Consider the following 72,089-nt stretch of genomic DNA (forward strand, 5'->3'; position numbering starts at 1 on the left):
AATTTTTTCGAAAGGGGTTTTTACCCCAAACTTGGTAGACGTGATCCTTGTATTTTTGTTGGCATGCACAAAACATTTCAGCTAAAAACTCGAAGTGTACAAGATTTTGTGACCATTTGAAAAAAGTGTCCCCATTTCAGATTCTTTAATAGCTACTGGCAGCAAACCTGTAAAATCTAAAATGCTCATTAAGGGGGTGTGAGTTCTTGAGGTTTGATGAGGGATAGGGGGCCAATATAAGGGCCAAGTACCAGCACCCATCGCACATCATGTGCGCACACCCCCCGGCCCCCCTAATCGCCAGAACCCCAATGTCGCCGATCAGGTTCTCTGACGATGCTCCGACGATGGTGCCCCGACGAAGAAAAATGCGACACCAACACATGCTCGAGCCCAGCATGTACTGTCGCAACCCTCAGTCTGGTCCAATCTTAGACTGGGAATGAACTCTGTATGCTTAGACTGGGAATGACTTTGTATGCCTAAGTCAACCCACGAAACGAGTGTGCAGGTGCTCAGTCGGCCAGAAGGGTGGGATGCATAAGCCGAGGATCGATCGGGTCCCCTTTTGTGTGCTGTTGATCCTGCTACTGCAACCATCGGTCCAATCTGATGTTAGACTGTGAATGAACTCTGTATGCCTAAGCCAACCGACGAAACGAGTAGGCAGGCAGGCGAGCAAGCGGGCACTACGCCTACCAGAGAGACGGGATGTGGAAGCTGTGGATCGATAGGGTGGTAGGTGGGTTTAGGCACATCTTCATATTTCTATGTGCCAATGCCATTTTTATGGCTTGTAAATTCATACAATGGTCCCTTAAGCCTTCCCGTGAAGTTTCATGGCAAGACGACTCGTTTTCTATTATTCACAATTTTTGAAACTTTTTACGGTTTGGGATTTATTAAAATTTTTTCGAAAGAAGTTTTGGCCCCAAACTTGGTGCACGTGATCCTTGTATTTTTGTTAGCATGCAAAAAAAAAATTCAGCTAAAAACTCGATGTGTACAACATTTTGTGACCATTTGAAAAAAGTGTCCCCATTTCTGACACTTTAATGGCTACTGGCAGGAAACATGTAAAATCTCAAATGCTCTTTAAGGGGGTGTGAGTTCTCGAGATTTGATGAGGGATAAAGGGCCAATATAAGGGCCAAGTACCGACACCCATCGCACATCATGTGCGCACACCCCCCCGGCCTCCCCGATCGTCGGAACCCCAATGCCATTGGTCAGGTTCTCTAGCGATGCTCCGACGATGGTGCCTCGACGAAGAAAAATGCGGTACACATGCCTAAGCCCAGCATGTGCTGCCGCAACCCTCGGTCCAGTCCAATCTTAGACTGGGAATGAACTCCGTACGCTTAGACTGGGAATGAACTCCGTACGCCTAAGTCAACCCGCGAAACGAGCGTGGGGGTGCTTAGCCAGCCAGAGGGGCAAGATGCACAAGCTAGGGATCGATCGGGTCCCCCTATGCATGCTACCGATCTTGCTACCACAACCCTAAGTCTGGTCCAATCTTAGACTGGGAATGAACTCCGTATGCCTAAGCCAACCATCAAAACGAGCGGGCGGGCACTACGCTGGCTAGAGAGACAGGATGCGCAAGCCTTGCATCGATAGGTTGGTAGGTGGGTTTAGGCACATCTCCATCTTTCTCTGTGCCAATGCCATTTTTATGGCTTGTAAATTCATACAATGGTCCCTTAAGCCTTCACGTGAAGTTTCATGGCAAGACGACTCGTTCTCTATTTTTCACGATTTTTTAAACTTTTTGTGGTTCGGGATTTTTTAAAATATTTTTGGAAGGAGTTTCAGCCCCAAACCTGGTAGATGTGATCGTTGCATTTTTGTTGGCATGCACAAAAAAAATTCAGCTAAAAACTCGAAGTGCACAAGATTTTGTGACCATTAGGAAAAAGTGTCCCCATTTCAGACACTTTAATGGCTACTGGTAGCAAACTTGTAAAATCTCAAATGCTCTTTAAGGGGGTGTGAGTTCTCGAGGTTTGATGAGGGATAGAGGGCCAATTTAAGGGCCAAGTACCGACACCCATCGCACATCATGTGCGCACACCCCCCCGACCCCCCCGATCGTCGAAACCCCAATGCCACTGGTCAGGTTCTCTAGCGATGCACCGAAGATGGTACCCCGACGAAGAAAAATATGATACCAACACATGCCCGAGCCCAGCATGTGTTGCCAAAACCCTCGGTTTGGTCCGATCTTAGACTGGGAATGAACTCCGTATGCCTAGGTCAACCCACGAAACAAGCGTGAGGGCGCTCAACCGATCAAAGGGGCGGGATGCGTAAGCCGGGGATCGACCGGGTCCCCCTCTGCGTGCTGTCGATCCTGCTGCTGCAACCTTCGGTCCAGTTTGATCTTTGACTGGGAATGAACTCCGTATGTTTAGACTGGCAATGAACATCGTATGCCTAAGTCAACCCACAAAACGAGCGTACGTGTGCTCAGCCGGCCAGGGTAGCGGGATACGTAAGCCGGGGATCGCTCGGGTCCCGCTCGACGTGCTGCTGACCTGCTATCACAACCCTCGGTCCGGTCCGATCTTAGACTGGGAATGAACTCCGTATGCCTAAGCCAACCGACGAAATGAGCGGGCGGGCGGGCACTACGCCGGCCAAAGAGACGGGATGCGCAAGCCGTGGATCGATAGGGTGGTAGGTGGGTTTAGGCACATCTTCATATTTCTGCATCCCAATGCCATTTTTATGGCTTGTAAATTCATACATTGGTCCCTTAAGCCTTCACGTTAAGTTTCATGGCAGGACGACTCGTTTTCTATTTTTCATGATTTTTGAAACTTTTTGCGGTTCGGGATTTTTTTAAATTTTTTCAGAAGGAGTTTAGGCCCCAAACTTGGTAGACGTGATCCTTGTACTTTTTTTGGAATGCACAAAAAAATTCAGCTAAAAACTCGAACTGTACAAGATTTTGTTACCATTTGAAAAACGTGTCCCCCATTTCAGACACTTTAATGGCTACTGGCTGCAAACCTGTAAAATCTCAAATGCTCTTTAAGGGGTGTGAGTTCTTGAGGTTTGCTGAGGGATAGAGGGCCAATATAAGGGCCAAGTACCAGCACCCATCGCACATCATGTGCGCACACCCCCCATCGACCGCCCCGATCGTTGGAACCCCAATGCCGTCGGTCAGGTTCTCCGGTGATGCTCCGACGATGGTGCCTCGGTGAAGAAAAATGCCGCACCAACACATGCCCGAGCCCAGCTTGTGCTGTCACAACCCTCGGTCTGGTCCGATCTTAGACTGGTAATGAACTCCGTATGCCTAAGTCAACCCACGAAACGAGCGTGCGGGTGCTCAACAGCCCAGAGGGACGGGATGCACAAGTCGGGGATCGGTCGGGTCTGCCTTTACGTGCTGTCGATCCTGCTACCACAACCCTCAGTCCGGTCCGATCTTAGACTAGGAATGAACTCCGTATGACTAAGCCAACCGATGAAACGAGTGGGCGGACAGGCACTACGTCGGCCAGAGAGATGGGATGCGCAAGCCGTGGATCGATAGGGTGGTAGGTGGGTTTAGGTACATCTTCATATTTCTGTGTGCCAATGCCATTTTTGTGGCTTGTGAATTCATACAATGGTCCCTTAAGCTTTCACGTGAAGTTTCATGGCAAGACGACTCGTTTTCTATTTTTCATGATTTTTAAAAGTTTTTGCGGTTCGGGATTTTTTAAAATCTTTTCGGAAAGGTTTTTGGCCCCAAAATTGCTAGACGTGCTCCTTGTACTTTATTTGGGATGCATAAAAAAATTCAGCTAAAAACTCGAAGCGTACAAGATTTTGTGACCATTTGAAAAAAGTGTCCCCATTTCAGACACTTTAATGGCTAATGGCAGCAAACCTGTAAAATCTCAAATGCCTTTTAAGGGGGTGTGAGTTCTCAAGGTTTGATGAGGGATAGGGGGCCAATATAAGGGCCAAGTACCAGCACCCATCGCACATCATGTGCGCACACCTCCCCCCGGCCCCCACGATCATCGGAACCCCAATACCGTCGGTCAGGTTCTCTGGCGATGCTTCGACGATGGTGCCCCGGTGAAGAAAAATGTGACACCAACACATGCCCGAGCCCAGCATGTGCTGCCGCAACCCTCGGTTTGATCTGATCTTAGACTGGGAATGAACTCCGTAAGCTTAGACTGGGAATGAACTCCGTATGCCTAAGTCAACCCACGAAAAGAGCGTATGGGTGCTCAACCGGCCAGAGGGGCGAGATGCGCAAGCCGGGGATCAATCGGGTCCCCTTCTATGTGCTGTCAATCCTGCTGCCACAACCCTCAGTCTGGTTTGATCTTAGACTGGGAATGAAGTCCGTATGCCTAAGCCAACCAACGAAACGAGCGGGCGGGCGGGCACTAAGCCGACCAGAGAGACGGGATGCGCAAGCCATGGATCGATAGGGTGGTAGGTGGGTTTAGGTACATCTTCATATTTCTGCGTGCCAATGCCATAATTATGGCGGGTAAATTCATACAATCTTCCCATAAGCCTTCACGTGAAGTTTCATGGCAAGATGACTCGTTTTCTATTTTTACGGTTTTCAAAACTTTTTGCAGTTCGGGATTTTTTAAAATTTTTTCAGAAGGATTTTTGGCCCCAAACTTGGTAGACGTGATCCTTGTATTTTTGTTGGCATGCACAAAAAAATTCAGCTAAAAACTCGAAGTGTACAAGATTTTGTGACCATTTGAAAAAAGTGTCCCCATTTCAGACACTTTAATGGCTACTGGCAGCAAACCTATAAAATCTCAAATGCTCTTTAAGGGGGTGTGAGTTTTTGAGGTTTGATGAGGGATAGGGGGCCAATATAAGGGCCAAGTACCAGCACCCATCGCACATCATGTGTGCACACCCCCCGCCCCCCGGCTCCGTTTGCCCACGCCCAGCATGTGCTGTCGCAACCCTCAGTCCGGTCTGATCTTAGATTAGGAACGAACTCCATATGCTTAGACTGGGAATGAACTCCGTATGCCTAAGTCAACCCAGCGTGGTGGGATACGCAAGCCAGGGATCGATCGAGTCCCCCTCTGCGTGCTGTCGATCCTGCTGCCGTAACCCTCGGTCCGATCCGATCTTAGACTGGGAATGAACTCTATATGCCTAAGCCAACCGATGAAATGAGCGGGCGGGCGGGTGGGAGGGCATTACGTCGGCCAGAGAGATGGGATTTGCTAGCCGTGGATCGATAGGGTGGTAGGTGGGTTTAGGCACATCTTTATATTTCTACGTGCCAATGCCATTTTTATGGCTTGTACATTTATACAATGGTCCCTTAAGGCTTCACGTGAAGTTTCATGGCAAGACGACTCATTTTCTATTTTTCATGATTTTCAAAACTTTTTGCGGTTCAGGATTTTTTAAAATTTTTTTGGAAGGAGTTTTGGCCCCAAACATGGTAGACGTGATCTTTGTATTTTTGTTGGCATGCACAAAAAAATTCAGCTAAACACTCGAAGTGTACAAGATTTTGTGACCATTTGAAAAAGTGTCCCCATTTGAGACACTTTAATGGCTACTGGCAGCAAACCTGTAAAATCTCAAATGCTCTTTAAGGGGGTGTGAGTTCTTAAGGTTTGATGAGGGATAGGGGGCTAATATAAGGGCAAAGTACCAGCACCCAACACATCACGTGCGCACACCCCCCGGCCCCCCCGATCACCGGAACCCTAATGCCGTCGGTCAGGTTCCCCGACGATGCTCCGACGATGGTACCTAGACGAAGAAAAATGCGGCACCAGCACATGCCCGAGCCCAGTATGTGCTGTCGTAACCCTCGGTCTGTTTCGATCTTAGACTGGGAATGAACTCCATATGCTTAGACTAGGAATGAACTCTGTATGCTTAAGCCAACCGAAGAAACGAACGGGCGGGCGGGCAGGCGGGCACTACGTTGGCCAGAGAGACGGGATGCGTAAGCCATGGATCGATAGGGTGGTAGGTGAGTTTAGGCACATCTTCTTATTTCTGTGTGCCAATGCCATTTTTATGGCTTGTAAATTCATAAAATGGTCCCTTAAGCCTTCATGTGAAGTTTCATTGCAAGACGACTTGTTTTTTCTTTTTCACAATTTTTGAAACTTTTTTCGAGATTTTTTAAAATTTTTTCGGAAGGAGTTTTGTGGCCAAACTTGGTAGACATGATCCTTGTATTTTTTTTGGCATGCACGAAAAATTCAGTTAAAAACTCGAAGTGTACAAGATTTTGTGACCATTTGAAAAAAGTGTCCCCATTTCAGACACTTTAATGGCTACTGGCAGCAAACCTGTAAAATCTCAAATGCTCTTTAAGGGGTGTGAGTTCTCGAGGTTTGATGAGGGATAGAGGGCCAATATAAGGGCAAGTACCAGCACCCATCTCACATCATGTGCGCACACCCCCCGACCCCCCTGATCGTCGGAACCCCAATGCCGCCGGTCAAGTTCTCCGGTGATGGTGCCTCAGGGAAGAAAAATGCGACACCAGCACATGCCCGAGCCCAGCATGTGCTGTCGCAACCCTCGGTCTGGTTTGATCTTAGGCTGGAAATGAACTCCGTATGCTTAGACTGGGAATGAACTCCGTATGCCTAAAGTCAACCCATGAAACGAGCATGCGGGCGCTCAACCGGTTAGAGGGGGGATGCCCAAGCCGGGGATCAGTCAGGTCCTCCTTTGCTTGCTGCCGATCCTGCTGCCATAATCCTCGAACCAGTCCGATCTTAGGCTGGGAATGAACTCCGTATGCCTAAGCCAACCGACGAAACGAGCGGGCGGGCGGGCGGGCAGGCACTACGTCAGCCAGAGAGACGGGATGCGCAAGCCGTGGATCGATAGGGCGGTAGGTGGGTTTAGGCACATCTTCATATTTCTACGTGCCAATGCCATTTTTATGGCTTGTAAATTCATACAATGGTCCCTTAAGCCTTCACGTGAAGTTTAATGGCAAGACGACTCGTTTTCTATTTTTCAAGATTTTTGAAACCTTTTATAATTCGAGATTTTTTAAAATTTTTCGGAAGGAGTTTTGGCCCCAAAATTGGTAGACATGATCCTTGTATTTTTGTTGGCATGCACAAAAAAATTCAGTTAAAAACTCGAAGTGTACAAGATTTTGTGACCATTTGAAAAAAGTGTCCCCATTTCGAACACTTTAATGCCTACTGGCAGCAAACCTGTAAAATCTCAAATGCTCTTTAAGGGGGTGTGAGTTCTCGAGGTTTGATGAGGGATAGGGGGCCAATATAAGGGCAAGTACCAGCACCCATCGCACATCATGTGCGCACACCCCACCCGGCCCCCCCGATCGTTGGAACCCCAATGCCGCCGGTCAGGTTCTCCGGTGATGGTGCCCCGGGGAAGAAAAATACGACACCAGCACATGCTCGAGCCTAGTATGTGCTTTCGCAACCCTCGGTCTGGTCTGATCTTAGACTGGGAATGAACTCCGTATGCCTAACTCAACCCATGAAACGAGCATGCGGGCGCTCAGTCGGCTAGAGGGGGGATGCCCAAGCCGGGGATCGGTCAGGTCCTCCTTTGCTTGCTGCCGATCCTGCTACCGTAACCCTCGATCCAGTCTGATCTTAGGCTGGGAATGAACTCCGTATGCCTAAGCCAACCGACGAAATGAGCGGGCAGGTGGGCGGGCGGGCACTACGTCAGTCAGAGAGACGGGATGCGCAAGCCGTGGATCGATAGGGTGGTAGGTGGGTTTAGGCACATCTTTATATTTCTGCATGCCAATGCCATTTTTATGGCTTGTAAATTCATACAATGGTCCCTTAAGCCTTCACGTGAAGTTTCATGGCAAGACGACTCGTTTTCTATTTTTCATGATTTTTGAAACTTTTTATAGTTCGGGATTTTTTAAAATTTTTCGGAAGGATTTTTCACCCCAAACTTGGTAGACGTGATCCTTGTATTTTTGTTGGCATGCACAAAAAAATTCAGCTAAAAACTCCAAGTGTACAAGATTTTGTGTCCATTTAAAAAAAGTGTCTCAATTTCAGACACTTTAATGGCTACTGGCAACAAACCTGTAAAATCTCAAATGCTCTTTAAGGGGTGTCAGTTCTCGAGGTTTGATGAGGGGTAGGGGACCAATATAAAGGCCAAGTACCAGAACCCATCGCACATCATGTGCGCAGACCCCTTCCCGGCCCCCCCGTTCGCGGAAACCCCAATGCCGCCGGTCAGGTTTCTTTGGCGCTGCTCCGACGATGGTGCCCCGACGAAGAAAAATATGGCACCAGCACAAGCCCGAGCCCAGCATGTGCTGCCGCAACCCTCGGTCCGGTCCGATCTTAGACTGGGAATGAACTCCGTATGCTTAGACTGGGAATGAACTCCGTATGCTTAGACTGGGAATGAACTCCGTATGCCTAAGTCAACCCGTGAAACGAGTGTGCGGGCGCTCAACCGGCCAGAGGGGCTTGATGCGCAAGTCGGGGATCGACCGGGTCCCCCTCTGCGTGCTGTCGATCCTACTTCCACAACCCTCGGTCTGGTCCAATCTTAGACTGGGAATGAACTCTGTATGCCTAAGCCAACCGACGAAACGAGCGGGTGGGCGGGCAGGCGGACGGGTGGGTAGGCGGGCGGACGGGCAGGCGGGCATTACGTCGGTCAGAGAGACGGGACGCACAAGCCACGGATCGATAGGGTGGTAGGTGGGTTTAGGCACATCTTCATATTTCTGTGCGCTAATGCCATTTTTACGGCTTGTAAATTCATACAATGGTCTTTTAAGCCTTCACGTGAAGTTTCATGGCAAGACGGCTCATTTTCTATTTTTCATGATTTTTGAAACTTTTTATGGTTCGAGATTTTTTAAAATTTTTTCGGAATGATTTTTGGCCCCAAGCTTGGTAGACGCGATCCCTGTATTTTTGTGGGCATGCATAAAAAATTCAGCTAAAAACTCGAAGTGTACAAGATTTTGAGTCCATTTGAAAAAAGTGTCCCCATTTCAGACAATTTAATGGCTACTGGCAGTAAACCTGTAAAATTTGAAATGCTCTTTAAGGGGGTGTGAGTTCTCGAGGTTCGATGAGGGATATGGGGCCAATATAAGGCCAAAGTACCAGCACCAATCGCACATCATGAGCGCACACCCCCCGGCCCCATCAATCATCGGAACCCCAATGCCGTTGGTCAGGTTCTCCGACGATGCTCCGACGATGGTGCCCCAGCGAAGAAAAATGCGGCGCCAGCACATGCCCGAGCCCAGCCTATGCTGCCATAACCCTCAGTCAGTCCGATCTTAGACTGGGACTGAACTCCGTATGCTTAGACTAGGAATGAACTCTGTATGCCTAAGTGAACCCACGAAACGAGCGTGCGGGCACTCAGTTTGCCAGAGGGGTGGGATGCGTAAGCCGAGGATCGGCCGGGTCCCCTTCAGTGTGCTGTTGATCCTACAGCCATAACCCTCCGTCCGGTCTGATCTTAGACTGGGAATGAAGTCCGTATGCCTAAAGCAACAGACGAAACGAGTGGGTGCACAGGCACTATGCCGACTAGAGAGATGGGATGTGCAAGCCGTGGATCGATTGGGTGGTAGGTGTGTTTAGGCACATCTTCATATTTCTGCATGCCAATGCCATTTTTATGGCTTGTAAATCCATACAATGGTCCTTTAAGCCTTCACGTGAAGTTTCGTGGCAAGACGACTCGTTTTCTATTTTTCATGATTTTTGAAACTTTTTATGGTTTGGGATTTTTTAAAATTTTTTTGGAAGGATTTTTGGCCCCAAACTTGGTATACGTGATCCTTGTATTTTTGTTGGCATGCACAAAACAATTCAGCAAAAAATTCCTAGTCTACAAGATTTTGTGACCATTTGAAAAAAGTGTCCCCATTTCAGACACTTTAATGGCTACTGGCAGCAAACCTGTAAAATCTCAAATGCTCTTTAAGGGGGTGTGAGTTCTCGAGGTTTGATGAGGGATAGGTGGCCAATATAAGGGCCAAGTACCAGCACCCATCGTACATCATGTGTGCACACCCCCTTCGGCACCTCCGATCGTCGGAACACCAATGCCGTCGGTCAGGTTCTCCGACGATGCTTCGACGATGGTGCCCCGATGAAGAAAAATGCAGGACCAGCACATGCCCGAGCCTAGCATGTGCTGCCGCAACCCTCGGTCCGGTCCGATCTTAGACTAGGAATGAACTCTGTATGCCTAAGTCAACCAACGGAACGAGTGTGCGGGTGCTCAACCGACCGGAGGGGTGGGATGCGCAAGCCTGGGATCGGCCGAGTCCCCCTCTGTGTGCTGTCGATCTGACTGTCATAACCCTCGGTCCGATCTGATCTTAGACTGGGAATGAACTCTATATGCCTAAGCCAACTGACGAAACGAGCGGGCGGGCGGGCGAGCGGCGGGCACTACGCCGGCTAGAGAGACGAGATTTGCAAGTCGTGGATCGATAGGGTGGTAGGTGGGTTTAGATACATCTTCATATTTCTCTGTTCCAATGCCATTTTTATGGATTGTAAATTCATACAATGGTCCCTTAAGCCTTCACGTGAAGTTTCATGGCAAGACGACCCATTTTCTATTTTTCATGATTTTCAAAACTTTTTGCGGTTCGAGATTTTTTAAAATTTTTCAGGAAGGAGTTTTGGCCCCAAACTTGGTAAACGTGATCCTTGTATTTTTTTTGGCATGCACAAAAAAATTCAGCTAAAAAATCGAGGTGTACAAGATTTTGTGACCAGTTGAAAAAATTGTCCCCATTTCAGACACTCTAATTGCTACTGGCAGCAAACCTGTAAAATCTCAAATGCTTTTTAAGGGGGTATGAGTTCTCGAGGTTTGATGAGGGATAGAGGGCCAATATAAGGGCCAAGTACCAGCACCCTTCGCACATCATGTGCGCACACCCCCCTGACCCCCCCGATCGCCAGAACCCCAATGCCGCCAGTCAGGTTTTCCGGCGATGCTCCGGCGATGGTGCCCCGATGAAGAAAAATACGGAACCAGCACATGCCTAAGCCCAGCATGTGCTGCCGCAACCCTCGGTGCAGTCTGATCTTAGACTGGGAATGAACTCCATATGCTTAAACTTGGAATGAACTCCATATGCCTAAGTCAACCCACGAAACGAGCGTGCGGGCGCTCAGCCAGCCAGAGGGGCGGGATGCGCAAGTCCGGGATCGGCCGAGTCCCCCTCTACGTGCTGCTGATCCTGCTGCCACAACACTCAGTCCGATCCGATCATAGACTGGGAATGAACTCCATATGCCTAAGCCAACCGACGAAATGAGTGGGCGGGCGGGTGGGCGGGGACTCTACCGGCCAGAGAGATAGGATGCGCAAGCCGTGGATCGATAGGGTGGTAGGTGGGTTTAGGCACATCTTCATATTTCTGCATGCCAATGCCATTTTTATTGCTTGTAAATTCATACAATCGTCCTTTAAGCCTTCACGTGAAGTTTCATGGCAAGACGAGTCGTTTTCTATTTTTCACGATTTTTGAAACTTTTTACGGTTTGAGATTTTTTAAAATTTTTTAGAAGGAGTTTTGGCCCCAAATTGGTAGATGTGATCCTTGTATTTTTTTTGGCATGCACAAAAATATTCAGCTAAAAACTCGAAGTGTACAAGATTTTGTGACCATTTGAAAAAAGTGTCCCTATTACAGACACTTTAATGCGTACTGGCAGCAAACCTGTAAAATCTCAAATGCACTTTAAGGGCGTGTGAGTTCTCAAGGTTTGATGAGGGATAGGGGGCCAATATAAGGGCCAAGTACCAACACCCATCGCACATCATGTGCGCACACCCCCCCGGCCCCTCCGATCGTCAGAACCCCAATGCCATCGGTCAGGTTCTCCGGCGATGGTGCCCCGACGAAGAAAAATGTGGCACCAGCACATGCCCGAACCCAGCATGTGCTGCCGTAACCCTCGGTCCGATCTGATCTTAGACTGGGAATGAACTCCGTATGCCTAAGTCAACCCACGAACCGAGCGTGCGGGTGCTCAGTCGGCCAGACGGGCGAGATGCACAAGCCGGGGATCGATCGGGTCCCCCTCTGCGTGCTGTCGATCCTGCTGCCACAACACTCGGTCTGGTCCAATTTTAGACTGGGAATGAACTCCGTATGCCTAAGCCAATCGACGAAACGAGCGGGCGGGCGGGCGGGCACTACGTTGGCCAGAGAGACGGGATGCGCAAGCCGTGGATCGATATGGTGGTAGGTGGGTTTAGGTACATCTTCATATTTCTACATGCCAATGCCATTTTTATGGCTTGTAAATTCATACAATGGTCCCTTAAGCCTTCACGTGAAGTTTCACGGCAAGACGACTCGTTTTCTATTTTTCACGATTTTCAAAACTTTTTGCGGTTCGGGATTTTTTAAAATTTTTTCAGAAGGATTTTTGGCCCCAAACTTGGTAGACGTGATCCTTGTACTTTTATTGGCATGCACAAAAAAATTCAGCTAAAAACTCAATGTGTACAAGATTTTGTGACCATTTGAAAAAAGTGTCCCCATTTCAGACACTTTAATGGCTACTGGCAGCAAACCTATAAAATCTCAAATGCTCTTTAAGGGGGTGTGAGTTCTTGAGGTTTGATGAGGGATAGGGGGCGAATATAAGGGCCAAGTACCAGCACCCTTCGCAAATGTTGTGTGAACACCCCCTCGACGCCCTCGATCGTCGGAACCCCAATGCCGTCGGTCAGGTTCTCTAGTAATGCTCCGGTGATGGTGCCCCGACGAAGAAAAATGTGGCACCAGCACATTCCCGAGCCTAGCATGTCCTATCGTAACCCTCGGTCCGGTCCAATCTTAGACTGGGAATGAACTTCGCATGCCTAAGTCAACCCACGAAACGAGCGTGCGGGCCCTCAGTCGACCAGAGGGGCGGGATACGTAAGCCGGGGATTGGTCGGGTACCCCTCTACGTGCTGTCGATCCTACTGCCCAACCCTTGGTCCAGTCTGATCTTAGACTAGGAATGAACTCCGTATGCCTTAGCCAACTGACGAAACGAGCGGGCGGGAGGGCACTACGCCAACTAGAGAGACAGGATGCGCAAGCTGTGGATCGATAGGGTGGTAGGTGGGTTTAGGCACATCTTCATATTTCCACGTGCCAATGCCATTTTTATGGCTTGTAAATTCATACAATGGTCCCTTAAGCCTTCACGTGAAGTTTCATGACAAGTCGACTCGTTTTCTATTTTTCACGATTTTGGAAACCTTTGCGGTTTGAGATTTTTTAAAATTTTTTTGAAAGGAGTTTTGGCCCCAAACTTGGTAGACCTGATCCTTGTATTTTTGTTGGCATGCACAAAAAAATTTAGCTAAAAACTCGAAGTGTACAAGATTTTGCCACCATTTGAAAAAAGTGTCCCCATTTCAGACACTTTAATTGCTACTGGCAGGAAACCTATAAAATCTCAAATGCTCTTTAAGGGGGTGTGAGTTCTCGAGGTTTGATAAGGGATAGGGTGTCAACATAAGGGTCAAGTACCAGCACCCATCGCACATTATGTGCGCACATCCCCCCGGCCCCCCCGATCACCGAAACCGCAATGCCGCTGATCAGGTTCTTCGGTGATGATCCGGTGATGGTGCCCCGACAAAGAAAAATGCGGCACCAGCACATGCCTGAGCCCAGCATGTGCTGTCGCAACCCTCAGTCTGGTCCAATCTTAGACTAGGAATGAACTCCGTATGCTTAGACTGCGAATGAACTCCGTATGCCTAAGTCAACCCACGAAACTAGCGTGCGGGCGCTCAGCCGGCCAGAGGGGCAGGATGCGCAAGCTGGGGATCGGCCGGGTCCCCCTCTACGAGCTGCCGATCCGACCGTCGCCTAATCCAAACACTTTAATGGCTACTGGCAGCAAACCTGTAAAATCTCAAATGCTCTTTAAGGGGGTGTGAGTTTTCGAGGTTTGATGAAGGATAGGGGGCCAATATAAGGGCCAAGTACCAGCACCCATCTCACATCTGTGCGCAAACCCCCCCGGCACCCCCTATCACCGGGACCTCAATGCCGTCGGTCAGGTTCTCAGGTAATGCTCCGGCAATTGTGCCCCAACGAAAAAAACTACGACAGCAGCACATGCTTGAGCACAGCATGTGTTGTCGCAACCCTCGGTCCGGTCTGATCTTAGACTGGAATGAACTCTGTATGCCTAAGTCAACCCACGAAACGAGTGTGCCGACGCTCAGCCGACCAGAGGGGCGAGATGCGCAAGCCGGGGATCGGCTGGGTCCCCCTCTGCGTGCTGTTGATCCTACTGCCACAACCCTCGATGCGGTCCGATGTTAGACTAGGAATGAACTCCGTATGCCTAAGCCAACCAACGAAATGAGCGGGCGGTCGGGCACTACACCAGCCAGGGAGACGGGATGCGCAAGCCATGGATCGATAGGGTGGTAGGTGGGTTTAGGCACATCTTCATATTTCTATGTGCCAATGCCATTTTTATGGCTTGTAAATTCATACAATGGTCCCTTAAGCCTTCACGTTAACTTTCATGGCAAGACAACTCATTTTCTATTTTTCACGATTTTTGAAAGTTTTTACGGTTTAGGATTTTTTAAAATTTTTTCGGAAGGAGTTTTGGCCCCAAACTTGGTATACGCCATCCTTGTATTTTTTTTGGCATGCACAAAAAAATTCAGCTAAAAACTCGAAGTGTACAAGATTTTGTGAGCATTTGAAAAAAGTGTCCCCATTTTCAGACACTTTAATGGCTACTGGCAGCAAATCTGTAAAATCTCAAATGCTCTTTAATGGGGTGTGAGTTCTCGAGGTTCGATGACAGATACGGGGCCAATATAAGGGCCAAGTACCAGTACCCATCGTACATCATGTGCGCACACCCCACCCCCGGCCCCCCGATCATCAGAACCCCAATGCCGTCGGTTAGGTTCTACGACGATGCTCCGACGATGGTACCCCGGCAAAGAAAAATGCAGCACCAACTCATGCTCAAGCCCAGCATGTGCTGCCGTAACCCTCGGTCTGGTCCGATCTTAGACTGGGAATGAACTTCGTATGCTTGGACTGGGAATGAACTTTGTATGCCTATGTCAATCCACGAAATGAGCTGCGGGTGCTCAGCCGGCCAGAGGGGTGGGATGCGCAAGCCGGGGATCGATCGGGTCCCCCACTACGTGCTGTCGATCTTGCTGCTGCAACCCTCGGTCCGGTCTGATCTTAGACTGGGAATGAACTCCGTATGCCTAAGCTAACCGATGAAACGAGTGGGCGGGCAGGCGGGCGGTTACTATGCCGGCCAGAGAGACGGGATGCGCAAGCCGTGGATCGATAGGGTAGTAGGTGGGTTTAGGCACATCTTCATATTTCTGCATGCCAATGCCATTTTTATGGCTTGTAAATTCATATAATGGTCCCTTAAGCCTTCACGTGAAGTTTCATGGCAAGACGACTCGTTTTCTATTTTTCACGATTTTTGAAACCTTTTACGATTCGAGATTTTTTAAAATTTTTTCGGAAGGAGTTTTCACCCCAATCTTGGTAGACGTGATCCTTGTATTTTTGTTGGAAAAACTCAAAGTGTACAAGATTTTGTGACCATTTAAAAAAAGTATCCCCATTTCACACACTTTAATGGCTGCTGGCAGCAAACCTGTAAAATCTCAAATGCTCTTTAAGGGGGTGTGAGTTCTCAAGGTTTGATGAGGGATAGGGGGCCAATATAAGGGCCAAGTGCCAGCACCCATCACACATCATGTGCGCACACCCCCCCGACCCCCCAATCATCAGAACCCCAACGTCACCGGTCAGGTTCTCCGACGATGGTGCCCCGGCAAAGAAAAATGTAGCACCAGCACATTCCCGAGCCCAGCATGTGCTGCCGCAACCCTCGATCCGGTCTGCTCTTAGACTGGGATTGAACTTCCTATACTTAGACTGGGAATGAACTCCGTATGCCTAAGTCAACCTACGAAACGCGCGTGCGGGTGCTCAGCCTATAGAGGGGCAGGATGCGCAAGCCGGGGATCGGTCGGGTCCCCCTCTGTGGGCTGCCGATCCTGCTACCGCAACCCTCAGTCCGGTTCGATCTTAGACTGGGAATGAACTCCGTATGCATAAGCCAATCGACGAAACGAGCGGGCGGGCAGTCGGGCACTACGTCGGCCAGAGAGACGAGATGCGCAAGCCGTCGATCGATAGGGTGTAGGTGGGTTTAGGCACATCTTCATATTTCTACGTGCCAATGCAATTTTTATGGCTTGTAAATTTATGCAATGGTCCCTTAAGCCTTCACGTGAAGTTTCATGGCAAGACGACTCGTTTTCTATTTTTCATGATTTTTGAAACTTTTTATGGTTCGGGATTTTTTAAAATTTTTTTTGGAGTTCTGGCCCTAAACTGTAGACGTGATCCTTGTATTTTTTTTGGCATGCACAAAAAAATTCAGCTACAAACTCAAAGTGTACAAGATTTTGTGACCATTTGAAAAAAGTGTCCCCAATTCAGACACTTTAATGGCTACTGGCAGCAAACCTATAAAATCTAAAATGCTCTTTAAGGGGGTGTGAGTTCTCGAGGTTTGATGAAGGATAGGGGGCCAATATAAGGGCCAAGTACCAGCACCCATCGTACATCATGTGCGCACACCCCCCCGACCCCCCCGATCGTCGAAACCCCAATGCCGCCGGTAAGGTTCTCCGATGATGCTCCAGCGATGGTGCCTCGGTGAAGAAAAATGCGACACCAACACATGCCCGAGCCCAGCATGTGCTGTCGTAACCCTCGGTCCGGTCTGATCTTAGACTGGGAATGAACTCCGTATGCTTAGACTGGGAATGAACTCTGTATGCCTAAGTCAACCCATGAAATGAGCGTGCGGGTGCTCAGTCGACCAGAGGGGTGGGATACGCAAGCCGGGGATCGGCCGAGTCCCCCTCTACGTGCTGCTGCAACCCTCAGTCAGGTCCAATCTTAGACTAGGAATGAACTCCATATGCCTAAGCCAACCGACGAAAAGAGCGGGCAGGCGGGCGGGCACTATGTCGACCAAAGAGACGGGATGCGCGAGCCATGGATCGATAGGGTGGTAGGTGGGTTTAGGCACATCTTCATATTTCTGCATGCCAATGCCATTTTTATGGCTTGTAAATTCATACAATGGTCCCTTAAGCCTTCACGTGAAGTTTCATGGCAAGATGACTCGTTTTCTATTTTTGACGATTTGTGAAACTTTTTACGGTTCAGGATTTTTTAAAATTTTTCGGAAGGAGTTTTGGCCCCAAACTAGGTAGACGTGATCCTTGTTTTTTTGTTGGCATGCATAAAAAAATTCAGCTAAAAACTCGAAGTGTACAAGATTTTGTGACCATTTGAAAAAAGTGTCCCCATTTTAGACACTTTAATGGCTACAGGCAGCAAACCTGTAAAATCTTAAGTGCTCTTTAAGGGGGTGTGAGTTCTCGAGGTTTGATAAGGGATAGGGAGCCAATATAAGGGCCAAGTACCAGCACCCATCGCACATCATGTGCGCACACCCCCGGCCCCCCCGATCATTGGAACCCAAATGCCGTCGGTCAGGTTCTCGGACAATGCCCCGGCGATGGTGCCCCGGTGAAAAAAAATGTGGCACCAACACATGCCCGAGCCCAGCATGTGCTGCCGTAACCCTCGATTCGATCCGATCTTGGACTGGGATTGAACTCCGTATGCTTAGACTGGGAATGAACTCCGTATAACTAAGTCAACCCATGAAACGAGCGTGCAGGTGCTTAACCGGCTAGAGGGGCGGGATGCGCAAGTCGAGGATCAGCCGGGTCCCCCTCTGTGTGCTGCTGCAACCCTCAGTCCGGTCTGATCTTAGACTGGGAATGAACTCCGTATGCATAAGCCAACCGACGAAACGAGCGGGCGGGCGGCCGGGCATTACGCCGGCCCAAGAGGCCGGATGCGCAAGCCATGAATCGATAGGGTATAGGTGCGTTTAGGCACATCTTCATATTTCTGCATGCCAATGCAATTTTTATGGCTTGTAAATTCATACAATGGTCCCTTAAGCCTTCACCTGAAGTTTCATGGCAAGACGACTCGTTTTCTATTTTTCAGGATTTTTGAAACTTTTTGCACTTCGGGATTTTTTAAAATTTTTTCAGAAGGATTTCCTGCCCTAAACTTGGTAGACATGATCCTTGTATTTTTTTTGGCATGCACAAAAAAATTCAGCTAAAAACTCGAAGTGTACAAGATTTTGTGACCATTTGAAAAAAGTGTCCCCATTTCAGACACTTTAATGGCTACTGGCCGCAAATCGGTAAAATCTAAAATGCTCTTTAAGGGGTGTGAGTTCTCGAGGTTTGATGAGGGATAGGGGGCCAATATAAGGGCCAAGTACCAGCACCCATTGTACATCATCTGCACACACCCCCCCGGCCCCACCGATCGTCGGAACCCAATGCTGCCGGTCAAGTTCTCCGACGATGATCCGGCAATGGTGCCTCGGCAAAGAAAAATACGGCACCAACACATGCCCGAGTTCAGTATGTGCTGCTGCAACCCTCGGTCCGATCCGATCTTAGACTAGGAATGAACTTCGTATGCCTAAGTCAACCCACGGAACGAGCGTGCGGGTGCTCAGTCGGCCAGAAGGGCGGGATGCGCAAGCCGGGGATCGGTCGGGTCCCCCTCTGTGTGCTGTCGCAACCCTCAGTCTGATCCGATCTTAGACTGGGAATGAACTCCGTATGCCTAAGCCAACCGACGAAACGAGCGGACGGGCGGGCGGGCAGGCAGGCACTACGCTGACCAGAGAGACGGGATGCGCAAGCCGTGGATCGATGGGGTGGTAGGTGGGTTTAGGCACATCTTCATATTTCTGCGTGCCAATGCCATTTTTATGGCTTGTAAATTCATACAATGGTCTCTTAAGCCTTCACGTGAAGTTTAATGGCAAGACGACTCGTTTTCTATTTTTCACGATTTTTAAACTTTTTGTGGTTAGTTATTTTTTTAAAATTTTTTCAGAAGGAGTTTTGGCCCCAAACCTAGTAGACGTGATCCTTGTACTTTTTTTGGCATGCACAAAAAAATTCAGCTAAAAAATCGAAGTGTACAAGATTTTGTGATCATTTTAAAAAAGTGTCTCCATTTCAGACACTTTAATGGCTACTGGCAGCAAACCTGTAAAATCTCAAATGCTCTTTAAGGGGGGTGAGTTCTGGAGGTATGATGAGGGATAGGGGGCCAATATAAGGGCCAAGTACCACCACCCATTGCACATCATGTGTGCGCACCCCCCGGCACCCGTTATCGCCGTAACCCTAATGCTGTAGGTCAGGTTCTTCGACGATGCTTCGGCGACGGTGCCCCGGTGAAGAAAAATGTGGCACCAGCACATGTCCGAGCCCAGCATGTGCTGCCACAACCCTCGATCCAGATCGATCTTAGACTGGGAATGAACTCCGTATGCTTAGACTGGGAATGAACTTTGTATGCCTAAGTCAAGCCACGAAACGAGCGTGCGGGCGCTCAGTCGGCCAGAAGGGCGGGACGCGCAAGTCGGGGATCGGCCGGGTCCCCCGGTGTGTGCTGCCAATCCTACTGCTGCAGCCCTCAGTCCGGTCTGAGATTTTCAAAACTTTTTGCGGTTCACGATTTTTTAAAATTTTAGACACTTTAATGACTACTGGCAGCAAACCTGTAAAATCTCAAATGCTCTTTAAGGGGGTGTGAGTTCTCGAGGTTTGATGAGGGATAGGGGCCAATATAAGGGCGAAGTACCAGCACCCATCGTACATCATGTGCGCACACCCCCCGACCCCCCCGATCACCGGAATCCCAATGCCACCGGTCAGGTTCTCCGGTGATGCTTCGACGATGGTGCCCCGACGAAGCAAAATGCGGCACCAGCACATGCCCGAGCCCAGCATGTGCTGCCGCAACCCTTGGTCTAGTCCGATCTTAGATTGGAATGAACTCCGTATAGTTAGACTGGGAATGAACTCCGTATGCCTATGTCAACCCACGAAATATGAAGTTTGAATTTTTGAGAATTTTTGAAAATTTTTGAGAATTTTTGAAAATTTTATTGAGTCGTCAAAATCTGAAAAAGTTTGAATTTTTCAGCGATCATTGAATTTTTCGGCACCGAAATATGAAGAACTTTAAATTTTTTGGTGACCGTTGAATTTTTCTATTACCAAAATCTAAGATCTTTGAATTTTCTGGCATCGTTGAAGATTTCAGCCACCGGTGCACGACGACGATCGATCGAAAACTGAGTTATTACGATAGTCGACGATGGGTTCTAGGATTTTAGTGAGAAGGGCTCTGGGGTAGAGAGAGGGGAAAGAAAAAAAAATTGAAACAGGCCTTTTATAGGCCCTCCAAAACGATGTCATTTTGGGCGTCTGGACCTAACTCGACCTGCACAGGATTCGCACATTGACTTGCGTGATGACTCGAACCGTTTCGCAGGTTTTTCTTTTCTTTTTCTTTTTATTTTTTGTTTTGATTTTGATTTTGATTTTTTTATGTTGATTTTTATGTTATTTTTTATGTTTTTTTTATGATATTGTTATTATTATTATTGTTATTTTATATTATTACTAATAACAATTTTTTTAGAAATAAATAAATAAATAGAATAAAAATAAAACTAAAATAAAATAAAATAAAGACCTAAAAAAATATAAATAAAAAATTTTAATAATAACTTTTTTTAATGAAAATAAAATTTTATTACAAGCAAAAATATTATTTAAATTTCACCAAAGTGATAGGATAATTTAAAAAAATAATTTTTACTTAAAAATAATAAATTATAAAAAATGATTAAAAAAATAAAAATAAATTATTTAAATGAATCTTTTAAATGTAATTTTTAAAGAAAGCTCAAAGAGTTTAGTTTCTTTAATTGTTACAAGTAAATATATTTTTTTTGTATTTTACCTAAAATTGGGATAATAAAAAATTATTTAACAATGTAAAACAACAATAAAAATAAAAAGGAAAAATAATAATAATAATTGATATTTTGAATATTTTATAAAAAATGAAAAATTAAAAAAGTTTGATTTTCTTTAATACGAGTAAGATATAAATATTTAGATTTCTCCACTGAGTCAAGATAATATAAATTTTATAATAAAAAAAAGATAAATTGTTTAAATGAATATTTTAAATACAATATTTAGAGAAAGTTAAAAGAGTTTAATTTTCTTTAATTATTGCAAGTAAAAATAATTTCTTGGATTTCACCATGGAGCTGGGATAATCCAAATTTATTTTCACTAAAATAAAGATTAATTTAAACAATGTAAAACAATAATAAAAAATAAAATTAATAATATTTGATTTTTTGATTTTTTTTAAAATATAGAAAATTGAAAAAGTTTGATTTTCTTTAAATAAGAGATTAATATTTAAATTTCACCGATGAGTCGGGATAATCTAAATTTTTTTTAAAAAATATATATTTAAAGAATAAATAATAAAATTTTAAAAAATAGTCGTAATAAAAATTAATTAATAAATTCCTTTAATTACAAAAAATGATTTTATTTTTTATCTCATCAAAATGTCGAAATGATCCTAAAACTTGTTCAAAATTTTTAAGATTTAACCGAAGAGTCGAGATAATCTTAATAAATTTTAGGAACTCACCAAAGAGTCAGGATATTCCTAAAATCCCTTTCGAAAAAATAAATAAAATATGTTATGACGAAGTTTTGAGAATTTTGTGAATGATCAATTTTTTCAAAATATTTTCTAACTAGTTATTTTTTATAAATTTCACTAAAGCGTTGGAGAATTTATAGGATACAAAATAACAATAATAATGTTGATTTCATAATAGAAATATTTTTTTAAAAATAAATTTCAAGAAATGAAAATTTAAATAAAAAAGATTGTATTATCAAAATTAAAGGATTACACAAGTTTAATTGATATCGTTCTTCGAACTAACGGCATGAGGGTGCTAATACCTTTCTTACTTGTAACCGTACTTCCGGACTTAACCCTGATTTTGCAAACCTAAACTTGTTTTAGTAGTTCTTAATTAATTTTAAGATTTTTACTAAAAGATGATATTTTGGGTGGCCAATCACACTCTATAAAAAGATTGGTGGTGACTCCAAAAATTTTCACCAAGTCTAACGATCGAGTCCCCCCATACGAAAAATTGTTATGACAGCTTGGCGACTCCACTGGGGACTTGAGAGTCAAGCCAAAAACTAAAACATGCGTTATCCAAAATTTGATTTTATGGTCTTTTTGATATTTAATTTTAATTTCTTATCTCAACTTTGAATATTATTTTTTTTTCATTTGGTTGTAATATGTTATTATTTTATTATTATTGGTAATTATTTGTTAATTTTATTTGTTATATTCCCTCACACACGTGCACATTTGCATTCATGTACGAGCTCTATACCCGAGCTTTCAAATATATCCCTTTTTATGAGAGAGTAGAGTACCTACGTTTTCGTGAGGTTATAATGCCTCTGCTTGGGCTAGCGAAATACTTCCACTCAAGTTGAACCCTTTTCGTTGGTAGCCCATTATGGGTGAAGATTGGGGGCCTTACTAGTCTAAAGTGGATGACAGTGAGGATCAAATTGGGAACCTTTTAGCCTAAGTTAATTACCAAACCATGCATATAGTGAAACTTAGAGAACCAACCGTAGATAGGGCCATACTATTTTTGTAGATTATACCCTGAATTAGGACATATAAAGGAATATTTATTTTAATATGATCACTAACCCTATTTTGTTTTGCTCTCCTTTTGTTTCATAATCATGCATCATAATAAACACTTGTATATGGGATGTGCTTATCAATATGCTAATATTAGTAAAAAGATTTTTAGTCCTGCTTCAAAAATACCATCATGATGTTTTCAGTGTCGAAGCTCATTATGTGTGAAGAGACCAATGTGGTGATAACTTTATCATTAGAAGCCTAAAGTAGAATGGGAAATTGTTTGAAAGAATCTGAACAAGAAATTTTGCCTGAAGAAATCAAGTTGGGACTTTAACAAAACAACATATCTGAGTTGGCCGAGATTTGGTGCTGTGTAACAACTTCTAAAAAGATAGCTTTCAAGGAAAAATACAGTCATATTGCCTCACTGCTTAGGGTGTCTACTGAAAATTAGTTGTTAAGAGCTTTAATTCAGTTTTGAGATCCTATGTACAGATGTTTCATATTCAACTAAATAGATATGACTCCGATAATTGAAGAATATACTACATTGTTATGGTTACATCTTTCAAATCCAGACAAAATTTATTGGCGAGGTCAAAAACTTGAGTCTCGAAAGAAACTCGCCTATATGATGGAGGTCGCCATCAGAATGTAAACTCGTATATCCAAACAAAATGTAAAAGTGATTGCATCTCGTGGATCCCCGGCTTGCGCATCCCACCCCTTTGGTCGGCTGAGCCCCCGTACACTCGTTTCGTGGGTTGACTTAGGCATACGGAGTTCATTCCCAGTCTAAGCATATGGAGTTCAATCCCAGTCTACGATCGGACTGGACCGAGGGTTGTAGCAGCAGATGCTGGGCTCGGGCATGTGTTGGTGCCACATTTTTCTTCACCGGGGCACCATCGTCGAAGCATCACCGGAGAACCTGACTGGTGCCATTGGGGTTTCGGAGGTCGAGGGGGCCGGGGGGTGTGCGCACATGATGTGCGATGGGTGCTGGTACTTGGCCCTTATATTGGCCCCCTATCCCTCATCAAACCTCGAGAACTCACACCCCTTAAAGAGCATTTGAGATTTTACAAGTTTGCTGCCAGTAGCCATTAAAGAGTCTGAAATGGGGACATTTTTTTCAAATGGTCACAAAATCTTATACACTTCGAATTTTTAGCTGAATTTTTTTGTGCATGCCAACAGAAATACAAGGATCACATTTACCAAGTTTTGGGTCAAAAATCCTTCCGAAAAAATTTAAAAAAATCTCGAACCGTAAAAAGTTTCAAAAATAGAGAAAAATAGAAAATGAGCCGTCTTGCCATGAAACTTCATGTGAAGGCTTAAGGGACCATTGTATGAATTTACAAGCCATAAAAATGGCATTGGTATGCAGAAATATGAATATGTGCCTAAACCCACCTACCACCCTATCGATCCAGGGCTTACGCTTCCCGTCTCTCTAGTCGACGTAGTGCCCGCCAGCCCACCCGCTCGTTCGTTTTATCGGTTGGCTTATGCATACGGAGTTCATTCCCAATCTAAGATCAGACCAAACCGAGGGTTGCAGTAGCAGGATCGGTAGCACGTAGAGGGGGACTCGATCGATCATCGGCTTTAGCAATACCGCCACTCTGGCCGGCTGAGCACCCGCACGCTCATTTCGTGGGTTGACTTAGGCATACGAAGTTCATTCCCAGTCTAAGATCGGATCGGACCGAGGGTTGCGACAACACATGCTGGGCTCGGGCATGTGTTGGTGCCACTTTTTTCTTTGTCGGGGCACCGTCGCCGGAGCATTACCGGAGAACTTAACCGGCGCCATTGGGGTTCCGACGATCGGGGGGCCGGGGGGTGTGCGCACATGATGTGCGATGGGCGCTAGTACTTGTCCCTTATATTGGCCCCCTATCCCTCATCAAACCTCGAGAACTCACACCCGCTTAAAGAGCAATTGAGATTTTACAGGTTTGCTGCTAGTAGCCATTAAAGTGTCTGAAATGGGGACACTTTTTTCAAATGGTCACAAAATCTTGTACACTTCAAGTTTTTAGCTGAATTGTTTTGTGCATGCCAACAAAAATACAAGGATCACGTCTACCAAGTTTGGGGCCAAAAATCCTTCCGAAAAAATGTTAAAAAATCTGGAACCGTAAAAAGTTTTGAAAATCATGAAAAATAGAAAACCAGTCATCTTGCCATGAAACTTCACGTGAAGGCTTAAGGGACCATTGTTTGAATTTACAAGCCATAAAATGGCATTGGCAATTAGAATTATGAAGATGTGCCTAAACCCACCTACCACCCTATCATTTCGTCGGTTGGCTTAGGCATACGATGTTCATTCCCAGTCTAATATGGGACCGGACCGAGGGTTGCGACAGCAGGATCGACAGCACGCAAAGGGTGACCCGACCGATCCCCGGCTTGAACATCCCGCCCATCTGGCTGGCTGAGCACCTGCATGCTCGTTTTGTGGGTTTACTTGGCATACGAAGTTCATTCCCAGTCTAAGCATACGGAGTTCATTCCCAGTCTAAGATCGGATCGGACCGAGGGTTGCGATAGCACATGCTGGGCTCGAGCATCTGTTGGTGCCGCATTTTTCTTCGCCGGGGCACCATCGCCGGAGCATCATCGGAGAACCTGTCCGACGGCATTGGGGTTCCGGTGATCGGGGGGGCCGGGAGGGGTGTGCGCACATGATGTGCGATGGGAGCTGGCACTTGGCCCTTATATTGGCCCCCTATCCCTCATCAAACCTCGGGAACTCACACCCCCTTAAAGAGCATTTGAGATTTTACAGGTTTGCTGCCAGTAGCCATTAAAGTGTCTGAAATGGGGACACTTTTTTCAAATGGTCATAAAATTTTGTACACTTCGAGTTTTTAGCTGAATTTTTTTGTGCATGCCAAAAAAAATACAAGGATCACGTCTACCAAGTTTGGGGCCAAAACTCCTTCCGAGAAAATTTTAAAAAATCTCGAACCACAAAAAGTTTCAAAAATAATGAAAAATAGAAAACGAGTCGTCTTGCCATGAAACTTCACGTGAAGGCTTAAAGGACCATTGTATCAATTTACAAGCCATAAAAATGGCATTTGCATGCAGAAATATGAAGATGTGCCTAAACCCACCTACCACCCTATCGATCTATGGCTTGGGCATCCCGTCTCTCTCGCCGGCGTAGTGCCCGCCCGCCCGCCCGCTCATTTCATCGGTTGGCTTAGGCATACGGAGTTCATTCCCAATCTAAGATCGGACCAAACCGAAGGTTGCGTTAGCAGGACCGACAGCACGTGGAGGGGGACCGGCCGATCCCCGGCTTGTGCATCCTGCCCCTCTAGTCGGTTGAGCGCCCACACACTCGTTTCGTGGGTTGACTTAGGCATACGAAGCTCATTCCTAGTCTAAGCATACGGAGTTCATTCCCAATATAAGATTGGACCGGACCGAGGGTTGTAGCAGCACATGCTGGGCTCGGGCATGTGCTGGTGCCGCATTTTTCTTCGTCGGGGCACCATCGTCGGAACATCACCGGAGAACCTGACCGGTGGCATTGGGGTTCCGGCGATCGGGGGGTGTGCGCATATGATGTGCGATGGGTGCTGGTACTTGGCCCTTATATTGGCCCCCTATCCGTCATCAAACCTCGAGAACTCACACCCCCTTAAAGAGCATTTGAGATTTTACAGGTTTGCTACCAGTAGCCAGTAAAGTGTCTAAAATGGGGACACTTTTTTCAAATGGTCACAAAATCTTGTACACTTTGAGTTTTTAGCTGAATTTTTTTGTGCATGCCAACAAAAATACAAGGATCACGTCTACCAAGTTTGGAGCCAAAACTCCTTCCGAAGAAATTTTAAAAAATCCCTAACCTCAAAAAGTTTCAAAAATCTTGAAAAATAGAAAATGAGTCATCTTGCCATGAAACTTCACGTGAAGGCTTAAGGGAAAATTGTATGAATTTACAAGCCATAAAAATGGCATTGGCACGCAGAAATATGAAGATGTGCTTAAACCCACGTACCACCCTATCGATCCACAGCTTGCGCATCCCGTCTCTCTTGTTGACGTAGTGCCCGCCCACCCGCCCGCTCATTTCGTCGGTTGGCTTAGGCGTACGGAGTTCATTCCCAGTCTAAGATCAGTCCAGACCGAGGGTTGTGGCAGCAGGATCAGTAGCACACAGAGGGGGACCCGGTCGATCCCCGGCTTGCGCATCCCACCCCTCTGGCCGGCTGAGCACCTGCACGCTCGTTTCATGGGATGACTAGGCATACGAAGTTCATTCCCAGTCTAAGCATACGAAGTTCATTCTCAGTCTAAGATCGGATCAGACCGAGGGTTACGGCAGCACATGCTGGGCTCGAGCATGTGTCGGTGCCGCATTTTTCTTCACTGGGGCACCATCACCAGAGCATCACCGGAGAACCTGACCGACGGCATTGGGGTTCCGACGATCGGAAGGGCCGGGGGGTGTGTGCACATGTTGTGCAATGGGTGCTGGTACTTGGCCCTTATATTGGCCCCCTATCCCTCATCAAACCTCGAGAACTCACACCCCCTTAAAGAGCATTTGAGATTTTACAGGTTTGCTGCCAGTAGCCATTAAAGTGTCTGAAATGGGGACACTTTCTTAAAATGGTCACAAAATCTTGTACACTTTGAGTTTTTAGCTGAATTTTTTTTTGCATGCTAACAAAATACAAGGATCACGTCTACTAAGTTTGGGGCCAAAAATCCTTCCGAAAAAATTTAAAAAAATCTAGAACCACAAAAAGTTTCAAAAATCGTGAAAAATAGAAAATGAGTCGTCTTGCCATGAAACTTTAAGGGACCATTGTATGAATTTACAAGCCATAAAAATGGCATTGGTACGCAGAAATATGAAGATGTGCCTAAACCCACCTACCAACCTATCGATCCACGACTTGCGCATCACGTCTCTCTGGCTGGCGTAGTGCCCGTCTGCCCGCTCGTTTCGTCGGTTGGCTTAGGCATACGGAGTTCATTCCCAATCTAAGATCGGACCAAACCGAGGGTTGCGTTAGCAGGATCGACAGGACGTAGAGGGGGACCGGCCGATCCCTGGCTTGTGCATCCTGCCCCTCTAGCCGGTTGAGCGCCCGCACGCTCGTTTCATGGGTTGACTTAGGCATATGGAGCTCATTCCTAGTCTAAGCATACGGCGTTCATTCCCAATCTAAGATCGGATCGGACCGAGGGTTACGACAGCACATGCTGGGCTCGGGCATGTGCTGGTGCTGCATTTTTCTTCACCGAGGCACCATAACCGGAGCATCACCGGAGAACCTGACCGATGATGCTGGGGTTACGACGATTGGGGGGGCCGGGGGGGGTGTGCGCACATGATGTGCAATTGGTGCTGGTACTTGGCCCTTATATTGGCCCCCTATCCCCCATCAAACCTCGAGAACTCACACCCCCTTAAAGAGCATTTGAGATTTTACAGTTTTGCTACCAGTAGCAATTAAAGTGTCTGAAATGGGGACACCTTTTTCAAATGGTCACGAAATCTTGTACACTTCGAGTTTTAAGCTGAATTTTTTTGTGCATACCAACAAAAATAAAAGGATCATGTCTACCAAGTTTGGGGCCAAAACTCCTTCCAAAAAAATTTTAAAAAATCCCGAACCGCAGAAAGTTTCAAAAATCATGAAAAATAAAAAACGAGTTGTCTTGCCATGAAACTTCACGTGAAGGCTTAAGGGACCTTTGTATGAATTTACAAGCCATAAAAATGGCATTGGCACGTAGAAATATGAAGATGTGCCTAAACCCACCTACCACCTTATCGATCCACGACTTGCGCATCCCGTCTCTCTGGCCGACGTAGTGCCCGCCCGTCCGCCCGCCCACTCGTTTTGTCGATTGGCTTATGCATACAGAGTTCATTCCCAGTCGATTGGCTTAGGCATAAGGAGTTCATTCCCAGTCTAAGATTGGACCAGACCGAGGGTTACGGCAGCAGGATCAGCAGCACACTGAGGGGGACCCGATCGATCCTCGGCTTGGGCATCCCACCCCTTTGGCCGGTTGAGCCCCCGTACATTCGTTTCGTGGGTTGACTTAGGCATACGGAGTTCATTCCCAGTCTAAGCATACGGAGTTCAATCCCAGTCTATGATCAGACCGGACCAAGGGTTGCGGCAGCAGATGCTGGGCTCGGGCATGTGTTGGTGCCACATTTTTCTTCACCGGGGCACCATCGTCGGAGCATCACCGGAGAACCTGACCGGTGCCATTGGGGTTCCGTAGGTGAGGGGGCCGGGGGGTGTGCGCACATGATGTGCGATGGGTGCTGGTACTTGGCCCTTCTATTGGCCCCCTATCCCTCATCAAACCTCGAGAACTCACACCCCTTAAAGAGCATTTGAGATTTTACAAGTTTGCTGCCAGTAGCCATTAAAGAGTCTGAAATGGGGACACTTTTTTCAAATGGTCACAAAATCTTGTACACTTCGAATTTTTAGCTGAATTTTTTATGCATGCCAACAGAAATACAAGGATCATATTTACCAAGTTTTGGGTCAAAAATCCTTCCGAAAAAATTTAAAAAAATCTCGAACCGTAAAAAGTTTCAAAAATCGAGAAAAATAGAAAATGAGTCGTCTTGCCATGAAACTTCACGTGAAGGCTTAAGGGACCATTGTATGAATTTACAAGCCATAAAAATGGCATTGGCATGCAGAAATGTGAAGATGTGCCTAAACCCACCTACCACCCTATCGATCCAGGGCTTGGGCTTCCCATCTCTCTAGCCGACGTAGTGACTGCCCGTCCACCCGCTCGTTCGTTTTATCGGTTGGCTTATGCATACGGAGTTCATTCCTAGTCTAAGATCGGATGAAACTGAGGGTTGCAGTAGCAGGATCGACAGCACATAGAGGGGGACCCGGTCGATCCTCGGCTTGCGCATCCCGCCACTCTGGCCGGCTGAGCACCCGCACGCTCGTTTCGTGGGTTGACTTAGGCATATGAAGTTCATTCCCAGTCTAAGATCGGATCGGACTGAGGGTTGCGACAACACATACTGGGCTCGGGCATGTGTTGGTGCCACTTTTTTCTTTGCCTGGGCACCGTCGCCGGAGCATTGCCAGAGAACTTGACTGGCGGCATTGGGGTTCCGGCGATCGGGTGGCCGAGGGGGTGTGCGCACATGGTGTGCGCACATGATGTGCGATGGGTGCTAGTACTTGTCCCTTATATTGGCCCCCTATCCCTCATCAAACCTCGAGAACTCACACCCGCTTAAAGAGCAATTGAGATTTTACAAGTTTACTGCCAGTAGCCATTAAAGTGTCTGAAATGGGGACACTTTTTTCAAATGGTCACAAAATCTTGTACACTTCGAGTTTTTAGCTGAATTATTTTGTGCATGCCAACAAAAATACAAGGATCACGTCTACCAAGTTTGGGGCCAAAAATCCTTTCGAAAAAATGTTAAAAAATCTGGAATCGTAAAAAGTTTCAAAAATCATGAAAAATAGAAAACAAGTTGTCTTGCCATGAAACTTCACGTGAAGGCTTAAGGGACCATTGTTTGAATTTACAAGCCATAAAATGGCATTGGCAATTAGAAATATGAATATGTGCCTAAACCCACCTACCACCCTATCATTTCGTCGGTTGGCTTAGGCATACGATGTTCATTCCCAGTCTAATATGGGACCTGATTGAGGGTTGCGATAGCAGGATCGACAGCACGTAAAGGGTGACCCGACCGATCCTCGGCTTGCGCATCCCACCCATCTGGCTGGCTGAGCACCTGCATGCTCGTTTTGTGGGTTTACTTGGCATACGAAGTTCATTCCAGTCTAAGATCAGACCGGACCGACGGTTGCGACAGCACATGCTAGGCTCGAGCATTTGTTGGTGCTGCATTTTTCTTCATCGGGGCACCATCATCGGAGCATCGTCGGAGAACCTGTCCGACGGCATTGGGGTTCCAGTGATCGGGGGGGCTGGGAGGGGTGTTAGCACATGATGTGCGATGGGAGCTGGCACTTGGCCCTTATATTGGCCCCCTATCCCTCATCAAACCTCGGGAACTCACACCCCCTTAAAGAGCATTTGAGATTTTACAGGTTTGCTGCCAGTAGCCATTAAAGTGTCTGAAATGGGGACACTTTTTTCCAATGGTCATAAAATCTTGTACACTTCGAGTTTTTAGCTGAATTTTTTTATGCACGCCAAAAAAAATGCAAGGATCATGTCTAACAAGTTTGGGGCCAAAAAACCTTCCGAGAAAATTTTAAAAAATCTCGAACCATAAAAAGTTTCAAAAATCATGAAAAATAGAAAACGAGTCGTCTTGCCATGAAACTTCACGTGAAGGCTTAAGGGACCATTGTATGAATTTACAAGCCATAAAAATGGCATTTGCATGCAGAAATATGAAGATGTGCCTAAACCCACCTACCACCCTATCGATCCATGGCTTGCGCATCCCGTCTCTCTGGCCGGCGTAGTGCCCACCCGCCCGCCCGCTCATTTCATCGGTTGGCTTAGGCATACGGAGATCATTCCCAATCTAAGATCAGACCAGACCGAGGGTTGCGGCAGCACATACTGGGCTCGGGCATGTGTTGGTGCCGCGTTTTTCTTCGCCGAGGCACAATCGCAGGAGCATCATCGGAGAACCTGACCGGCGACATTGGGGTTCCGACGATCGGGTGGGCTGAGGGGGTGTGCGCATATGATGTGCGATGGGTGCTGGTACTTGGCCCCTATATTGGCCCTCTATCCTTCATCAAACCTCGAGAACTCACACCCCCTTAAAGAGCATTTGAGATTTTACAAGTTTGCTGCCAGTAGCAATTAAAGTGTCTGAAATGGGGACACTTTTTTCCAATGGTCATAAAATCTTGTACACTTCGAGTTTTTAGCTGAATTTTTTTGTGCACGCCAAAAAAAATGCAAGGAGCATGTCTAACAAGTTTGGGGCCAAAACTCCTTCCGAGAAAATTTTAAAAAATCTCGAAGCACAAAAAGTTTCAAAAATCATGAAAAATAGAAAACGAGTCGTCTTGCCATGAAACTTCACGTGAAGGCTTAAGGGACCATTGTATGAATTTACAAGCCATAAAAATGGCATTCGCATGCAGAAATATGAAGATGTGCCTAAACCCACCTACCACCCTATTGATCCACGGCTTGCGCATCCCGTCTCTCTGGTCAGCATAGCGCCCTCCCGCCCGCCCCCCCGCCCTCTCGTTTCGTCGGTTGGCTTAGGCATACGGAGTTCATTCATAGTCTAACATCAGATCAGACCAAGGGTTGCGGCAGCATATGCTGGGCTCGGGCATGTGCTGGTGCCGTATTTTTCTTCACCGGTGCACCATCGCCGGAGCATCGCTGGAGAACCTGACCGACTGCATTGGGGTTCCGGTGATCGATGGGGTCTGGGGGTTATGCGCACATGATGTGCGATGGGTGCTGGTACTTGCCCTTATATTGGCCCCCTATCCCTCATCAAACCTCGAGAACTCATACCCCCTTAAAGAGCATTTGAGATTTTACAGGTTTGCTGGCAGTAGCCATTAAAGTGTCTGAAATGGGGATACTTTTTTCAAATGGTCACAAAATCTTGTACACTTCGACTTTATAGCTGAATTTTTTTGTGCATGCCAAAAAAAATACTAGGATCACGTATACCATGTTTGGGGGCGAAAACTCCCTCCGAAAAAATTTTAAAAAATCTTGAACCACAAAAAGTTTCCAAAATCGTGACAAATAAAAAACGAGTCGTCTTGCCATGAAACTTCACGTGAAGGCTTAAGGGAAAAGTGTATGAATTTACAAGCCATAAAAATGGCATTTGCATTCAGAAATATGAAGATGTGCCTAAACTCACCTACCACCTTATCGATCCACGGCTTGCGCATCCCGTCTCTCTGGCCGGCGTAGTGCCCCCCCGCCCGGCAGCTGGTTTCGTCTCTTGGCTTAGGCATACAGAGTTCATTCCCAATCTAAGATTGGACTGGACCGAGGGTTACGATAGCAGGATTGGCAGCACACAAAAGGGGACCCGATCGATCCCCGACTTTTGCATCCCGCCCCTCTGGCTGGCTGAGCGCCCGCACGCTCGTTTCGTGGGTTGACTTAGGCATACAGAGTTCATTCCCAGTCTAAGATCGGATAGGACCGAGGGTTACGGTAGCACATGCTGGGCTCGGGCATGTGCTGGTGCCTTATTTGTCTTCACCGGGGCACCATCGTCGGAGCATCGTCGGAGAACCTGACAGGCGGCATTGGGGTTCCGGCGATCGTGGGGGCCCGGGGGGTGTGCGCACATGATGTGTGATGGGTGCTGGTACTTAGCCCTTATATTGGCCCCCTATCCCTCATCAAACCTCTAGAACTCACACCCCCTTAAAGACCATTTGAGATTTTACAGGTTTTCTGCCAGTAGCCATTAAAGTGTCTGAAATGGGACACTTTTTTCAAATGGTCACAAAATCTTGTACACTTCGAGTTTTTGGCTGAATTTTTTTGTGCCTGCCAAAAAAAATACAAGGATCACGTCTACCAAGTTTGGGGCCAAAACTCCTTCTGAAAAAATTTTAAAAAATCCCAAACCGCTAAAAGTTTCAAAAATCATGAAAAATAAAAAACGAGCCGTCTTGCCATTAAACTTCAAGTGAAGTCTTAAGGGACCATTGTATGAATTTACAAGCCATAAAAATGGCATTGGCATGCAGAAAATATGAAGATGTGCCTAAACCCACCTACCACCCTATCGATCCACGGCTTGCGCATCCCGTCTCTCTGGCTGGCATAGTGCCCACCCGCCCTCCCGCCCGCTCGTTTCGTCGGTTGGTTTAGGCATACGGAGTTCATTCCCAGTCTAAGACCAGACCGGACCGACGGTTGTGGCAGCATATGCTGGGCTCGGGCATGTGCTGGTACCGCATTTTTCTTCACCGGTGCACCATCGTCGGAGCATCATCGGAGAACCTGACCGGTGGCATTGGGGTTTCAGTGATCGGTGGGGTCGGGGGGGTTGTGCGCACATGATGTGCGATGGGTGCTGGTACTTGGCCCTTATATTGGCCCCCTATCCCTCATCAAACCTCGAGAACTCACACCCCCTTATAGAGCATTTGAGATTTTACAGGTTTACTGCTATCGTCGGAGCATCATCGGAGAACCTGACCGGTGGCATTGGGGTTTCAGTGATCGGTGGGGTCGGGGGGGTTGTGCGCACATGATGTGCAATGGGTGCTGGTACTTGGCCCTTATATTGGCCCCCTATCCCTCATCAAACCTCGAGAACTCACGCCCCCTTATAGAGCATTTGAGATTTTACAGGTTTACTGCTAGTAGCCATTAAAGTGTCTGAAATGGGGACACTTTTTTCAAATGGTCACAAAATCTTGTACACTTCAAGTTTTTAGCTGAATTTTTTTGTGCATGCCAAAAGAAATACAAGATCACGTCTACCAAGTTTGGGGCCAAAACTCCTTCCAAAAAAATTTTAAAAAATCCTGAACCGCAAAAAGTTTTGAAAATCGTGAAAAATACAAAACGAGTCATCTTGCCATGAAACTTCACGTGAAGGCTTAAGGGACCAATGTATGAATTTACAAGCAATAAAAATGGCAATGGAATGCAGAAATATGAAGATGTGCCTAAACCCACCTACCACCCTATTGATCCACAGCTTGCGCATCCCGTCTCTTTGGCCGACGTAGTGCCCGCCTGCCCGCCCACTCGTTTCCTCGGTTTGCTTAGGCATTTGGAGTTCATTCCCAGTCTAAGGTTAGACCGGACTGAGGGTTGTGATAGTAGGATCAGCAGCACGCAGAGGGGACCCGATCGATCCTCGGCTTGCGCATCCCGCCCCTCTGGCCGGCTGAGCGCCCGCACGCTCGTTTCGTGGGTTGACTTAGGCATATGAAGTTCATTCCCAATCTAAGTATACGGAGTTCATTCCCAGTCTAAGATCGGACCAGACCGAGGGTTGCGACAGCACATGCTAGGCTTGGGCATGTGCTGATGCCGCATTTTTCTTCACCGAGGCACCATCACCGGAGCATCGTCGAAGAACCTGACCGATGGCATTAGGGTTTTCGATGATCGGGGGGCCGGAGGGGGTGTGCGCACATGATGTACGATGGGTTCTGGTACATGGCCCTTATATTAGCCCCCTATCCCTCATCAAACCTCGAGAACTCACTCCCCCCTAAAGAGCATTTGAGATTTTACAGGTTTGCTGCCAGTAGCCGTTAAAGTGTCTAAAATGGGGATAATTTTTTCAAATGGTCACAAAATCTTGTAGACTTCGAGTTTTTAGCTGAATTTTTTTGTCCATGCCAAAAAAAAATAAAAGGATCAAGTCTACCAAGTTTGGGCCCAAAACTCCTTTCAAAAAAATTTTAAAAAATCCCGAACCGTACAAAGTTTCAAAAATTGTGAAAAATAGAAAACGAGTCGTCTTGCCATGAAACTTCACGTGAAGGCTTAAGGGACAATTGTATGAATTTACAAGCCATAAAAATAGCATTTGAACGCAGAAATATGAAGATGTGCCTAAACCCACCTACCACCCTATCGATCCACGGCTTGCGCATCCCGTCTCTCTGGCCGACGTAGTGCCCGCCCGCCCGCCCGCTCGCTTGTTTCGTTGGTTGGCTAAGCCATACGGAGTTCATTCCAAGTCTAAGATCGAACCAAACTGAGGGTTGTGGTAGTAGGATCGACAGCACGTAGAGAGGGACACGATCGATCCCTGGCTTGCGCATGTCGCCCCTCTGGCTGGTTGAGCGCCCGTACGCTCATTTCGTGGGTTGACTTAGGGTTACGGAGTTCTTTCCCAGTCTAAGCATATGAAGTTCGTTGCCAGTCTAAGATCAGACCAGACCGAGGTTTGCGGCAACACATGCTGGGCTCAGGCATGTGCTGGTGCCGCATTTTTCTTTGTCGGGGCACCATCGTCGGAGCATCGCCGGAGAACCTGACCGGTGGCATTGGGGTGTGCGCACATGATGTGCGATGGGTGCTGGTACTTGTCCCTTATATTGGCCCCCTATCCCTCATCAAACCTCGAGAACTCACACCCCTTAAAGAGCATTTGAGATTTTACAGGTTTGCTGCTAGTAGCAATTAAAGTGTCTAAAATAGGGACATTTTTTTCAAATGGTCACAAAATCTTGTACACTTCGAGTTTTTAGCTGAATTTTTTTTTGCATGCCAACAAAAATAAAAGGATCATGTCTAACAAGTTTGGGCCAAAACTCCTTTCGAAAAAATTTTAAAAAATCCCGAACCGTAAAAAGTTTCAAAAATCATGAAAAATAGAAAACGAGTCGTCTTGCCGTGAAACTTCACGTGAAGGCTTAAGGGACCATTGTATGAATTTACAAGCCATAAAAATAGCATTGACGCATAGAAATATGAAGATGTGCCTAAACCCACCTACCACCCTATCGATCCACGGCTTGCGCATCCCGTCTGTCTGGCCGACGTAGTGCCTGCCCGCCTGCCCTCCCGCTCGTTTCGTTGGTTCCCTTAGGCATACATAGTTCATTCGTAGTCTAAGATCAGACCAGACCGAGGGTTGTGGCAGCAAGATCGGCAACACATAGAGGGGGACCCGGCATGTCTCCGGCTTACGCATCCAGCCCCTCTGGCCGGCTGAGCACCCGCACGCTCGTTTCGTGGGTTGACTTAGGCATACGGAGTTCATTCCCAGTCTAAGCATACGAAGTTCATTCCCAGTCTATGATCAGACCGGACCGAGGGTTATGGTAGCACATGCTTGCCTCAGGCATGTGCTGGTGTTGCATTTTTCTTCGTCAGGACACGATCACCGAAGCACCGTCGGAGAACCCGACCGACGGCATTGTGGTTCCGACAATCGGGGAGGCCGGGGGGTGTGCGCACATGATGTGCGATTGGTGCTGGTAGTTGGCCTTTATATTGGCCCCCTTTCCCTCATCAAACCTCGAGAACTCATACCCCTTTAAAGAGCATTTGAGATTTTACAGGTTTGCTGCCAGTAGCCATTAAAGTGTTCGAAATGGGGACACTTTTTTCAAATGGTCACAAAATCTTGTACACTTCGAGTTTTTGGCTGAATTTTTTTGTGCATGCCAATAAAAATACAAGGATCCCTTCTACCAATTTTAGGGCCAAAACTTCTTCCGAAAAAAATTTTAAAAAATCCCGCAGCGCAAAAAGTTTCAAAAATTATGAAAAATAGAAAACGAGTCGTCTTGCCATGAAACTTCACGTGAAGGCTTAAGGGACCATTGTATGAATTTACAAGCCATAAAAATGGCATTGGCATGCAAAAAAATGAAGATGTACCTAAACCCACCTACCACCCTATCGATCCACGGCTTGCGCATCCCGTCTCTCTGTACGGCTAAGTGCCCGCCTGCCCGCCCGCTCGTTTCGCCGATTGGCTTAGGCATACAGAGTTCATTCCCAGTCTAAGATTGGACCAGACTGAGGGTTGCGGTAGCAGGATCGATAGCACGTAGAGGGGGACCCGGCCGAACCATGGCTTGCGCATCCCACCCCTCTGGCCGGCTGAGCGCCTGCACGCTCATTTCGTGGGTTGACTTAGGCATACGAAGTTCATTCCCAGTCTAGGATCGGACCGAACTGCGGGTTGCGGCAGCACATGCTGGGCTCGAGCATGTGCTGGTGCCATATTTTTCTTCATCGGGGCACCATCATCGGAGCATCGTCGGAGAACCTTACCGACGGCATTGGGGTTCCAATGATCGGGGGGGCCGAGGGGGGGTGTGCGCACATGATGTGCGATGGGTGCTGGTACTTGGCCCTTATATTCACCCCCAATCCCTCATCAAACCTCGAGAACTCACACCCCCTTACAGAGCATTTGAGATTTTACAGGTTTGCTGCCAGTAGCCATTAAAATGTCTGAAATGGGGACACTTTTTTCAAATGGTTACAAAATCTTGTACACTTTGAGGTTTTAGCTGAATTTTTTTGTGCATGCCAACAAAATTACAAGGATCACGTCTCCATGTTTGGGGCCAAAACTCCTTCCGAAAAAATTATAAAAAATCCCAAACCACAAAAAGTTTCCAAAATCGTGAAAAATAGAAAATGAGTCGTCTTGCCATGAAACTTCACGTGAAGGCTTAAGGGACCAGTATGAATTTACAAGCCATAAAAATGGCATTGGCATGTAGAAATATAAAGATGTGTCTAAACCCACGTACCACCCCAGCGATCCATGGCTTGCGCATCCCGTCTCTCTCGCCGACGTAGTGACCGCCCACCCGCCCGCCCGCTCGTTTCATCGGTTGACTTGGGCATACAGAGTTCACTCCCAGTCTAAGATCAGATCAGACGTAGATGGGGACTCGACCGATCCCCGACTTGCCGATCCCGCCCCTCTGGCCGACTGAGCGCCCGCACGCTCGTTTAGTGGGTTGACTTAGGCATACAGAGTTCATTCCCAGTCTAAGCATACGGAGTTCATTCCCAGTCTAAGATCGGACTGGACCGAGGGTTACGGCAGCACATGCTGGGCTTGGGCATGTGTTGGTGCCACATTTTTCTTCATCAGGCACTATCGCCAGAGCATCACCGGAGAACCTGACCGGTTGCATTGGGGTTCCGACGATCAGGGAGGCGGGGGGGTGTGCGCACATAATGTGCGAAGGGTGCTGGTACTTGGCCCTTATATTGGCCCCCTATCCCTCATCAAACCTCGAGAACTCACACCCCCTTAAAGAGCATTGGAGATTTTACAGGTTTGCTGGCAGTAGCCATTAAAGTGTATGAAATGGGGACACTTTTTTCAAATGGTCACAAAATCTTGTACACTTCGAGTTTTTAGCTGAATTTTTTTGTACATGCCAACAAAAATACAAGGATCATGTCTACCGAGTTTAGGGCCAAAACTCCTTCCGAAAAAAATTTAAAAAAATCTCGAATCGTAAAAGGTTTCAAAAATCGTGAAAAATAGAAAATGAGTCGTCTTGCCATGAAACTTCACGTGAAGGCTTAAGGGACCATTGTATGAATTTACAAGCCATACAAATGGCATTGGCACACAGAAATATGAAGATGTGCTTGAACCCACCTACAACCCTATCGATCCACGGCTTGCGCATCCCGTCTCTCTAGCCGACGTAGTGTCGCCCGTCCGCCCGCCCTCTCGTTTCGTCGGTTGGCTTAGGCATACGGAGTTCATTCCCAGTCTAAGATCCAACTAGACCAAGGGTTGCGGTAGCAGGATCGCTAGCACGCAAAGGGGGACCCGATCGATCCCCGGCTTGGGCATCCTGCCCCTCTAAACGCTCGTTTCGTGTGTTGACTTAGGCATACGTAGTTCATTCCCAGTCTAAGCATACAGAGTTGATTCCCAGTCTAAGATTGGATCAGACCGAGGGTTACGGCAGCACATGCTGGGCTCGGCCATGTGCTGGTGCCACATTTTTCTTCGTCGGGGCGCCATCGCAGGAGCATCGCCGGAGAACCTAACCGACGGTATTAGGGTTCCAGCGATCGGGGGGGCCGGTGGGTGTGCACACATGATGTGAGATGGGTACTGGTGCTTGGCCCTTATATTGGCCCCCTATCCCTCATCAAACCTCAAAAACTCACACCCACTTAAAGAGCATTTGAGATTTTTCAGGTTTGCTGCCAGTAGCCATTAAAGTGTCTGCAATGGGGACACTTTTTTCAAATGATCACAAAAACTTGTACACTTCAAATTTTTAGCTAAATTTTTTTATGCATGCCAAAAAAAATACAAGGATCACGTCTACCAAGTTTGAGGCCAAAATTCCTTCCGAAAAAATTTTAAAAAATCCCGAACAGTAAAAAGTTTCAAAAATCGTGAAAAATAGAAAACGAGTCATCTTGCCATGAAACTTCACATGAAGGCTTAAGGGACCATTGTACAAATTTACAAGCCATAAAAATGGCATTGGAATGCAGAAATATGAAGATGTGCCTCAACCCACCTACCACCCTATCGAGCCACGGCTTGTGCATCCCATCTCTCTGGTCGGCGTAGTGCCCGCCTGCCCGCCCGCTTGTTTCGTCGATTGGCTTAGGCATACGGAGTTCATTCCTAGTCTAAGATCAGACCTGACTGAGGGTTATGGCAGTAGGATCGATAGCACGCAGAGGGGGACCTACCTGATCCCCGGCTTGCGCATCCCTCCCCTTTGGCCGATTGAGTGCCCGCACGTTCGTTTCGTGGGTTAACTTAGGCATACGGAGTTCATTCCTAGTCTAAGATCAGACTGGACCGAGGGTTGTGGCAGCACATGCTGGGCTCGGGCATGTGATGGTGCTACATTTTTCTTAACCTGGGCACCATCGCCGGAGCATCACCGGAGAACCTGACCGACGGCATTGGTGTTCCGACGATCGGGGGGGCCGGGAGGGTGTACGGCCAGGAGGGTGTACGGACATCATGTGCGATGGGTGCTGGTACTTGGCCCTTATATTGGCCTCCTGTCCCTCATCAAACCTTGAGAACTCACACCCCCTTATAGAGCATTTGAGATTTTACAGGTTTACTGCCAGTAGCCATTAAAGTGTTTGAAATGGGGACACTTTTTTCAAATGGTCACAAAATCTTGTACACTTTGAGTTTTTAGCTGAATTTTTTTTTGCGTGCCAATAAAAATACAAGGATCACATCTACCAAGTTTGGGGCCAAAAATCCTTCTGAAAAATTTTTAAAAAATCTCAAACCGCAAAAAGTTTCAAAAACCATGAAAAATAGAAAATGAGTCATCTTGCCATGAAACTTCACGTGAAGGCTTAAGGGACCATTGTATGAATTTACAAGCCATAAAAATGGCATTGGAACGTAGAAATATGAAGATGTGCCTAAACCCACCTACCACCCTATCGAGCCACGGCTTGCGCATCCCATCTCTCTGGTCGGCGTAGTGCCCGCCCGCCCGACCGCTTGTTTCGTCGATTGGCTTAGGCATACGGAGTTCATTCCCAGTCTAAGATCAGATCGGACTGAGGGTTGCGATAGTAAGATCGGTAGCACGTAGAGGGGGACCAGCCGATCCCCGACTTGTGCATCCCGCCCCTCTGGCCGGCTGAGCGCCCGCACGTTCGTTTCATGGGTTGACTTAGGCATACGGAGTTCATTCCCAGTCTAAGCATACAGAGTTCATTCCCAGTCTAAGATCAGACCAGATCGAGGGTTGCAGTAGCACATGCTGGGCTCAGGCTTGTGATGGTGCCGCATTTTTCTTCGCCTGGGCACCATCGTCGGAGCATCACCGGAGAACCTAACCGGTGGCATTGGGGTTCCGACGATCGGGGGGGCCGAAGGGGGTGTACGCACATGATGTGCAATGGGTGCTGGTACTTGGCCCTTATATTGGCCTCCTATCCCTCATCAAACCTCGAGAACTCACACCCCCTTATAGAGCATTTGAGATTTTATAGGTTTACTGCTAGTAGCCATTAAAGTGTCTGAAATGGGGACACTTTTTTCAAATGGTCACAAAATCTTGTAAACTTCAAGTTTTTAGCTGAATTTTTTTTTTGCATGCCAAAAAAAATACAAGGATCACGTCTACCAAGTTTGGCTCCAAAAATCCTTCCGAAAAAATTTTAAAAAGTCTCGAGCCATAAAAAATTTAGAAAATTGTGAAAAATAGAAAACGAGTCGTCTTGCCATGAAACTTCACGTGAAGGCTTAAGGGACCATTGTATGAATTTACAAGCCATAAAAATGGCATTGGCATGCAGAAATATAAAGCTGCGCCTAAACCCACCTACCGCCCTATCGATCCAAGGCTTGTGCATCCCATCTCTCTGGCCGACGTAGTGCCCTCCTGCCCGCTCGTTTCGTCAATTGGCTTAGGCATACGGAGTTCATTCCCAGTCTAAGATTGGACCAAACTGAGGGTTGTAGCAGCAGGATCGGTAGCACGCAGCGGTGGACCCAGTCGAATCCCAGCTTGCACATCCCGCCCCTCTGGCCGGTTGACCACCCGTACACTCGTTTCGTGGGTTGACTTAGGCATACGGAGTTTATTCCCAGTCTAAGCATACGGAGTTCATTCCCAGTGTAAGATCAGATCAGACCAAGGGTTGGGCCAGCACATGCTGGGCTCGAGCATGTGCTGGTGCCGTGTTTTTCTTCACCGGGGCACCATCATCGGAGTACCTGACCGACGGCATTGGGGTTCTGATGATCGAGGGGGCCGAGGGGGTGTGCGCACATCATGTGCGATGCGTGCTGGTGCTTGGCCCTTATATTGGCCCCTATCCCTCATCAAACCTCGAGAACTCATACCCCTTTAAAGAGCATTTGAGATTTTACAGGTTTGCTGCCAGTAGCCATTAATGTGTCTAAAATGGGGACACTTTTTTCAAATGGTCCCAAAATCTTGTACACTTCGAGTTTTTAGCTGAATTTTTTGTCCATGCCAACAAAATTACAAGGATCATGTCTACCAAGTTTGGGGCCAAAACTCCTTCCGAAAAAATTTTAAAAAATCCTAAACTACAAAAAGTTTTAAAAATCGTGAAAAATAAAAAACGAGTCATCTTGCCATGAAACTTCACGTGAAGGCTTAAGGGACCATTGTATAAATTTACAAGCCATAAAAATGGCATTGGCATGCAGAAATATGAAGATGTGCCTAAACCAACCTACCATCCTATCGATCCACGACTTGTGCATCCCGTCTCTCTGGCCGGTGTAGTGCCCGCTCACTCGACTGCCCACTCGTTTCGTCGGTTGGATTAGGCATACGGAGTTCATTCCCAGTCAAAGATCATACCAGATCGAGGGTTACGGGACCAGGATCGACAGTAAGCAGAAAGGGACTCGGTTGATCCCCGGCTTGCGCATCCCGCCCCTCTGGCCGGTTGAGCCCCCGCACGCTCATTTCATGGGTTGACTTAGGCATACGGAGTTCATTCACAGTCTAAGATCGGACCGGACCGAGGGTTACGATAGCACATGCTGGGCTCGGGCATGTGTTGGTGCCGCATTTTTCTTCACCGGGGCAGCATCGCCGGAGCATCGTCGGAGAATCGGACCGGCGGCATTGGGGTTCCGACGATCAGGGGGGCCGGAGGGTGCGCACATGATGTGCGATGGGTGCTGGTAGTTGGCCCTTATATTGGCCCCCTATCCCTCATCAAACCCCGGGAACTCACACCCCCATAAAGAGCGTTTGAGATTTTACAGGTTTGCTACCAGTAGCCATTAAAGTGTCTGAAATGGGGACACTTTTTTCAAATGGTCACAAAATCTTGTACACTTCGAGTTTTTAGCTGAATTTTTTTGTGCATGCCAACAAAAATACAAGGATCACGTCTACCAAGTTTGGGGCAAAATTCCTTTCGAAAAAATTTGAAAAAATCTCGAACCGTAAAAAGTTTCAAAAATCATGAAAAATAGAAAACAAGTCATCTTGCCATGAAACTTCACTTTAAGGGACCACTGTATGAATTTACAAGCCATAAAAATGGCATTGGCATGTAGAAATATGAAGATGTACCTGAACCACCTACCACCCTATTGATCCATAGCTTGCGCATCCCATCTCTCTGGCCGGCGTAGTGCCTACCAGCATGCCCGCTCATTTTGTCGGTTGGCTTAGGCATACGGAGTTCATTCCTAGTCTAAGATCGGATCGGATCGAGGGTTGTGGCAGTGGGATCGGCAGCACGCAAAGGGGCCCCGATCGATCCCTGACTTGCGCATCCCACCCCTCTGGCCGGCTGAGCACCCGCACGCTCGTTTTGTGGGTTGACTTAGGCATACGGAGTTCATTCCCAGTCTAAGCTCGGACTGGACCGAGGGTTGCGACAGCACATGCTGGGCTCGGGCATGTGTTGGTGCCGTATTTTTCTTCGTCAGGGCACCATCACCGGAGAATCGTCGGAGAACCTGATCGACGGCATTGGGGTTCCGATGATCGGGGGGCCGGGGGGTGTGCGATGGGTGCTGGTACTTGGCCCTTATATTGGCCCCCTATCCCTCATCAAACCTCGAGAACTCACAACCCCTTAAAAAGCATTTGAGATTTTACAGGTTTGCTGCCAGTAGCCATTAAAGTGTCTGAAATGGGGCACTTTTTTCAAATGGTCACAAAATCTTGTACATATCGAGTTTTTAGCTGAATGTTTTTGTGCATGCCAACAAAAATACAAGGATCACGTCTACCATGTTTGGGGCCAAAACTCCTTCCAAAAAAATTTTAAAAAATCTTGAACCGCAAAATTTTTGAAAATCGTGAAAAATAGAAAACGAGTCGTCTTGCCATAAAACTTCACGTGAAGGCTTAAGGAATCATTGTATAAATTTGAAAGCCATAAAAAAGGCATTGGCATACAGAAATCTGAAAATGTGTCTAAGCCCACCTCCCACACTATCGATCCACGGCTTGCGCATCCCGTCTCTCTGGCTGGCGTAGTGCCCGCCCGCCCACTCGTTTCGTCGGTTGGCTTAGCAATACGAAGTTCATTCCCAGTCTAAGATCAGACCAGACCGAGGATTGCGGCAGCAGGATCGGCAACACGCAGAAGGGGACCCGGCCGATCCCCGGCTTTCGCATCCTGGCACTCTGGCCGATTGAGCGCCCGCACGCTCATTTCGTGAGTTGAGTTAGGCATACAGAGTTCATTCCCAGTCTAAGATCGGACCGGACCAAGGGTTGCGGCAGCACATGCTGGGCTCGGGCATGTGCTGGTGCCGCACTTTTCTTCGCCGGGGCACCATCGCCGGAGCATCGTCGGAGAACCTGACGGCGGCATTGTGGTTCCGGCGATCGGGGGGTCGGGGGGGTGTGCGATGGGTGCTGTTACTTGGCCCTTATATTGGCCCCCTATCCCTCATCGAACCTCGAGAACTCACACCCCCTTAAAGAGCATTTGAGATTTTACAGGTTTGCTGCCAATAGCAATTAAAGTGTCTGAAATGGGGCACTTTTTTCAAATGGTCACAAAATCTTGTACATATCGAGTTTTTAGCTGCATTTTTTTGTGCATGCCAAAAGAAATACAAGTATCATGTCTACCAAGTTTGGGGCCAAAACTCCTTCCCAAAAAATTTTAAAAAATCCCAAACCGTAAAAAGTTTTGAAAATCGTGAAAAGTAGAAAATGAGTCGTCTTGCCATAAAACTTCACGTGAAGGATTAAGGGACCATTGTATGAATTTACAAGCCATAAAAAAGGCATTGGCATGCAGAAATATGAAGATGTGTCTATGCCCACCACCCACCCTATCGATCCACGGCTTGTGCATCCCGTCTCTCTGGCCGACGTAGTGCCCGCCTGCCCACTTGTTTCATCGGTTGGCTTAGGCATACGGAGTTCATTCCCAGTCTAAGCATACGGAGTTCATTCGTAGTCTAAGATCAGACCAGACCGAGAGTTGTGGTAGCACATGCTGGGCTCTGGCATGTGCTGGTGCCGCATTTTTCTTCGCTAGGGGACCATCACCGGAGCATCACCGGAGAACCTAATCGACGGCATTGGGGTTCCGGTGATCGGGGGGGTCGGGGGGTGTGCGCACATGATGTGCGATGGGTGCTGGTACTTGGCCCTTATATTGGTTCCCTATCCCTCTTCAAACCTCAAGAACTCACACCCCCTTAAAGAGCATTTGAGATTTTACAGGTTTGCTGCCAGTAGCCATTAAAGTGTCTGAAATGGGGACATTTTTTCAAATGGTCACAAAATCTTGTGCACTTCGAGTTTTTGGTTGAATTTTTTTGTGCATGCCAACAAAAATACAAGGATCACGTCTACCAAGTTTGGGGCAAAAATCCATCTGAAAAAATTTTAAAAAATCCCAAACTGCAAAAAGTTTCAAAAATCGTGAAAAATAGAAAACGAGTCGTCATGCCATGAAACTTCACATGAAGGCTTACAGGACCATTGTATGAATTTACAAGCCATAAAAATGGCATTGGCATGCAGAAATATGAAGATAAGCCTAAACCCACCTACCACCCTATCGATACACGGCTTGTGCATCCCGTCTCTCGGCTGGTGTAGTACCCGCCCGCCCGTTCGTTTCGTTGGTTGGCTTAGGCATACGGAGGTCATTCCCAATCAAAGATCAGACCAGACCGATGATGTAGCTGCAGGATCGGCAGCACGGAGAAGGGAACCCGTTGGATCCCCTACTTGCGCATCTCGGCCCTCTGGTCGGCTGAGCGCCCGCACGCTCATTTCATGGGTTGACTTAGGCATACGGAGTTCATTCCCAGTCTAAGATCGGATCGGACTGAGGGCTGCGGTAGCACATGCTGGGCTCGGGCATGTGCTGGTGCCGCATTTTTCTTCTCCAAGGCACCATCACCGGAGAACTTGACCGGCGGCATTGGGGTTCCGGCGATCAGGGGGGCCGGGGGGGGTGTGCGCACATGATGTGCAATGGGTGCTGGTACTTGGCCCTTATATTGGCCCCCTATCCCTCATCAAACCTCGAGAACTCACACCCCCTTAAAGAGCATTTGAGATTTTACAGGTTTGCTGCCAGTAGCCATTAAAGTGTCTGAAATGGGGACACTTTTTTCAAATGGTCACAAAATCTTGTACACTTTGAGTTTTTTGCTGAATATTTTTATGCATGCCAGCAAAAATACAAGGATCACATCTACCAAGTTTGGGCCCGAAACGCCTTCCGAAAAAATTTTAAGAAATCTCGAACCGCAAAAAGTTTCAAAAATCGTGAAAAATAGAAAACGAGTCGTCTTGCCATGAAACTGCACGTGAAGGCTTAAGGGACCATTGTATGAATTTACAAGCCATAAAAATGGCATTGGCACGTAGAAATATGAAGTTGTGCCTAAACCCAGCTACCACCCTATCGATCCACGGCTTGCGCATCCCGTCTCTCTGGCCGACGTAGTGCCCGCCCGTCGGCCCGCTCATTTTGTTGGTTGGCTTAGGCATATGGAGTTCATTCCCAGTCAAAGATCAGACCAGACCGAGGGTTGCGGTAGCAAGATCGGCAGCACGCATAGGGGGACCCGGTCAATCCCCGGCTTACGCATCTTGCCCCTCTGGTCGACTGAGCGCCCGCACGCTTGTTTCGTGCGTTGACTTAAGCATACGGAGTTCATTCCCAGTCTAAGATCAGACCAGAACAAAGGTTGTGGCAACACATGCGGGGTTCGGGCATGTACTAGTGCCGTATTTTTCTTCCTCAGAGCACCATCGTCGGATCATCGCCGGAGAACCTAACCGGCGGCATTGGGGTTCCAATGATCGGGGGGCCGGGGGGGTGTGCACACATGATGTGCAATGGTTGCTGGTGCTTGGCCCTTATATTGGCCGCCTATCCCTCATCAAACCTGGAGAACTCACACCCCCTTAAAGAGCATTTGAGATTTTACAAGTTTGCTGCCAATAGCCATTAAAGTGTCTGAATTGGGGACACTTTTTTCAAATGGTCATAAAATCTTGTACACTTTGACTTTTTAGCTGAATTTTATTGTGCTTGCCAAAAAAATGCAAGGATCACGTCCGCCAAGTTTGGGGCCAAAACTCCTTCTGAAAAATTTTAAAAAATCCCAACCGTAAAAAGTTTCAAAAATCGTGAAAAATAAAAAATGAGTCGTCTTGCCATGAAACTTTACGAGAAGGCTTAAGGGACCATTGTATGAATTTACAAGCCATAAAAATGGCATTGGCACGTAGAAATATGAAGATGTGCCTAAACCCACCTACCACCCTATCGATCCACAGCTTACGTATCCCGTCTCTCTGGCCAGCGTAGTGCCCACCCGCCTGCCCGCTCGTTTCGTTGGTTGGCTTAGGCATACAGAGTTCATTCCCAATCTAAGATCAGACTGAACTGAGGGTTGCCGCAGCAGGATCGGCAGCAAGCAGAGGGGGACCTGTCCGATCCCTGACTTGCGCATCCCGCCCCTCTGGCCTACTGAGCGCCCGCACACGCGTTTTAACTTAAGCATACGGAGTTCATTCCCAGTCTAAGATCAGACCAGACAAAAGGTTGTGGCAGCACATGCTGGGCTCGGGCATGTGCTGGTACCGCATTTTTCTTCGTTGGGGCACCATTGCCGGAGAACCTAACTGGCGACATTAGGGTTCCGCCGATCGGGGGGGTGCGCGCACAAGATGTGTGGTGGTCGCTGGTACTTGAGCCTTATTTGGCCCCCTATCCCTCATTAAACCTCGAGAACTCACACCCTCTTAAAAAGCATTTGAGATTTTGCAGGTTTGCTGTCGGTAGCCATTAAAGTGTCTAATATGGGGACACTTTTTTCAAATGGTCATAAAATCTTGTACACTTCGAGTTTCTAGCTGAATTTTTTTGTGCATGCCAACAAAAATACAAGGATCACGTCTACCAAGTTTGGGGCCGAAACGCCTTCCGAAAAAATTTAAGAAATCCTGAATTGCAAAAAGTTTCAAAAATCGTGAAAAATAGAAAACGAGTCGTCTTGCCATGAAACTTCACGTGAAGGCTTAAGGGACCATTGTATGAATTTACAAGCCATAAAAATGGCATTGGCACGTAGAAATATGAAGATGTGCCTAAACCCACCTACCACCGTATCGATCCACGGCTTGCGCGTCCCATCTCTTTGGCCGGTGTAGTGCCCGCCCGCCCGCCCGCCCGCTCGTTTCATTGGTTGGCTTAGGTATACGGAGTTCATTCCCAGTGTAAGATCGGACCAGACCGAGGGTTGTGGTAGAGGATCGGCAGCACGCAGAGGGGGACTCGGTCGATCCTCGGCTTTCGCATCCCGTCCCTCTGGCCGGCTGAGCGCCCGCGCGCTCATTTCGTGGGTTGACTTAAGCGTACGGAGTTCATTCCTAGTCTAAGCATACGGAGTTCATTCCCAGTCTAAGATTGGACTAGACCGAGGGTTGCGACAGCACATGCTGGGCTCGGGCATGTGCTGGTGCCACATTTTTCTTCACCGAGGTGCCATCGCCGGAACATCACCGGAGAACCTGACCGACTGCATTGGGGTTCCAACGATCGGAGGGTGTTCGCAGATGATGTGCGATTGGTGCTGGTACTTGGCCTTTATATTGGCCCCCTATCGCTCATCAAACCTCGAGAACTCACACCCCCTTAAAGAGCATTTGAGATTTTATAGGTTTGCTGCCAGTAGCCATTAAGTGTCTGAAATGGGGACACTTTTTTCAAATGGTCACAAAATCTTGTACACTTCGAGTTTTTAGCTGAATTTTTTTGTGCATGCCAACAAAAATACAAGGATCACGTCTACAAAGTTTGGGGCCAAAACTACTTCCGAAAAAATTTTAAAAAATCCCAAACCCCAAAATTTTAAAAATCGTGAAAAATAGAAAACGAGTCGTCTTGCCATGAAACTTAACGTGAAGGCTTAAGGGACCATTGTATGAATTTACAAGCTATAAAAATGGAATTGGCACGCATAAATATGAAGATGTGCCTAAACCAACCTACCACCCTACCGATCCACGACTTGCGCATCCCCGTCTCCCTGGTCGGCGTAGTGCCCACCCGCCTGCCCGCCCGCTCGTTTCGTCGGCTGGCTTAGGCATATGGAGTTCATTCCCAGTCTAAGATCAGATCGGATCGAGGGTTGCGGCAGCAAGATCAACAGTAGGCAGAGGGGGACCCGACCAATCCCCAGCCTGTGCATCCCGCCCCTCTGCCGGCTGAGCTGCCACATGCTCGTTTCATGGGTTGACTTAGGCATACGGAGTTAATTCTCGGTCTAAGTGTACGGAGGTCATTCCCAGTCTAAGATCAGATCGGACCGAGGGTTGTGCCAGCACATGCTGGGCTCGGGCATGTGCTGGTGCCGCATTTTTCTTCACCGGGGCACCATCGTCGGAGCATCGCCGGAGAACCTGACCGGCGGCATTGGGGTTCCGGTGATCGGGGGGCAGGGGGTGTGCACACATGATGTGCGATGGGTGCTGGTACTTGGCCCTTATATTGCCCCCTATCCCTCATCAAACCTCAGAAACTCACACCCCCTTAAAGAGCATTTGAGATTTTACAGGTTTGCTGCCAGTAGCGAATAAAGTGTCTGAAATGGGGACACTTTTTTCAAATGGTCACAAAATCTTGTACACTTCGAGTTTTTGGCTTAATTTTTTTGTGCATGCCAAAAAAAATAAAAGGATCACGTCTACCAAGTTTTGGGGCAAAAACTCCTTCCAAAAAAATTTTAAAAAATCTCAAACCGAAACATGTTTTGAAAATCGTGAAAAATAGAAAACGAGTCGTGTTGCCATGAAACTTCATGTGAAGGCTTAAGAGACCATTGTATGAATTTACAAGCCATAAAAATGGCATTGGCATGCAAAAATATGAAGATGTGCCTAAACCCACCTACCACCCTATCGATCCACGGCTTATGCATCCCGTCTCTCTGGCTGGCGTAGTGCCCGCCCGCCCGCCCGCCTGCCCGCCTGCTCGTTTTGTCGGTTGGCTTAGGCATACGGAGTTTATTCCCAGTCTAAGATCAGACCAGATCAAGGGTTATGGCAGCAGGATCAGGAACACACAAAGATGGACTCGGCCGATCCCCGGCTTGCGCATTCCGCCCCTTTGGCCGGCTGAGAGCCTGCACGCCCGTTTCGGGGGTTGACTTAGGCATACGGAGTTCACTCCCAGTCTAAGCATACGCAGTTCATTCCTAGTCTAAGATCAGATCAGACCGAGAGTTGCGGTAGCACATGCTAGGCTCGGGCATGTGCTGGTGCCACATTTTTCTTCGTTGGGGCAGCATCGCCGGAGCATCGTCGGAGAACCTGACCGACGGCATTGAAGTTTCGACGATCGGGGGGGCCCTGGGGTGTACGCACAAGATGTGCGATGGGTGCTGGTACTAGGCCCTTATATTGGCCCCCTATCCCTCATCAAACCTGGAGAACTCTCGCCCCTTTAAAGAGCATTTGAGATTTTACAGGTTTGCTACCAGCAGCTATTAAAGTGTCTGAAACGGGGACACTTTTTTCAAATTGTCACAAAATCTTGTACACTTCGAGTTTTTAGCTGCATTTTTTCATGCATGCCAACAAAAATACAAGGATCATGTCTACCAAGTTGGGGGTGAAAACTCCTTCCAAAAAAATTTTAAAAAATCCCAAACCGTAAAAAGTTTCAAAAATCGTGAAAAATAGAAAACGAGTCGTCTTGCCATGAAACTTCAGGTGAAGGCTTAAGAGACCATTGTATGAATTTACAAGCCATAAAAATGGCATTGGAATGCAGAAAAATGAAGATGTGCCTAAACCCACCTACCACCCTATCGATCCGCGGCTTGCGCATCCCGTCTTTCTGGCTGGCGTAGTGCCCGCCCGCCCGCTCGTGTCGTCCGTTGGCTTAGGCATACGAAGTTCATTCCCAGTCTAGGATCAGACCAAACTGAGGGTGGCGGCAGTAGGATTGGCAGCACGTAGAGGGGGACCCGGTCAGTCCCCGGCTTGCGCATCCCGCCCCTCTGGCTGGCTGAGCGCTCGCACGCTCGTTTCATGGGTTGATTTAAGCATACAGAGGTCATTCCCAGTCTAAGCATACGGAGTTCATTCCTAGTCTAAGATCATACCGAACTGAAGGTTGCGATAGCACATGCTAGGCTCGGGCATCTGCTGGTGCCGTATTTTTTTTCGTCGGGGTACCATCGCCAGAGCGTCGCCGGAGAACCTGACCGGCAGCATTAGGGTTCCGACGATCGGGGGCCGGGGGGGTGTGCGCACATGATGTGCAATGGGTGCTGGTACTTGGCCCTTATATTGGCCCCCTATCCCTCACCAAACCTTGAGAACTCACACCCCCTTAAAGAGCATTTGAGATTTTACAGGTTTGCTGCCAGCAGCAATTAAAGTGTCTGAAATGGGGACACTTTTTTCAAATGGTCACAAAATCTTGTACACTTTGAGTTTTTAGCTGAATTTTTTTGTAAGCCAATAAAAATACAAGGATCATGTCTAATAAGTTTGGGGCCAAAACTCCTTCCGAAAAAATTTTAAAAAATCCTGAACCTTAAAAAGTTTCAAAAATAGTGAAAAATAGAAAACGTGTCGTCTTGCCATGAAACTTCACGTGAAGGCTTAAGGGACCATTGTATGAATTTACATGCCATAAAAATGGCATTGGCATGTAGAAATATGAAGATGTGCCTAAACCCACCTACCACCCTATCGATCGACGGCTTGCACGTCCCGTCTCTCTGGCCGGCGTAGTGCTCGCCCGACCGCCCGCCCGTTCGTTTCGTCGGTTGGCTTAGGCATACAGAGTTGGTTCTCAGTCTAAGATTAGACCGGACTGAGGGTTACAACAGTAGGATCGACAGCACGCAGAGGGGGACTCGATCGATCCTCGGCTTGCGCATCCTGGCCCTCTGGTCGGCTGAGTGGTCGCACGCTCGTTTCGTGGGTTGACTTAGGCATACGGAGTTCATTCTTAGTTTAAGCATACGGAGTTCATTCCCAGTCTAAGATCAGACCAGACCGAGGGTTGCGCCAGCACATGCTGGGCTCGGGCATATGCTGGTGCCGTATTTTTCTTTACAAGGGCACCATCGTCGGAGCATCGTCGGAGAACCTGACCGACGGCATTGGGGTTCCGACGATCGGGGGGCCGGGGGGGTGTACGCACATGATGTGCGATGGGTGCTGGTACTTGGCCCTTATATTGGCCCCCTATCCCTCATCAAACCTTAAGAACTCACACCCCCTTAAAGAGCATTTGAGATTTTACAGGTTTGCTGCCAATAGCCATTAAAGTGTCTAAAATCGGGACACTTTTTTCAAATGGTCAAAAAATCTTGTATAATTCGAGTTTTTTTTGTGCATGCCAACAATAATACAAGGATCACGTCTACCAAGTTTGTTGCAAAAACTCCTTTCGAAAAAATTTAAAAAAATCTCGAACCATGAAAAGTTTCAAAAATTATGAAAAATAGAAAATGAGTCGTCTTGCCATGAACTTCATGTGAAGGCTTAAGGGACCATTGTATGAAATTACAAGCCATAAAAATGGCATTGGCACGTATAAATATGAAGATGTGCCTAAACCCACCTACCACCCTATCGATCCACGGCTTACGTATCTCGTATCTCTAACCGGCGTAGTGCCTGCCCGCCTGCCCGCCCGCTTGTTTCGTCGGTTGGCTTAGGCATACGGAGTTCATTCCCATTCTAAGATTCGACCGAACTAAGGGTTGTGGCAGCAGGATCGACAGCACGCAGAGGGGGACCCGATTGATCCCCGGCTTGCGCATCCCACCCCTCTAGCCGGCTGAGCGCACGCACACTCGTTTCGTGGGTTGGCTTAGGCATACGGAGTTCATTCCTAGTCTAAGATCATATCAGACCAAGGGTTGCAGTAGCACTTGCTGGGCTTGGGCATGTGCTGGTGTCGCATTTTTCTTCACCGGGGTGCCATCACTGGAGTATCGCCAGAGAACCTGACCGACGGCATTGTGGTTCCGGGGATCGGGGGGCCAGGGGGTGTGCGCGCATGATGTGCGATGGGTGCTAGTACTTGGCCCTTATATTGGCCTCCTATCCCTCATCAAACCTCAAGAACTCACACCCCCTTAAAGAGCATTTGAGATTTTACAGGTTTGTTTCTAGTAGCCATTAAAGTGTCTGAAATGGGGACACTTTTTTCAAATGGTCACAAAATCTTGTACACTTCGAGTTTTTAGATGAATTTTTTTGTGCATGCCAACAAAAATTCAAGGATCACGTCTACCAAGTTTGGGGCCAAAAATCCTTTCAAAAAAATTGTAAAAAATTCCGAACTGGAAAAAGTTTTGAAAATTGTGAAAAATAGAAAACGAATCGTCTTGCCATGAAACTTCACATGAAGGCTTAAGGGACCATTGTATGAATTTACAAGCCATAAAAATGGCATTGGCAAGTAGAAATATGAAGATGTGCCTAAACCGGCCTACCACCCTATCGATCCACGGCTTGCACGTCCCGTCTCTCTGCCGGCGTAGTGCCCGCCTATCCGCTCGTTTCGTCGATTGGCTTAGGCATACGGAGTTCATTCCAAGTCTAAGATCAGACGAGACCGAGGGTTGGGGTAGTAGGATCGACAGAACGCAGAGGGAGACCCGGCAGATCCCTGGCTTGCATATCCCGCCCATCTGGCCGGCTGAGCGCCCACGCGCTCATTTCATGTGTTGACTTAAGCATACGGAGTTCATTCCTAATCTAAGCATACGGAGTTCATTCCCAGTCTAAGATCGGACCAGTCCAAGGGTTGCGGTAGCACATGTTGGGCTCGGGCATGTGCTGGTGTCGCATTTTTCTACGTCGAGGCACCATCACCAGAGCATCGCCGGAGAACCTGACCGACGGCATTGGGGTTCCGGCGATCGGGGGGGCCGGGGGAGTGTGCGCACATGATGTGCAATGGGTGCTGTTGCTTGGCCCTTATATTGGCCCCCTATCACTCATCAAACCTCGAGAACTCACACCCTTTAAAAAGCATTTGAGATTTTACAAGTTTGCTACCAGTAGCCATTAAAGTGTCTCAAACGGGGACACTTTTTTCAAATGGTCACAAAATCTTGTACACTTCGAGTTTTTAGCTGAATTTTTTTGTGCATGCCAAAAAAAATACAAGGATCACGTCTACCAAGATTGGGGCCAAAACGCCTTTTGAAAAAATTTTAAAAAATCCTGAACCGTAAAAAGTTTCAAAAATCATGAAATGTAGAAAATGAGTTGTCTTGCCATGAAACTTTACGTGAAGGCTTAAGGGACCATTGTATGAATTTACAAGCCATAAAAATGGCATTGGCATGCAGAAATATGAAGATGTGCCTAAACCCGCCTACCACCATATCGATCCACGGCTTGCGCATCCCGTCTTTCTGGCCAGCGTAGTGCCCGCCCGCCCACCCGCTCGTTTCATCGGTTGACTTAGGTGTACGAAGTTGATTCCTAGGCTAAGATCAGACCAGACCGAGGGTTGCAGCAGCAGGATCGATATCACATAGAGGGGCACCCAGCCGTTCCCCAGCTTGCGCATCCCGCTCCTTTGGCCGGTTGAGCACCCGTACGCTCGTTTCATGGGTTGACTTAGGCATACGGAGTTCATTCCCAGTCTAAGCATACGGAGTTCATTCCAAGTATAAGATCGGACTGGACCGAGGGTTGTGGCAGCACATGCTGGGCTCGGGCATATGCTGGTGCCGTATTTTTCTTCACCAGGGCACCATCGCCGGAGAACTTGACCGACGGCATTGGGGTTCCGACGATTGGGGGGGCCGGGGGGTGTGCTCACATGATGTGCGATGGGTGCTGGTACTTGGCCCTTATATTGGCCCCCTATCCTTTATCAATCCTCAAGAACTCACACCCCCTTAAAGAGCATTTGAGATTTTATAGGTTTGCTGCCAATAGCCATTAAAGTGTCTGAAATGGGGACACTTTTTTCAAATGGTCACAAAATCTTGTACACTTTGAGTTTTTAGCTGAATTTATTTGTGCATGCCAACAAAAATAAAAGGATCATGTCTACTAAGTTTGGGGCCAAAACTCCTTCCGAAAAAAATTTTAAAAAATCTTGAACCGTAAAAGGTTTTAAAAATTGTGAAAAATAAAAAACGAGTCGTCTTGCCATGAAACTTCACGTGAAGGCTTAAGGGACCATTGTATGAATTTACAAGATATAAAAATGGCATTGGCATGCAGAAATATGAAGATGTGGCTAAACCCACCTACCACCCTATCGATCCACAGCTTGCGCATCCCGTCTCTCTGACCGGCGTAGTGCTCCGCCCGCCCGCCCGCTCGTTTCATCGGTTGGCTTAGGCATACGGAGTTCATTCCCAGTCTAAGATTGGATAGGACCGAGGGTTGTGGTAGCAGGACCGGTAGCACGTAGAGGGGGACCCAGCCGATCCCTGGCTTACGCATCCCGTACCTCTGGCCGGCTGAACGCCCGCACACTTGTTTCGTGGGTTGACTTAGGCATACGGAGTTCATTCCCAGCCAAAGATCGGACTGGACCGAGGGTTGCAGCAGCACATTCTGGGCTCGGGCATGTGCTGGTGCCGTATTTTTCTTCGTCGGGGCACCAGCATCACTGGAGAAGCTGACCGGCAGCATTGGGGTTTCGGCGATCGGAGGGGCCTAGGGGGGGTGTGCGCACATGATGTGTGATGGGTGCTGGTACTTGGCCCGTATATTGGCCCCCTATCCCTCATCAAACCTCGAGAACTCACACCCCCTTAAAGAGCATTTGACATTTTACAGGTTTGCTGCCAGTAGCCATTAAAGTGTCTGAAATTGGGACACTTTTTTCAAATGGTCACAAAATCTTGTACACTTCGAGTTTTTAGCTGAATTTTTTTGTGCAAGCCAAAAAAAATACAAGGATCACGTATACCAAGTTTGGGGCCAAAAATCCTTCCGAAAAAATTTTAAAAAATCTTGAACTGCAAAAAGTTTCAAAAATCGTGAAAAATAGAAAACGAGTCGTCTTGCCATGAAACTTGACGTGAAGGCTTAAGGGACCATTGTATGAATTTACAAGCCAAAAAATGGCATTGGCATGCAGAAATATGAAGATGTGCCTAAACCCACCTACCACCCTATCGATCCACGGCTTGCGTATCCCGTCTCTCTGACAGGCGTAGTGCCCGCCCGCCCGTCCACCCGCTCTTTTCATCGGTTGCCTTAGGCATACGAAGTTCATTCCCAGACTAAGATCGGACCAGACAGAGGGTTGTGGAGTAGGATCGACAGCACGCAGAGGGGGACCCGACCGATCCTCGGCTTGCGCATCCTGCCCCTCTAGCCGGTTGAGCACCCGCACGCTCGTTTCGTGGGTTGACTTAGGCATACGGAGTTCATTCCCAATCTAAGCATACAGAGTTCATTCCCAGTCTAAGATCGGACCAGATCGAGGGTTGCGATAGTAGATGTTGGGCTCAGGCATGTACTCGTGTCGTATTTTTCTTCGCCAGGGTACCATCACCAGAGCATCACCGGAGAACCTGACCAGCTGCATTGGGGTTTGGGCGATCGGGGGCGTCGGGGGGGTGTGCGCACATGATGTGTGATGGGTGCTGGTACTTGGCCCCTATCTTGGCCCCCTATCCCTCATCAAACCTCAAGAACTCACACCCCCTTAAAGAGCATTTGAGATTTTACAAGTTCGCTGCCAATAGCCTTTAAAGTGTCTGAAATGGGGACACTTTTTTCAAATGGTCACAAAATCTTGTACACTTCGAGTTTTTAGCTGAATTTTTTTGTACATGCCAACAAAAATAGAAGGATCATGTCTACCAAGTTTGGGCCCAAAACTCTTTTCGAAAAAATTTTAAAAAATCCCAAACCGTAAAAAGTTTCAAAAATCATGAAAAATAGAAAACGAGTCGTCTTGCCATGAAACTTCACGTGAAGGCATAAGGGACCATTGTATGAATTTACAAGCCATAAAAATGGCATTGGCACATAGAAATATGAAGATTTACCTAAACCCACCTACCACCCTATCGATCCACGGCTTGCGCATGCCGTCTCTCTGGCCGATGTAGTGCCCGCCTGCCCGTCCGCCCGCTTGTTTTGTCGGTTGGCTTAGGCATACGGAGTTCATTCCCAGTCTAAGATTGGACCAGACTGAGGGTTGTGGTAGTAGGATCGGCAGCATATAGAAGAGGACCCGATCGATCCCCAGCTTGCACATCCTGCCCCTCTGGCCGGCTGAGCGCCCGCACGCTCGTTTCCTGGGTTGACTTAGACATACTGCGTTCATTCCCAGTCTAAGCATACGAAGTTCATTCCCAGTCTAAGATCGGACCAGACCGAGGTTTACGGTAGCACATACTGGGCTCGGGCATGTGATGGTGCCACATTTTTCTTCACCGGGGCACCATCGCCGTAGCATCATCGGAGAAGCTGACTGGCGGCATTGGGGTTCTGACGATCGGAGGGGCCGAAGGGGGGGTGTGCGCACATGATGTGCGATGGGTGCTGGTACTTGGCCCTTATATTGGCCACCTATCCCTCATCAAACCTCGAGAACTCACACCCCCTTAAAGAGCATTTGAGATTTTACAGGTTTGCTGCCAATAGCCTTTAAAGTGTCTGAAATGGGGACACTTTTTTCAAATGGTCACAAAATCTTGTACACTTCGAGTTTTTGGCTGAACTTTTTTGTGCATGCCAACAAAAATACAAGGATCACGTCTACCAAGTTTGGGCCCAAAACTCTTTTCGAAAAAATTTTAAAAAATTCTGAACCGTAAAAATTTCAAAAATCGTGAAAAATAGAAAATGAGTCGTCTTGCCATGAAACTTCATGTGAAGGCTTAAGGGACCATTGTATGAATTTACAAGCCATAAAAATGGGATTGGCACATAGAAATATGAAGATGTGCCTAAACACACCTACCACCCCATCGATCCATAGCTTGCGCATCCCATCTCTCTAGCCGGCGTAGTGCCCGCCCGCCCGTCCACTCATTTCGTTGGTTGGCTTAGGCATACGGAGTTCATTCCCAGTCTAAGATTGGATTGGATTGAGGGTTGCAGCAGCAGGATCGGTAGCACGCAGAGGGAGACCCGGCCGATCCCCTGCTTGTGCATCCCGCCCCTCTGGCCGGTTGAGCGCCCGCACGCTCGTTTCGTGGGTTGACTTAGGCAGACGGAGTTCATTCACAGTCTAAGCATATGAAGTTCATTCCCAGTCTAAGATCAGACCGAACTGAGGGTTGCGGCAGCACATGCTAGGCTCGGGCATGTGTTGGTGCCGTATTTTTCTTTGTCGGGGCACCATCGCCGGAGAACTTGTTCGGCAGCATTAGGGTTCCGACGATCGGAGGGGTCGGGGGGGGTGTGCGCACATGATGTGTGATGGATGCTGGTACTTGGCCCTTATATTGGCCCCCTATCCCTCATCAAACCTTGAGAACTCACACCCCTTTAAAGAGCTTTTGAGATTTTACAGGTTTGCTGCTAGTAGCCATTAAAGTGTCTGAAATGGGGACACTTTTTTCAAATGGTCACAAAATCTTGTACACTTCGAGTCTTTAGCTGAATATTTTTGTGCATGCCAAAAAAAATACAAGGATCACATCTACCAAGTTTGGGTAAAAAATGCCTTCCAAAAAATTTTAAAAAATCCCGAACCGTAAAAAGTTTCAAAAATCATGAAAAATAGAAAACGAGTCGTGTTGCCATGAAACTTCACGTGAAGGCTTAAGGGACCATTGTATGAATTTAGAAGCCATAAAAATGGCATTGGCACGCAGAAATATGAAGATGTGCCTAAACCCACCTACCACCCTACCGATCCCCGGCTTGCGCAACCCACCCCTCTAGCCGGTTGAGCGCCGCACGCTCGTTTCGTGGTTGACTTAGGCATACGAAGTTCATTCCCAGTCTAAGCATACAGAGTTCATTCCCAATCTAAGATCCGACCAGACCGAGGGTTGCGACAGCACATGCTAGGCTTAGGCATGTGCTGGTGCCGTATTTTTCTTCACCGGGGCACTATCACCGGAGCATCACCGGAGATCCTGACCGTCGGCATTGGGTTTCCGACGATCGGGGGGCTGGGGGGTGTGCGCACATGATGTGCGATGGGTGCTGGAACCTAACCCTTATATTGGCCCCTATCCCCCATCAAACCCTGAGAACTCACACCCCCTTATAGAGCATTTGAGATTTTACAGGTTTGCTGCCAATAGCAATTAAAGTGTCTAAAATGGGGACATTTTTTTCAAATGGTCACAAAATCTTGTACACTTCAAGTTTTTTGAATTTTTTTGTGCATGCCAACAAAAATACAAGGATCACGTCTACCAAGTTTGGGGCCAAAACTCCTTCCGAAAAAATTTAAAAAAATCCCAAACCGTAAAAAGTTTCAAAAATCATGAAAAGTAGAAAACGAGTCATCTTGCCATGAAACTTAACGTGAAGGATTAAGGGACCATTGTATGAATTTACAAGCCATAAAAATGGCATTGGCACGCAGAAATATGAAGATATGGCTAAACCCACCTACCACCCTATCGATCTACGACTTGCACATCCCGTCTCTCTGGTCGGCGTAGTGCCTGTCTGCCCGCTCATTTTGTCGGTTGGCTTAGGCTTACGAAGTTCATTCCCAATCTAAGATCAGATCAGACCGAGGGTTGCGGCAGTGAGATCGGCAGCACGCAGAGGGGGACCCAACCGAACCCTATCTTATGCATCCCGCCCCTCTGGCCGACTGAGCGCCCGCACACTCATTTCGTGGGTTGACTTAGGCATACGGAGTTCATTCCCAATCTAAGCATATGGAGTTCATTCCCGGTCAGGTTCCCTAGAGATGCTCTGGCGATGGTGCCCCGACGAAGAAAAATGCGACACCAACACTTGCCTGAGCCCAGCATGTGCTGCCGCAACCCTTGATCCGGTTTGATCTTAGACTGAGAATGAACTTCGTATGCCTAAGTCAACCCATGAAATGAGCGAGCGGGTGCTCAGTCGGCCAGAGGGGCGGGATGCGCAAGCCTAAGATCGGCCAGGTCCCCCTCTGTGTGTTACCGATCCTGCTACCGCAACCCTCGATCTAGTCTGATCTTAGACTGGGAGTGAACCTCGTAAGCCTAAGTGAACCGACAAAAAGATACGGGCAGACGGGCAGGCGGGAACTACGTCGACCAGAGAGATGGGATGCGCAAGCCGTGGATCGATAGGGTGGTAGGTGGGTTTAGGCACATCTTCATATTTCTACGTGCCAATGCCATTTTCATGGCTTGTAAATTCATACAATGGTCCCTTAAGCCTTCACGTGAAGTTTCATGGCAAGATGACTCGTTTTTTATTTTTCATTATTTTCAAAACTTTTTGAGGTTCAAGATTTTTTTAAATTTTTTCAGATGGATTTTTGGCCCCAAACTTGGTAGGCGTGATCCTTGTATTTTGTTGGCTTGCACAAAAAAATTCACGTAAAAACTCGAAGTGTACAAGATTTTGTGATCATTTGAAAAAAGTGTCCCCATTTCAAACACTTTAGTGGCTACTGACAGCAAACCTGTAAAATCTCAAATGCTCTTTAAGGGGGTGTGAGTTCTCAAGGTTTGATGAGGGATAGGGGGCCAATATAAGGGCCAAGTACCAGCACCCATCTCACATCATGTGCGCACACCCCCTTGGCCCCCTCGATCGTCGGAACCTCAATGCCGTCGGTCAGGATCTCTAGCGTAGCTCCGATGATGGCACCCCGATGAAGAAAAATGTGGCACCTGCACATGCTCGAGCCCAGCATGTGCTGTCGTAACCCTCGGTCCGGTCCGATCTTAGACTGGGAATGAACTCTGCATGCTTAGACTAGGAATGAACTCCGTATGCCTAAGTTAAGCCACAAAACGAGCGTGCGGGCGCTCAGCCAGCTAGAGGGGTGGGATGCGCAAGTCGGGGATCGATCGGGTCCCTCTCTGTGTGCTGCTGATCCTGCTGTAGCAACCCTCAATCTAGTCCCATCTTAGACTAGGAATGAACTCTGTATGCCTAAGCCAACCGACGAAACGAGCGGGCGGGTGGGCGGGTGGGCGGGCGGGTGGGCGGGTGGGAGGACGGGTGGGCGGGCGGGTGGGAGGGCGGGTACTACGCCGACCAGAGAGACGAGATGCGCAAGTCGTGAATTGATAGGGTGGTAGTGGGTTTAGGCACATCTTCATATTTCTATGTGCCAATGCCATTTTTATGGCTTGTAAATTCATATAATGGTCCCTTAAGCCTTCACATGAAGTTTCATGGCAAGACGACTCGTTTTCTTTTTTTCACTATTTTCAAAACTTTTTACATTTCAAGATTTTTTAAAATTTTTTTGGAAGGAGTTTTGGCCCCAAACTTGGTAGACGTGATCCTTGTATTTTTGTTGGTATGCACAAAAAAATTCAGCAAAAAACTCAGAGTGTACAAGATTTCGGGCACTTTAATGGCTACTGGTAGCAAACCTATAAAATCTCAAATGCTCTTTAAGGGGGTGTGAGTTCTCGAGGTTTGATGAGGGATAGGGGGCCGATATAATGGCCAAGTACCAGCACCCATCGCACATCATGTGCGTACACCCCCCCGGCCCCCCTATCGTCGAAACCCTAACGCTGCCGGTTAGGTTCTCCGGCGATGCTCTGGCGATGGTGCCCAAGCGAAGAAAAATACGGCACCAGCGCATGCCCGAGCCAAGCATGTGCTGTCGCAACCCTCGGTCTGGTTCGAATGAACTCTGTATGCTTAGACTGGGAATGAACTCCGTATGCTTAGACCTGGAATGAACTCCGTATGCCTAAGTCAACCCACGAAACGAGCGTGCAGGCGCTCAACCGGCTAGAGGGGCGGGAAACGCAAGCCGGGGATCGGCCGGGTCCCCCTCTGTGTGTTGCCTATCCTGCTGCTGCAACCTTCAGCCCGGTCCAATCTTAGACTGGGAATGAACTCCGTACGCCTAAGCCAACCGACGAAACGAGCGGGCGGGTGGGCACTACGTCGGCCAGAGAGGCGGGATGCGCAAGCCATGGATCGATGGGTGGTAGGTGGGTTTAGGCACATATTCATATTTCTACGTGCAAATGCCACTTTTATGGCTTGGAAATTCATACAATGGTCCCTTAAGCCTTCACGTGAAGTTTCATGGGAAGACGACTCGTTTTTTATTTTTCACGATTTCTGAAACTTTTTGCGGTTTGGGATTTTTTAAAATTTTTTTGGAAGGAGTTTTAGCACCAAACTTGGTAGAGGTGATCCTTGTATTTTTTTTGGCATGCACAAAAAAATTGAGCTAAAAACTTAAAGTTTACAAGATTTTGTGACCATTTGAAAAAAGTGTGCCTATTTCCGACACTTTAATGGCTACTGGCAGCAAACCTATAAAATCTCAAATGCTCTTTAAGGGGGTGTGAGTTCTCGAGGTTTGATGAGGGATAGGGGCCAATATAAGGGCCAATTACCAGCACCCATCACACATCATGTGCGCACACCCGCCCGCCCCCCCGATTGTCGGAACCCAAATGCCGCCGGTCAGGTTCTCCGGCGATGCTCTGGCGATGGTGCCCCGACGAAGAAAAATGTGGCACCAGCACATGCCCGAGCCTAGCATTGCTGTTGAAGCCCTCGGTCTGGTGCGATCTTAGATTGGGAATGAACTCTGTATGCTTAGACTGGGAATGAACTCCATATGCCTAAGTCAACCCACGAAACGAGCGTGTGGATGCTCAGCTGGCCAGAGGGGCGGGATGCGTAAGCCGGGGATCGACCGGGTCCCCCTCTATGTGCTGCCAATCCTGCTATCGTAACCCTCAGTCTGGTCCCATCTTAGACTGGGAATGAACTCTGTATGCCTAAGCTAATCGACGAAACGAGCGGGCAGGTGGGCGGGCGGGCACTACTCCAGCGAGAGAGACGGGATGCGCAAGCCGTGAATCGATAAGGTGGTAGTGGGTTTAGGCACATCTTAATATTTCTATGTGCCAATGCCATTTTTATGGCTTGTAAATTCATACAATGGTCCCTTAAGCCATCACGTGAAGTTTCATGGCAAGACGACTCGTTTTCTATTTTTCACTATTTTTGAAACTTTTTACGGTTCAAGATTTTTTAAAATATTTTTGAAAGTAGTTTTTACCCCAAACTTGGTAGACGTGATCCTTGTATTTTTTTTGGCATGCACAAAAAAATTCAGCTAAAAATTTGAAGTCTACAACATTTTGTGACCATTTGGAAAAAGTGTCCCCATTTCAGACACTTTAATGGCTACTAGCAGCAAACTTGTAAAATCTCAAATGCTCTTTAAGGGGGTGTGAGTTCTTGAGGTTTGATGAGGGATAGGGGGCCAATATAAGGGCCAAGTACCAGCACCCATCTCACATCATGGGCGCACACCCCCTCGGCCCCCCCGATCGTCAGAACCCCAATGCCGCCAGTCAGGTTCTCCGACGATACTCCGGCGATGGTGCCACGATGAAGAAAAATGTGGACCAGCACATGCCCGAGCCCAGCATCTGCTGCCGTAACCCTCGGTCTGATCCGACGTTAGACTGGGAATGAACTTCGTATGCCTAAGTCAACCCACGAAACGAGCGTGCAGGCGCTCAGTCGGCCAGAGGGGCGGGATGCGCAAGCCGAGGATCGGTCGGGTCCCCCTCTACGTGCTGTCGATCCTGCTACCACAACCCTCAGTCTGGTTTGATCTTAGACTGGGAATGAACTTCGTATGCCTAAGCCAACCGACGAAACGAGCGGGCTGGCGAGCGGGCGGGCACTACGCCGGCCAAAGAGACGGGATGCGCAAGCTGTGGATCGATAGGGTGGTAGGTGGGTTTAGGCACATCTTCATATTTCTGCATGCCAATGCCATTTTTTGGCTTGTAAATTCATACATTGGCCACTTAAGCCTTCACGTGAAGTTTCATGGCAAGATGACTCATTTTTTATTTTTCATGATTTTTAAAAGTTTTTGTAGTTCGAGATTTTTAAAATTTTTTTCGGTAGGAGTTTTGGCCCCAAACTTCGTAGACGTGATCCTTGTATTTTTGTTGGCATGCAAAAAAAACTCAGCTTAAAACTCAAAGTGCACAAGATTTTGCGACCATTTGAATAAAGTGTCCCCATTTCTAACACTTTAATGGCTACTGGCAGCAAACCTGTAAAATCTCAAATGCTCTTTAAGGGGGTGTGAGTTCTCGATGTTTGATGAGGGATAGGGGGCCAATATAAGGGCCAAGTACCAGCACCCATCGCACATCATGCGCGCACACACCCCCCGGCACCCCCGATCGTCGAAACCCCAATGCTGCCGGTCAGGTTCTCCGGCGATGCTCCGACGATTGTGCCTCGACGAAGAAAAATGTGGCACCAGCACATGCCCGAGCCTAGTATGTGCTGTCGTAACCCTCGATCCGATTCGATTTGAGACTGGGAATGAACTCCGTATGCTTAGACTGGGAATGAACTCTGTATGCTTAACTCAACCCACGAAACGACCGTGCGGGCGCTCAGCCGGCCAAAGGACGGGATGCGCAGGCCGGGGATTGGCCAGGTCCCTCTCTGTGTGCTACCGATCCTGCTACCACAACCCTTGATCCGGTTTGATCTTAGACTGGGAATGAACTCCGTATGCCTAAGTCAACCCACGAAACAAGCGTGCGGGTGCTTAGCCGGCCAGAGGGGCAGAATGCACAAGCCGAGGATCGATCGGGTCCCTCTCTGTGTGCTGCCGATCCTGCTGCCGCAACCCTTGGTTCGGTCTAATCTTAGGCTGGGAATGAAATCCGTATACCTAAGCCAACCGACAAAATGAACGGGCGGGTGGGCAATCGGCCACCACGCCGGCCAGAGAGATGGTATGCGCAAGCCGTGGATCGATAGGGTGGTAGGTGGGTTTAGGCACATCTTCATATTTCTACATGCCAATGCCATTTTTGTGGCTTGTAAATTCATACAATGGTCCTTTAAGCCTTCACGCGAAGTTTCAAGGCAAGACGACCTGTTTTCTATTTTTCACAATTTTTGAAACTTTTTGCGGTTCGAGATTTTTAAAAATTTTTTCGGAAGGAGTTTTGGCCCCAAACTTGGTAGAGGTGATCCTTGTATTTTTGTTGGCATGCACAAAAAAATTTAGTTAAAAACTCGAAGTGAACAAGATTTTGTGACCATTTGAAAAAAGTGTCCCCATTTCAGACACTTTAATGGCTACTGGCAGCAAACCTGTAAAATCTCAAATGCTCTTTAAGGGAGTGTGAGTTCTCGAGGTTTGATGAGAGATAGGGGGCCAATATAAGGGCCAAGTACCAGCACCCATTGCACATCATGTGCGCACACCCCCCCGCCTTCCCTGATTGTCGACACCCCAATGCCGCCGGTCCGATTCTCCGGCAATGCTCTGGTGATGGTACCCCAACGAAGAAAAATGCTGCACCAGCACATGCCCGACCCAGCATGTGCTGCCACAACCCTTGGTCTGGTCTGATCTTAGATCGGGAATGAACTCCGTATGCCTAAGTCAACCAACGAAACGAGCGTACGGGTGCTCTACCGGTTGGAGGGGCAGGATGCGCAAGCCGGGGATCGGCCATGTCCCCCTTCGCGTGCTGTTGATCCTGCTGCTGCAACCCTCGATTCGGTCTGATCTTAGAATGGGAATGAACTCCGTATGCCTAAGCCAACCGACGAAATGAGCGGGCGGGCGGGCGGGCACTACGTCGGCCAGAGAGACGGGATGCGCAAGCTGTGGATCGATAGGGTGGTTGGTGGGTTTAGGCACATCTTCATATTTTTGGGTGCCAATGCCATTTTTATGGCTTGTAAATTCATAAAATGGTCCCTCAAGCCTTCACGTGAAGTTTCATGGCAAGACGACTCGTTTTCTATTTTTCATAAATTTTGAAACTTTTTACGGTTCGAGATTTTTAAAAATTTTTTTGGAAGGAGTTTTGGCCCCAAACTTGGTAGACGTGATCCTTATATTTTTTTTGGCATGCATAAAGAAATTTAGCTAAAAAATTGAAGTGAACAACATTTTATGACCATTTGAAAAAATTGTCCCCATTTTAGACACTTTAATGGCTACTGGCAGCAAACCTGTAAAATCTCAAATTCTCTTTAAGGGGGTGTGAGTTCTCGAGGTTTGATGAGAGATAGGGGGCCAATATAAGGGCCAAGTACCATCACCCATCGCACCTCATGTGCGCACACCCCCCCGCCTTCCCCGATTGCCGGAACCCCAATGCCACCGATCCGATTCTCCGGCAATGTTCCTGTGATGGTTCCCCAACGAAGAAAAATGTGGCACCAGCACATGCCCGAGCCCAGCATATGCTACCGTAACCCTCGGTCCGATCCGATCTTAGACCAGGAATAAACTCCGTATGCCTAAGTCAACCCACGAAACGAGCGTGCGGGTGCTCTGCCAGTCGGAGGGGCAGGATGCGCAAGCCGGGGATCAGCCGGGTCCCTCTCTACGTGTTGTTGATCCTGCTGCCGCAACCCTTGGTCCGGTCCAATCTTAGACTGGGAATGAACTCCGTATTCCTAAGCCAACCGATGAAACGAGTGGGCGGGTGGGCGAGCGGGCACTACGTCGGCCAGAGAGACGAGAAGCGCAAGCCATGGATCGATAGGGTGGTAGGTGGGTTTAGGCACATCTTCATACTTCTAGGTGCCAATGCCATTTTTGTGGCTTGTAAATTCATACAATGGTCCCTCAAGCCTTCACATGGAGTTTCATAGTAAGACGACTCGTTTTTTATTTTTCACGATTTTCGAATCTTTTTGCGGTTCGAGATTTTTTAAAATTTTTTCGGAATGAGTTTTGGCCCCAAACTTGGTAGACGTGATCCTTGTATTTTTTTTGGCATGCACAAAACAATTCAGCTAAAAACTCAAAGTGTACAAGATTTTGTCGCCATTTTTAAAACGTGTCCCCATTTTAGACACTTTAATGGCTACTGGCAGCAAACCTGTAAAATCTCAAATGCTCTTAACGGGGGTGTGACTTCTCGAGGTTTGATGAGGGATAGGGGGCCAATATAAGGGACAAGTACCAGTACCCATTGCACATGATGTGCGCACACCCCCTCGACTCCCCCTATCGCTGGAAACCCAATGCCGCCGATCAAGTTCTCCGGCGATGCTCTGGCGATGGTGCCCCGAGGAAGAAAAATGCGGCACCGACACATGCCCGAGCCCAGCATGTGCTGTCACAACCCTCGGTCCGATTCGATCTTAGACTGGGAATGAACTTTGTATGCATAGACTGGTAATGAACTCCGTAAGACTAAGTCAAAACATGAAACGAGCGTGTCGATACTCAGTCGGCCAGAGGGGTGAGATGCGAAGCCAGGGATCGCCCTGGTCCCACTCTACGTGCTACCGATCCTACTGCCACAACCCTCGGTCCGGTCCGATCTTAGACTGGGAATGAACTTCGTATGCCTAAGCCAACCGACGAAACGAGCGAGCGGGCGAGCACTATGCCGGCCAGAGAGACGGGATGCGCAAGCCATGGATCGATAAGGTGGTCGGTGGGTTTAGGCACATCTTCATATTTCTGCAAGCCAATGCCAACTTTATGGCTTGTAAATTGATACAATGGTCCCTTAAGCCTTCACGTGAAGTTTCTTGGCAAGACGACCCGTTTTCTATTTTTTATGATTTTCGAAACTTTTTGTGGTTCGGGATTTTTTATAATTTTTTTGAAAGGATTTCTGGACCCAAACTTGGTAGACATGATCCTTGTATTTTTGTTGGCATGCACAAAAAAATTCAGCTAAAAACTCGAAGTGTACAAGATTTTCTGACCATTTGAAAAAAGTGTTCCCATTTTAGACACTTTAATGGCTACTGGCAGCAAACCTGTAAAATCTCAAATGCTCTTTAAGGAGGTGTGAGTTCTCTATGTTTGATGAGGGATAGGGGGCCAATACAAGGGCCAAGTACCAGCACCCATCGCACATCATGTGCCCACACCCCCTGACCCCCCCGATTGTCGGAACCCCAATGCCACCGGTCAGGTTCTCCGACGATGCTAGAGCGATGGTGCCCCGACGAAGAAAAATACGGCACCAAAAAATGCTTGAGCCCAACATGTGCTGCTGCAACCCTATGTCTGGTCTGATCTTAGACTGGGAATGAACTCTGTATGCTTAGACTGGGAATGAACTCCGTATGCCTAAGTTAACCTACGAAACGAGCGTACGGGTGCTCAGCCGACCAGAGGGGCGGGATGCGCAAGTCGGGGATTGGTCGAGTCCCCCTCTGCATGCCGTCGATCCTGCTATCACAACCCTTGGTCCGGTCTGATCTTAGACTGGGAATGAAGTCCGTATACCTAAGCCAACCGACGAAACGAGCGGGCGGGCGGGCGGGCACTACAACGGCCAGAGAGACAGGATGCGCAAGCCGTGGATCGATAGGGTGGTAGGTGGGTTTAGGCACAACTTCATATTTCTACGTGCCAATGCCATTTTTATGGCTTCTAAATTCATATAATGGTCCCTTAAGCCTTCACATGAAGTTTCATGGCAAGACGAATCGTTTTCTATTTTTCATGATTTTTAAAACTTTTTGTGGTTAGGGATTTTTTAAAATTTTTTCAGAAGGATTTTTGGCCCCAAACTTGGTAGACGTGATCCTTGTATTTTTTTTGGCATGCACAAAGAAATTCAGCTAAAAACTCGAAGAGTACATGATTTTGTGACCATTTGAAAAAAGTGTCCCCATATGAGACACTTTAATGGCTACTGGCAGCAAACCTTTAAAATCTCAAATGCTCTTTAAGTGGGTGTGAGTTCTCGAGGTTTGATGAGGGATAGGGGGCCAATATAAGGGCCAAGTACCAGCACCCATCGGACATCATGTGTGCACACCCCCCCGACCCCCCCGATCGTCGGAACCCCAATGCCGCCGGTTAGGTTCTCCGGCGACGCTCCGGCGATGGTGCCCCGGTGAAAAAAAATGTGGCACTAACACATGCCCGAGCCTAGCATGTGCTGCCGCAACCCTCGGTCTGGTCTGATCTTAGACTGGGAATCAACTCCGTATGCTTAGACTGGTAATGAACTTCGTATCCCTAAGTCAACCCATGAAACGAGCGTGCGGGTGCTCAACCGGCCAGAGGGGCGGGATGCACAAGCCGGGGATCAACCGGGTCCCCCTCTACGTACTACCGATCCCTTTGCCGTAACCCTCGGTCCGGTCTGATCTTAGACTGGGAATGAACTCTGTATGCCTAAGCCAACTGACGAAACAAGCGGGTGGGCGGGCACTACGCCGGCCAGAGAGACGGGATGAGCAAGCCGTGGATCGATAGGGTGGTAGGTGGGTTTAGGCACATCTTCATATTTCTGCATGCCAATAACATTTTTATGGCTTGTAAATTGATACTATGGTCCCTTAAGCCTTCACGTGAAGTTTCATGGCAAGACGACTTGTTTTCTATTTTTCATGATTTTCAAAACTTTTTGCCGTTCGAGATTTTTTAAAATTTTTTCGGAAGGAGTTTTAGCTCCAAACTTGGTAGATGTGAATCTTGTATTTTTTTTAGCATGCTCAAAAAAATTCAGCTAAAAACCCGAAGTGTACAAGATTTTGTGACCATTTGAAAAAAGTGTCCCCATTTCAGACACTTTAATCGCTACTGGCAGCAAACCTGTAAAATCTCAAATGCTCTTTAAGGGGGTGTGAGTTCTCGGGGTTTGATGAGGGATAGGGGCCAATATAAGGGCCAAGTACCAGCACCCATCGCACATGATGTGCACACACCCCCCCGACCCCCCCGATCGCAGGAAACCCAATGCCGCCGGTCAGGTTCTCCGACGATGGTGCCCCGACGAAGAAAAATGCGGCACCAACACATGCCCGAGCCCAGCATGTGCTGCCACAACCCTCCGTCCGGTCTGATCTTAGACAGGGAATCAACTCCGTATGCTTAGACTGGGAATGAACTCCGTATGCCTAAGTCAACCCATGAAACGAGCGTGCGGGTGCTCAGCTGGCCAGAGGGGCGAGATGCGTAAGCCGGGGATCGGCCGGGTCCCCCTCGCGTGCTGCCGATCCTGCTGCCGCAACCCTCAATCTGGTCTGATCTTAGACTGGGAATGAACTCCATATGCCTAATCCAACCGATGAAATGAGCGGGCAGGCAGGCGGGCAGGCACTACATCGGCCAGAGAGACGGGATGCGCAAGCCATGGATCGATATGGTGGTAGGTGGGTTTAGGCACATCTTCATATTTCTGTGTGCCAATGCCATTTTTATGGCTTGTAAATTCATACAATGGTCCCTTAAGCCTTCACGTAAAGTTTCATGGCAATACGACCCGTTTTCTGTTTTTCAAGATTTTTGAAACTGTTTGCGGTTCGAGATTTTTTAAATTTTTTTCGGAAGGAGTTTTAGCTCCAAACTTGGTAGACATGATCCTTGTATTTATGTTGGCATGCACAAAAAAATTCAGCTAAAAACTCAAAGTGTACAAGATTTTGTGACCATTTGGAAAAAGTGTCCCCATTTCAAACACTTTAATGGCTACTGGCAGCAAACCTGTAAAATCTCAAATGCTCTTTAAGGGGGTGTGAGTTCTCGAGGTTTGATGAGGGATAGGGGGCCAATATAAGGGCCAAGTACCAGCACCCATCGCACATCATGTGCGCACACCTCCCCGACCCCCCGGATCGTCAGAACCTCAATGCCGCCGGCCAGGCTCTTCGGTGATGCTCCGGCGATGGTGCCCCGATGAAGAAAAATACGGCACCAACACATGCCCGAGCCTAGCATGTGTTGTCAAAACCCTCGGTTTGGTCCGATCTTAGACTGGGAATGAAATCCGTATGCTTAGACTGGGAATGAACTCCGTATGCCTAAGTCAACCCACAAAACGAGCGTGCGTGTGCTCAGCCGACCAAAGGGGCGGGATGTGCAAGCCGGGGATCGGCTGGGTCCCCCTCTGCATGCTGCCGATCCTGCTGCCACAGCCCTCGGTTCGGTCTAATCTTAGACTGGGAATGAACTCCGTATGCCTAAGCCAACCGATGAAACAAGCAGGTAGGCGGGCGCTACGCCGGCTAGAGAGACGGGATGCACAAGCCGTGGATCGATAGGGTGGTAGGTGGGTTTAGGCACATCTTCATATTTCTACATGCCAATGCCATTTCTATGGCTTGTAAATTGATACAATGGTCCCTTAAGCCTTCACGTGAAGTTTCATGGCAAGACGACTTGTTTTCTATTTTTCATGATTTTCAAAACTTTTTGCGGTTCAGGATTTTTTAAAAATTTTTTGGGATGGAGTATTGGCCCCAAACTTGGTAGACGTGATCCTTGTATTTTTGTTGGCATGCTCAAAAACATTCAGCTAAAAACTCGAAGTGTACAAGATTTTGTTACCATTTGAAAAAAGTGTCCCCATTTCAGACACTTTAATGGCTACTGGCAGCAAACCTGTAAAATCTCAAATGCTTTTTAAGGGGGTGTGAGTTCTCGAGGTTTGATAAGGGATAGGGGGCCAATATAAGGGCCAAGTACCAGCACCCGTAGCACATCATGTGCGCACACCTCCCGACCCCCCGATCGTCGAAACCCCAATGCCACCGGTCAGGTTCTTCGGCGATGCTTCGGCGATGGTGCCCCGGTGAAGAAAAATGCGGCACCGACACATGCTCGAGCCCAGCATGTGCTACCGTAACCCTCGATCCAGTCCGATCTTAGATTGGAATGAACTCTGTATGCGTAGACTGGCAATGAACTCTGTATACCTAAGTCAACCCACGAATTGAGCGTGTGGGTGCTCAGTCGGCCAGAGGGGCGGGATGCGTAAGCCGAGGATGGGCCTGGTCCCACTCTGTGTGCTACTGATCCTGCTATTGCAACCCTCGGCCCGATCCGATCTTAGACTGGGAATGCACTCCGTATGCCTAAGCCAACAGACAAAACGAGCGGA

Source organism: Durio zibethinus, chromosome 5 (genome assembly GCF_047325235.1).
Source record: "Durio zibethinus cultivar Kanyao isolate XHJ-2024 chromosome 5, ASM4732523v1, whole genome shotgun sequence".
NCBI lineage: Eukaryota > Viridiplantae > Streptophyta > Magnoliopsida > Malvales > Malvaceae > Durio > Durio zibethinus.